The sequence below is a fragment of the Apium graveolens genome, chromosome 6 (genome assembly GCF_009905375.1).
Source record: "Apium graveolens cultivar Ventura chromosome 6, ASM990537v1, whole genome shotgun sequence".
In the NCBI taxonomy this organism is placed as follows: Eukaryota; Viridiplantae; Streptophyta; class Magnoliopsida; order Apiales; family Apiaceae; genus Apium; species Apium graveolens.
In genome coordinates, this window is record NC_133652.1 from 48,419,868 (window position 1) to 48,480,815 (window position 60,948).

At 37.6% G+C, this 60,948-nt stretch overlaps 1 non-coding gene across 1 annotated transcript; it reads left to right on the forward strand.

Moving 5' to 3' along the window:
• The first annotated feature begins 46,516 nt into the window (after nucleotides 1-46,516).
• Nucleotides 46,517-46,623, forward strand: LOC141669219 (small nucleolar RNA R71). The gene has a single exon (XR_012553510.1). It is a non-coding gene; the product is annotated as a small nucleolar RNA R71 (small nucleolar RNA).
• The last annotated feature ends 14,325 nt before the right edge of the window (nucleotides 46,624-60,948 follow it).

Below are 60,948 nucleotides of genomic sequence, written 5' to 3' on the forward strand. Positions count from 1 at the left end.
TCGCACTTGCTGCTGCTTCAATTATGTATATGTAAATGCACAAGAAAAAAGATCTACTAGTACTATATATAGGTCAAGGACTAGTGTATCATATAACTGGATGTTTCACCTATTTCATCTGTAATTTAAGGTTTCTCTCTGAATCTTGTGATGTATCAACATTGTTCACGCACACACACACATTTGTAAATGGCTTTCTCAAACACTTTGATGTCACCTGTCCTCCTCATAGTTTTGTTATTTTTCTTCTTTACTTCAGTCATCAGTTGTAACACCGGTAATGAGCCATGCCCGCCTTCATTACCAGGTTCACCCATACTTCCAGAAACACCACCATATTTACCTGGAACACCTATGCCGCCAATTTTACCATTTCCACCTATACTACCGACAACACCGATGCCAGATCTACCTGTAACACCAATATTTCCATATCCACCTACACTACCAGCAACACCGACACCAAAAGATACTAACAGAAATACATGCCCAAAAGACGTTCTCAAGTTAGGAGTCTGCACGGATATGCTTGGCAGATCCATAGGCAGAACTATCGGAATCCCCCCAACAACACCATGTTGCAAAATCTTGGAAGGTTTTCTAGATTTTGAGGCTGCAGTTTGTCTTTGCACAGCAATAAAGGCCAATGTGCTGGGGGTTGTCTTCAACTTTCCTATTGCTATAAACAATGTCTTCAATCATTGCGATAAGAACAATCCTTCTGGTTTTCAGTGCGAATAAATCAACTACCATTTGCCAAATCTATGAATCATCCACCCCATATCCGTATGTTAGTTGAGTTTATAAACAGATCTTATTCTATTTATGTAAAATAATATCTGCAGTATGTCTATTAAAATGCAGTATCTTTTTGTAACATACGCGAAACTAGTTTAGCAGGGAGGATCATTTATTTGGTTTGTTACTCCCTTCCTCCTCTCCAGCTCTCTGAGAGGAGGGTCTCTGCATGATAATGGTCCTTCTGTGAAACTGTAGCTGAATCATCCTAATTTAACACTTATATTATTTAAGCTGTGTTATTTGCTTACAATTGATTGTTGCCCGGCATGAATGCATGTGAAAGTGAAGATAGAAATTGTAGGTTGGACTTTAAACTTAAGAGTAAGTACGCCACGATGAACACGCATACTCAGTCGACTTATGAAATAACTAAATAAGCAATTAGCAGCCCGCAAGGGTTGGCTCAGTTGGTTAAAGAGAGGAAAATTGTCCTCTTGGTCACAGGTTCGAATCCCACGGGAGGAGAATCCCAAGGGTACACAACTAACTCCCATGAATTTGGTGCATTTCTAATCATAAATACTGATGGACCTCTGCATTTACAACAACTCCACCAATAAAAATGTACAAAATTCATAAAATTTAGTGTTTATTTTGTGCTTTTGGCATATATTAGAAAGACCGATAAATTAATATACAGAGTACATTATATTTTAAATATTACTTGTAAATTCTCCGGTAGTACCAAACTGTCCTTTAGTAGTGCAATTCTGCAATCAGCAATTTGATCTGTTTCCTTTGTGCCTCCTAACTATGTGAATGCTTTTAATTTATATCAAACGGGTATACATACACACTTAAAAGTGAAGAGATGAAGGACCAACCTCTTAAAATGGTATTGTGCTACAAATATTGTAGAAAGAAAGGCTTATATACCATGACATTGCCTCCGGAATAGTGAAGGTATACATGTGTACTAGTTGGCAACCCGTAAGCAGGGCCCTAAACTAAAAATAATATTAACTTATTACTAGTAGATTTGCACGGGTCTATACCAAAATATTAGTATTAAATAATGATTATAATTTTTTTAAAAATATATAATAAATAAAACTGTACGATTATTGTATTTTTTTTAAAATTATATATATTTTTCATTAATTCAAATCTTATTAGAACAACAAACTCAACATTATTATGTATCTGTTATTCAAAAAGACACAATTTATATTTTACATCAAAACTTTAGTCACAACATGATTGATGGATAATTTAACAAAAAATTAAATCAATATTACTACATAATTGCATATTAAATTTCTTATTGTTAGCTGAATTTGTGTTTTTATATAGTTTGTGATTTCATAATTTTTTTCTAATAAAATATTTATTATTTATGTATAAATTTGCATTTGCCGCTAAATAGAATTCCGTAAGTATGAATCTAGAAATTACAATGTATATACAATTCCGTTTATATAAAAATAATATAAATATGTGGTATATAAGAATAAAAAACGGGTAAAATATTACATATAGAATTATAACTCATATATGAATAAAAAAAGAATAAAAATGGTATATTTAGAGATATAGTAATAATATTAAAAATGGGTGAATCCAAAAGTTAGTAAAACCGAAAAGGGGTGAAACCAAAGTATCCCTTAAAAGATGGTTTTCTTATTAATTAATAATAATACTATTTAAAGGATTCCATTTAATATTTTAATAAAAATAAAAAAGAATTCTACGAAAAATAGACTATCGTAATTATAATATGATTCCAATCTATATTTTATTAAAAAACAACATAGAACTTTACATAAAAGAGAAATATAGGGGTGAAATCAAAATACGGCGGTACTAAGATGAAACCAAGTAGAGTTATACAAAAATAGAATTATAATCATATTACAGTTTGAACAATTTATTATTTTCTAGTGGTGAAACCAAAATACAGTTTTTATAATATTCATACCATTTTATTAAAATGGAATTCCACCGACAAATTAAAAAATTCCAATTTAAACACATGGCCTATTTACTTGGTCGTGTTTTATATTTCTCGGAACCTATTTAGTTGAGCCAATTTATGAACTTATTTATTTAAAAATATAATTAAAAAATAGGATTCAAACCTATAAAAAAAAATCATGGCTTATAAAATTTTAAAAAATGAGTAAAAATTATACATATAGAATTATAAGTCATATAGAAATAAAAAAGGATAAAAATAATACACTCAGAGTTATAACATGAATCATAAAAGGTGAAACTAAAAAATAATTGAAAACAAATTATCACTTAAAAAGTTTATTAATAAAGAAAAACAGTTAATAATATATATATATATATATATAATTATAAGTCATATAGGAATCAAAATTGATAAAAATAATACACTTATAGTTGTAACATAAATCATAAAAAGTGAAACCAAAATATGGCGGTACCAAAAAATAAGTGAAACCAAGGTACCACTTAAAAAGAGATTTCACTTATTAATAAAGGTTATTAATTTGTATAACATTGAATCATACAGATTAAAATAAATAAATAAATGTTTTTAAATTATGCACTTAAAAATAATCGAAGTTAATTAATTATAAAATTTCACCGTATAATTCTTTTTTTACTAATCTATACTATTATATTAAATACAAAATATTAAAAGTTTGGTTGTGGGTCCTTGGTCACTCAATTTAGAGCCGTCAAATTAAATTGATGAGAATCGTTAGATATAATATTAAATATTATTATTCAGATAATATAAAATCGAATCCTACCAGCAATATATTATTAAAATTATAATTTATAATATATAATAATATAGATGACCGTGGTCATATACTAGTATATAATAGCTTAAAGGACTTATTATCCAAAATTTTGGTCATATAACGTCAAAACAATCTTAACCTGACATAATGAAAAATAGAAGGTTAAAATTATATCTTTTAGAATAAGTATATTTTTATTACAATCATAAATAGAAAATGATTACGTTATTTTAATATTATTCATACACCAATTGTGATATAATGTCCTGATACAATCCTAAATAAAATATGATTAGAAATTTTAACCAACTGTAAATCTAAAAAGATTATATTATTCAACTACTATTTAAAAACCAAAATATGATACAATGATACAATATTATATAAAATATGATTAATTATTGTAATATATATATAGTTGTAATTCAATTTCTCATATGTGTATTTCTCAATATATCATATTTATTATAATAACATTACAACAAACTATCAAAAATAAAACAATATTGTAACAACGTCAGATATAATAATATATATGTATATTAATATTAAAAAAATAAATTTTAGATTTTTTTAAAATGATAAATTTTAAAAAACCGTGCATCGCACGGATTATAAGCTAGTCTGACATAAATCTTGTTATAGTTCTAGTTATACTCCTAATTATTTTACTTTGTTATATTAATCTAACATATTAGGTTTTACTGTTATTCCCTAACAATACAACAAGAATTATAGAAGGGGGTTGAATATAATTCTGGCTTCTTTTCAAGATTTTAAAATAGTTCTAACTTAATAAATATAATAGTGTTTGATTTGCTTTAGTGCAGAATAGAAATATAATGGAAATCAAAACACTAAGTAATAAAACACAAGCTTTAAAATTTTCTGGTGGATTAGAAAGTATCCGCTATATATATATATATATATATATATATATATATATATATATATATATATAAAGTTTGAAAACTCTTTGAAGCTTTTAATGGCTCACAACTGCTTTACAAGTAGAACAAACAAACTATAGAGAAATCCTTACAGAATATAACTTGATATATTTCTCTGGAAAATATATTTGCTTAGTTAGTTATTTTACTAGCTACACTTGGTTTATATATCACCAAGTTTACATGACAGTAAGACAGGATAATAAATGTAACACCCCCAAATCCGGGGTCGGGGATCCGGGTTGTCACGAGATCCATTTCCCTTAATAACACCCAATCTTAATACACAATCAACTACTCTGAACTGTGACCCCACAATAAACACACACACCATAAGTTATAGTCTCAGAGATGAATATTCAAAAATAATCACAAGTCGTTTTATTCCACAATTATATGTCAATACACCTTAAAAGGTTTTCTGGATAAATTTACATTTTCTTTGCCATTATTACAATTCATAATATACATAAGTCTGGTACATTATTAGTTGAAAACTTAGCCTATTGGTAATTTCTACCTCAGCTACAGCGGCCTCAACGCTTCCAGAAAGCTGCGGAACGTTTCCTATCCGCTCGCGAATTGGGAGCTTGGTCCTGTTCATCTTTTCTATCTGATGTTGTGTGATGAAAGAAGAAAGCAAGGGTGAGCAGCAAGCCCACCAAAATAATATGTATAATGATTAACAATATATGAGTCTACTCATAATACTCATGAAAGTCTTGGTCAAAAGAAATGAACCAAGTTGATATCTTAATGCGATGAAGTCGCAAAATATTCAGTATATATATATATACATATATACTTTTCAAAATATTGGAAGTCCTCTTCCATGCATAATATACACAAAGTCCCAGTGTATAACTGTATAAAAAATATCGTTGCAAGGTGATCTCATATATCTAACCTTGTCTCAACATTTTTCTGAAAATCTTTGTCATTCATAAGACAATTATTAATTAGATATAAGTTTAAAAGACGAAGTTACAAGATACCCCAATATACTTATATCTTTCCCAAATACTACTTGAACTACCACCGTTCAAGTTATAATCAGTTTCAAAAGTTCATCACATAGATGAGACTATAAGACAAGATTTGAATAGATTCAACCTTTGAAATATTATTAAAGGAAATGAAGTTATGATATACTTCATTTAGTTCTGATATATATATATATATATATCCACATATACATCTTCTTTATACATTTCCTGAAAACCTCTGTCATGTAAAGTATGAACAGAATTGCAATATCCAATAAATTTGGAAAGGAAAAGAATTTTGGCATAAACCAGATATCTTGCTGATTAGGCAAAGATACCCATAAGTAACCTTTTCTACTAGTAGATGGACGAATTCCCCACTGGTCATCACCCTGGTCGTAATAGGACCTTATGCTGGACTGCCACTCAGCCACTTACGCATTTGATGGACTCCCACTGAGCCACTTACACTATCATGGACGCCCACTGAGCCCATGTTGCTTATGCCGACTCAATAGATGGACTTACTTCCCGAACGTTGGGTAAGTAATCAATTCATTTACCAAAACTGCAACCTTGTTGCGAATATAAAATATACCACAGAGCCGGATCCCTCAGGTTTTGAGCGAGTATTTAAATCCCCTTAAAAAGGAAGATCTTAAATATAAAAATGAGTTTTGGGATCCGCTCTAACTTTTAAAAATTATTTTGAAGACTCGAAAACACTTTAAAGAGTGTTTGAATATTATTATTTAAATAATATTCCCATAAAGAATAATCTTTATAAAAATAATTGTAGCAGAAGTATTAAAACTTATACTTGAAACGAGTATTAAATAACCAAAGATATACTTATACGAAAGTACTATCTTTATTTGAATAATTGAAAATAAGTTTGATTATTGACACCTTATTCTTTAATAAAATAAAGAATATATTGCAGTAATAAGCGGAGTCATAATACCTCGAATGAATATTATAAATAATATTCATAAAATAAAGGAGTCATACATCCTCAAATGAATATCCAAGTAATATTCATTAAATAATATAAACTGAGTCATAAGCCCTCGAATGAATATTCGAAATAATATTCTATTAATAAAATAAAAGGAGTCATAAGTCCTCGGATGAATATTCAAGTAATATTCAATTAAGTAAAATAAAGGTATCGAATAAACCTTATTCGATCAATAGTTTTGAAAACCATATCCATATATATATATATAAATATATATATATATATATAATATACTCGGGAACATCGACTCCCGGTTTTGAAATATATTCACCTTTGGGTCCCCTATACTAAGGGTATACGCAACTACTGCTTATTTCTAGCATAGGTATTATGCAACTATAAGCATTGAAATCAACAGATAGATAACCAGATTACGAAACAGACATGCATATATACCATATCAGCATGCTCCAATATATCGCAAAAATTGCTAATAACAATCATGCACTTATCACAAGATAATGCATATACATATATTTACATCACAACAACAGTATAACGGGTAGAAAACTTGCCTGGGCGACTGGGGGTTACGAATGGCTCGGGATGAGTCTGGTAACCTATAAGCAACAAGTAAGTTGGAATTAAACCAAAGTCACTTGTAAATCTATACTCTAACCAACTCAGACTCTAACGCGCGTTTTGCGCTTAACGATTTACTTAAGTCGCTCGAGTACCCTCGGCTCCACCATTTTTAATAATTTACCCATTACGAGTTTTAAGGCGATTCTTTCGCGAGTGTCTTATCAACTGCCTAACACACTCTACATAAATGTTTCATGCTCCAATTAGTCATTTAAGGGCCTTAACCAAGGTTTCAAAGTAAGGCGAGGGGTAAAGGTTCGTTCGCGAAACACCGTTACTTAAAACGGTCGTTTCTCCTAAACCGTACATCGGATTCAAGCAAACCACATATCAAAACGAAGTTTGAAACATAACCTATCTAAGCATGGAAGTGGTTAGTTTATAGAAGTGGGTGTTCGGGTCCAACAGTTAATCACAAAACAGTTTATAGAAAATCGGGCATTACGACGGCTATAACCTAACGATTTCCAAAGTTTAAACTACACCAAATCATCACCAATTCAACAACAATCCAACATCCATCAACATCAAACTAAACCCATTCATCTAAGCACTATTATCATCCAAACAAACCAAACTTAAAACTAAGGGTTCAAGAGTTTATACCTTCCTTGGAGAGTGGGTAGTCACTAACAAGCCTCTAGGAACCTTGATCTATGCTTAATCAACCTTAAGCTTTCATGAAAATCAAGAAAATCAAAGTAAGTTACTATTCACTACTATTCATCATCATCTTTGATGAGTGGATTAGCTATGCAAACCATGGAATCTTGATCTTAAACTCATGGTATAACTAAGTTATGAAATATAGGATCCAAGGAAACAAACCTTGTAATTTTCCATGGCCTAGAACTTGAGTTTTGAAAATCTATTTCTTCATTTCTTGAAAAGGCCGAATGGAAGAAGAAAGAAATGGGGGAGAGCTTTTGCTTGCTTGTCTTGCCTTGATATTTGTGCAAAGAATGCATGGTTGTGGTTAATTATTGGCTAAATATCTTGTTTTCACTTGCTTATGTCATTGCTTGCATCACTACTTTGCCACATGTCTCATTCTTGTGGTGTGATGATGTCACCTTGCTTCTAACCACATGTTTTAGCTTATATTAGAAGCTTCCTTCTCATGTTACTTGCATGTGCTTGCCCCTTGGACGTTTATTTGTTTTACGGTTCACTTAACTCTCTTTCTCGTTGATCGTTTGAGGGATCATACCCGGGATCTTATTACTTGGGTTCCCTTAACCTTTCTCAATACATTATATTCCTTTTTATAATCCTCTCTTATAATCCTTGAATTAAAATCCCTTTAATCATGTTACCTTATACTCAATTCTTTCGGTATCTGGTGGATTTTCGAGAAAAATCAAAGTGTTCGGAATTGGATTCTGACGATCTTTACATACACTTATTTACTTTATGGAATACTAATACGATCTTAGAATTTCCATAACAGTACTCCTATATAGCGTGGTCTGATAATTTTTCTTAATCAGCATCATCAGCAAAAGTTACTATTCATCCGTGTTTCAAAAATTCCAAAAATTGGGGTTATTACAGTCTCCCCTCCTTAAAAGGATTCCGTCCCGGAATCTGATAAAAATGAATAGGGATACTTTCTTAGCATTGCACTTTCTAACTCTCAAGTAAATTTTCCCACGTTGTGGTTCTACCACCAAACTCTGCCTAGTTTGATAATCCTTCTCCTAAGCACTTGTTCCTTTTCACTCTATAACCCTTCCTGGTTGCTCCATATAGGTTACGTCTGGTTGCATGTCTATGCACTCATATGCCCCTATTTGTCTGACATCCGAATTACACTTCCTTAACATTGATATGTGGAACACGCTATGAACTTACTACATGTTCGGGGGTAGGGCTAGCTCATATGCTAACTTCCCAAAACGTCTTAATATATCCAAGGGTCCAACAATTTATGGACTTAGCTTTCCTTTCTTTCCGAACCTCATCAATCCTTTCCAAGGGATACCTATAACATTTCTAGGTCCCCTATTTTATACTCTTTGTCCTTTCGAGTCAAATCAGCATACCTCTTATGTCCATCTTGGGTTACTACCAGCCGTCCTCTGATTAGATCTATTATATCCATAGCCCTTTGGGCTACTGCGGGTCCGAGCATCTTGTGCTCTACAACTTCATCCTAACATAAGGGAGATCGACATTGTCTTCCCTCAAGGATCTCATAAGGCGATATCTCGATAATGACATATGATCTATTGTCGTAAGAAAACTTAATCCGTGTTAAGTGATCATTCCAAATTCTTTCAAGTCTATTGCACAGACTCTTATTATAGCTTTTAGCATTAGAGCTTTTGCTTCTTAATACCTATTCTTTTCTAGCTCGTAATCGCTACTACCTTCCGTTCCTAATATTATACTGGTTATACTTTTGCTTGTTAGCGTTCTATAACCTTTTAATAACCACGTCAACCTTAGTATCACGAATGTGCTTCCATTCTGAATACCACCATAACTTTACTACTCCTTTTTCAGATGTTTCTATTTCCCAAAGTTTGATCAATCATATAGAAGTAAAGGAATTTGTTGAGAGATCACTATGATCATGAACACTTGTTCTATTGCATAGTTAGTACAGAAGGTGGCCAGCCTTTAGTACTTGACAAGCAATTAAACAACATGTGGTATCCTACTAGGCTTCTATCACAAAGATAGATAGTCATTCGGCAATACCTCCCCTTCCGGAAGGGTTGTTCTTCTCAGCTTACATGAAATGAAAAGAAGAGAAAAGAACGAACTGAAGAGAATTGTATATATGAAAAAAATTATTGCCATAAAATATCTGGCTTGGAATCTACCTCTGAACTATAGAGATTTATCATAGGAGAACAAAACATATATGTATTTATATCAACATCAAGTATTATAGCATCGTATTTCACATGCCTAAATATTTTCGCTATCCCGTCCATCATTCTATGGACCCATGCTCTTCCTCGAGCTTATACACAATCACCTTTGAAACTCCCTCGACATTGAAAATCGAATCTGGGATCTCATTCTAGACATCATCGTTACTAGAATTCTATGCTTGCATCGCAACCTTCCTCGTATAGTCATACAACCCTCAATTGATAAGGAGGAATAAATATTCAATAGGTAAATAATCTACCTAATTAGTCTATTCAATGATAACTTATACATCACCATGACCCGATTAGTGGTACTTAATCTCAACATCCATTCCAATACAACTCTCATGGTTGTAATCGACTCATTACTCGCAGAATCATTGCTGCACTACTATGGTCCACCACTGACTTACTGTCGTCATTCATTTTCCATGAAATCTTAATATCTAACCATACGGAGTCCATACATGTCGTATCAAATCCTTCTAAGGAGGTAACATAATCACCATTCCTGATTCATGAAGAACACTCCTGATCCTGACATACATTCATGACATGAAGCAGATAAAATTGCAGAAGAGTTTCAATCAAAGCAACGATAGCAGGTTAATACCATTCTTAATCGTATGCCTTCAATTGAAGACTTAACTCAAAGGTTCGTTTAGTCCTTTTTGAAATATGGTCCTGGATTATTCTCAAGATAGGACCTTCTAAGATAGATAGCCCGTTCATGGAGATTACACGAATTAAACCTTTACCAACTACTATTACGGTTGGGTATTGCACAGTCATCAGAAGGAATGTCAATCTTCCAAACCATAATACAACCTTTACGGCTTCAACCATCATCACTGTATTCCTTTGGCACAAGCGCCTATAATTATCCTCTTATCTTTAAAGTGTCGGCCACCTCTTTGGCCTTTCCTGATAGTAAAATTTCCCTACAGTCAATGTCATTTTAACCACCTTCAACTAAATTCTCTACCTTATTTCAATCACTGTTTATGTGAAAATGTCTTCCTTAAAATCTGATGAGTAAGAAAAGAAATCACCATTTTTCCATAAGTTATTGCCTCAGTCTTTAGAGGTTAATCACTGTCGCGACTGACTCTCGATCGTACTTAGAACATCTTTTGTCTTAGGTCCTAATTGCCCTGAACAATTCCGACCTTTACTGGTTCGATCCATACTTTCTCGTGGTTTAACACGTGCCCCACTTGGCATCATTATAATCACGTCATATTCCTTTTATCAACATTTTTATTCTTGAGAATTTTGAATATTACCTTTCTCCATGCAAAACCTCTAAGGTTATCTTTCAATAGTTCCTCCTGTATTCCCTAGATACAGGGCATATCGAAATACCATTTACTATTATTAGAACCATTGTCTATATACTTCTGAAAAATTTCTCCACTGAGTCTTAAAGGTTGTTGTTACCTTAACCCTTTCCCAATCATACTGTCAAAACTCATACTACCCCTATTAAGGGTGAAATGCCAACCTTTAGGCATTCCCCTAGGATTCGTTTTAAGTTACCGATGTTCTATCCTTAATTCCACCTTTAAAAAGGTACATGCATCCTTCCATGGATAAATCAAGTCATATACCCCTGATAAGGGTGTCTTATTTAATCATTCCCACCTCGATAGTATATGCCTAATTTCGCAATAACATCTGTATTCAAAATGAGGTCAATCAATATGGCCTCCAAAAGATAACAATGGTCATCCGCTTTTCTTGCCTAATTTGGTAACGATAACAAGGATGACCTGGAAGATATTGGTCATGTTCAACGTGAACTTCTTCTTAATAATTCCTTATTTACTTTTGTTGTTTATCTCAACAGTCACCTCAATGTTGGGATATCTTTCATATCTGGCGTCTCCCTTTCTGGGTATCATGCCACCGGTCTTACACTTCACCTTCTTGAAGGTCACTTCCTTCATCCAATTTTCTTAATTTCTTACTTTCTTGTCTCCTCAGTCTATCCGCGTCTCATTATTTATCCTTCGAATTATCTCAAGGTTTCCTCGAATCTTCCCAACTTACAGGGGATAAAATATATGTATCTCTTATGCCCTCAACCATCAATTTTAACTCATGGTGAATCACCCTCATCCTGACGATTACATACTCTTCTATTTTTATTTCTACGAGTCTTTAGGGTTTCCTCATACCCAACTCCCTTATCATTCCTCAAACTCTATTGCCGTTATATTCCTTTCTCTTATCATTATTTCATGAACCAACACAACATAAGCATTGATTTCAAACATCCCGTCATTCTGGATTCGTGTCTTCAGAACGAATCTTGACAACTTTTACATCTTAGATTCATAATTCATCATACTCGTCTGCCTTTGTTCTGGCTCTAAAGCTTTTACACTATCTCCTTATCTTTGGGAATTACTTTCCCGAAAACAATTGACTGAACTTAAATCAGTTTATTCTAACCTCTGGCTCCGTGCCTTTCTTGGTCTTTCACCAGCGGGTGGTCTCTCTCTTAGGAGGGTAAGTGACAAAAATAGTCTTTTGTGGTTCGTCAATCATTCAGAATCTCAAATGATTCCTCTATTTCCTTTAGCCAGGCTCTTGCCTCGACTGGGTCAACCTGTTCCTTGGAACTCTGAGAGCTTAGCGACTTAAAGGTCATGAAAGAATTTCCTACCGCATTGTTTCCTCAAGGTGGTGGTTGGTGATAATAGTGTAAGTTCTTTTTAGACAGGTCCATGAATTGTCGTATAGGAGTACCGTCTCGGGTCTCCTTTCCTTACTCGACTTTCCGTTTCCTTAGTATGAAATGTTTCATCCTTTTCCCGTACTTGGGGTTATCTTATACGTTAAAATCCTCATTTTCCACTTCATTATGTTATGGGTTCCTTCTATCTTGATGGCGTCCTCCCTGACTATCACATTCAGGGTTTGCCCTTAATCTTATTCCTTGAACTATGACTTTCATCTAAGATCTCATCTTTAAGCTCTTGAACATTTGGAATCCAAATTCTATAGTAATACCTCATTATTCCCTTATCATCTTTCTCGGTATTAATCTCATATCTATTTGTTGGCTCTCTGCCTTCATTCATCACTTTTTTTGGCACAATATATTCTTTTCCGATAATTCGGTCTGTATTGCAATCTCAAAAAGCTTTTCGGTACCGGCTCCGGTTACCTTCACTTCTAATTCCATTTTCTCAAAATCTCTTATAAACTCTCTCAAAGACATTATCATCTTGAGTCTCTCCTTTTTACTAAGGGCATCAGCCACCACATTGGCTTTCCCTGAATGATAAAGAATCTCATAATCGTAATCCTTGATTAGCTCTAACCACCTCATTTGGCACATGTTGAGCTCTTTTCTGCGTGAAAATGTACTAGAGCACTTATGGCTTAGGTAAATCTCGCACTTCTCTCCATACAAATATTGCCTCCAATCTTTAGGGCAAAACTATTGCCACGAGCCCAAGCTCATGGGTGGGGATATCGAATTTTTTATTCCCTTAATTGTCTTGACGCAGACGCGATTATCTTGTTGTGCTATATAAGAAGCATCCTAATTCCTTATGCGAAGCGTCACTTACAAATCACAAAATCTCCTTTTCCATCCGGCAACGCCAGCATAGGGGCAGTCACCAACCTTTGCTTCAGTTCTTGAAAGCTGTTCTCGCATTTCTCTGTCCATTCGAACTTCTCAGTCTTACGAGTAAGCCGCGTTAAAGGGGGCTACTATCTTTACAAACTTGAACGAACCTCTGGTAGTGACCGGCCAATCCTACCTCTGGTAGTTGCCCTAACCATGGTCATCAATTCCTCAGTGGTCCTTTATTCATTCTTGTCAGGATCCTCCATGGGATCCTCCTCAGCAACTATCCCTTCTAGGACAACATCCTCAACCGCTATATCCTCAATATGAACATCATCCGATCCCGCGTTAGGACGCTCTATCGGATCCATAATCTGATCTCTAATAAGTAATAAACATCATCGCATTGTTGCTCCTCAACCTCAGGGTTCGGAATCCCGCTACCATATACGATAACGAACTACGCTACTATCACGATATTTATAAGGGTTCCCATAAGGGTTTTAACTGTCAGTACTACGTTAGGTAGCCCGACTATAAACTTGGCAAGAGTTCTTATTATCTTAGTGAACTTATTATCTTAACGTCACATCATCTCTGAGGTTTATAACGCTTAGCTCTGATACCACTTCTGTAACACCCCCAAATCCGGGGTCGGGGATCCGGGTTGTCACGAGATCCATTTCCCTTAATAACACCCAATCTTAATACACAATCAACTACTCTGAACTGTGACCCCACAATAAACACACACACCATAAGTTATAGTCTCAGAGATGAATATTCAAAAATAATCACAAGTCGTTTTATTCCACAATTATATGTCAATACACCTTAAAAGGTTTTCTGGATAAATTTACATTTTCTTTGCCATTATTACAATTCATAATATACATAAGTCTGGTACATTATTAGTTGAAAACTTAGCCTATTGGTAATTTCTACCTCAGCTACAGCGGCCTCAACGCTTCCAGAAAACTGCGGAACGTTTCCTATCCGCTCGCGAATTGGGAGCTTGGTCCTGTTCATCTTTTCTATCTGATGTTGTGTGATGAAAGAAGAAAGCAAGGGTGAGCAGCAAGCCCACCAAAATAATATGTATAATGATTAACAATATATGAGCCTACTCATAATACTCATGAAAGTCTTGGTCAAAAGAAATGAACCAAGTTGATATCTTAATGCGATGAAGTCGCAAAATATTCAGTATATATATATATATATACATATATACTTTTCAAAATATTGGAAGTCCTCTTCCATGCATAATATACACAAAGTCCCAGTGTATAACTGTATAAAAAATATCGTTGCAAGTTGATCTCATATATCTAACCTTGTCTCAACATTTTTCTGAAAATCTTTGTCATTCATAAGACAATTATTAATTAGATATAAGTTTAAAAGACGAAGTTACAAGATACCCCAATATACTTATATCTTTCCCAAATACTACTTGAACTACCACCGTTCAAGTTATAATCAGTTTCAAAAGTTCATCACATAGATGAGACTATAAGACAAGATTTGAATAGATTCAACCTTTTAAATATTATTAAAGGAAATGAAGTTATAATATACTTCATTTAGTTCTGATATATATATATATATATATATATCCACATATACATCTTCTTTATACATTTCCTGAAAACCTCTGTCATGTAAAGTATGAACAGAATTGCAATATCCAATAAATTTGGAAAGGAAAAGAATTTTGGCATAAACCAGATATCTTGCTGATCAGGCAAAGATACCCATAAGTAACCTTTTCTACTAGTAGATGGACGAATTCCCCACTGGTCATCACCCTGGTCGTAATAGGACCTTATGCTGGACTGCCACTCAGCCACTTACGCATTTGATGGACTCCCACTGAGCCACTTACACTATCATGGACGCCCACTGAGCCCATGTTGCTTATGCCGACTCAATAGATGGACTTACTTCCCGAACGTTGGGTAAGTAATCAATTCATTTATCAAAACTGCAACCTTGTTGCGAATATAAAAAACACCACAGAGCCGGATCCCTCAGGTTTTGAGCGAGTATTTAAATCCCCTTAAAAAGGAAGATCTTAAATATAAAAATGAGTTTTGGGATCCGCTCTAACTTTTAAAAATCATTTTGAAGACTCGAAAACACTTTAAAGAGTGTTTGGAGTAAAGCTGATTTAATGAAGTAAATCAGTCCCCAGTATATTTAGAAAATGTCTGAATATTATTATTTAAATAATATTCCCATAAAGAATAATCTTTATAAAAATAATTGAAGCAGAAGTATTAAAACTTATACTTAAAACGAGTATTAAATAACCAAAGATATACTTATACGAAAGTACTATCTTTATTTGAATAATTGAAAATAAGTTTGATTATTGACACCTTATTCTTTAATAAAATAAAGAATATATTGCAGTAATAAGCGGAGTCATAATACCTCGAATGAATATTATAAATAATATTCATAAAATAAAGGAGTCATACATCCTCAAATGAATATCCAAGTAATATTCATTAAATAATATAAACTGAGTCCTAAGCCCTCGAATGAATATTCGAAATAATATTCGATTAATAAAATAAAAGGAGTCATAAGTTCTCGGATGAATATTCAAGTAATATTCAATTAAGTAAAATAAAGGTATCGAATAAACCTTATTCGATCAATAGTTTTGAAAACCATATCTATATATATATAAATATATATATATAATATACTCGGGAACATCGACTCCCGGTTTAGAAATATATTCACCTTTGGGTCCCCTATACTAAGGGTATACGCAACTACTGCTTATTTTTAGCATACGTATTATGCAACTATAAGCATTAAAATCAACAGATAGATAACCAGATTACGAAACAGACATGCATATATACCATATCAGCATGCTCCAATATATCGCAAAAATTGCTAATAACAATCATGCACTTATCACAAGATAATGCATATACATATATTTACATCACAACAACAGTATAACGGGTAGAAAACTTGCCTGGGCGACTGGGGGTTACGAATGGCTCGGGACGAGTCTGGTAACCTATAAGCAACAAGTAAGTTGGAATTAAACCAAAGTCACTTGTAAATCTATACTCTAACCAACTCAGACTCTAACGCGCGTTTTGCGCTTAACGATTTACTTAAGTCGCTCGAGTACCCTCGGCTCCACCATTTTTAATAATTTACCCATTACGAGTTTTAAGGCGATTCTTTCGCGAGTGTCTTATCAACTGCCTAACACACTCTACATAAATGTTTCATGCTCCAATTAGTCATTTAAGGGCCTTAACCAAGGTTTCAAAGTAAGGCGAGGGGTAAAGGTTCGTTCGCGAAACACCGTTACTTAAAACGGTCGTTTCTCCTAAACCGTACATCGGATTCAAGCAAACCACATATCAAAACGAAGATTGAAATATAACCTATCTAAGCATGGAAGTGGTTAGTTTATAGAAGTGGGTGTTCGGGTCCAACAGTTAATCACAAAACAGTTTATAGAAAATCGGGCATTACGACGGCTATAACCTAACGATTTCCAAAGTTTAAACTACACCAAATCATCACCAATTCAACAACAATCCAACATCCATCAACATCAAACTAAACCCATTCATCTAAGCACTATTATCATCCAAACAAACCAAACTTAAAACTAAGGGTTCAAGAGTTTATATCTTCCTTGGAGAGTGGGTAGTCACTAACAAGCCTCTAGGAACCTTGATCTATGCTTAATCAACCTTAAGCTTTCATGAAAATCAAGAAAATCAAAGTAAGTTACTATTCACTACTATTCATCATCATCTTTGATGAGTGAATTAGCTATGCAAACCATGGAATCTTGATCTTAAACTCATGGTATAACTAAGTTATGAAATATAGGATCCAAGGAAACAAACCTTGTAATTTTCCATGGCCTAGAACTTGAGTTTTGAAAATCTATTTCTTCATTTCTTGAAAAGGCCGAATGGAAGAAGAAAGAAATGGGGGAGAGCTTTTGCTTGCTTGTCTTGCCTTGATATTTGTGCAAAGAATGCATGGTTGTGGTTAATTATTGGCTAAATATCTTGTTTTCACTTGCTTATATCATTGCTTGCATCACTACTTTGCCACATGTCTCATTCTTGTGGTGTGATGATGTCACCTTGCTTCTAACCACATGTTTTAGCTTATATTAGAAGCTTCCTTCTCATGTTACTTGCATGTGCTTGCCCCTTGGACGTTTATTTGTTTTACGGTTCGCTTAACTCTCTTTCTCGTTAATCGTTTGAGGGATCATACCCGGGATCTTATTACTTGGGTTCCCTTAACCTTTCTCAATACATTATATTCCTTTTTATAATCATCTCTTATAATCCTTGAATTAAAATCCCTTTAATCATGTTACCTTATACTCAATTCTTTCGGTATCTGGTGGATTTTTGAGAAAAATCAAAGTGTTCGGAATTGGATTCTGACGATCTTTACATACACTTATTTACTTTATGGAATACTAATACGATCTTAGAATTTCCATAACAGTACTCCTATATAGCGTGGTCTGATAATTTTTCTTAATCAGCATCATCAGCAAAAGTTACTATTCATCCGTGTTTCAAAAATTCCAAAAATTGGGGTTATTACAATAAAACAAAACATATATAGTCTAACTCCATGCTGTTTCACTATTCTATTCCAGCATCTTTGAATATCTTCACATTTGCATGGAAATGGTAATGCTTCTTTGTTCTCAAAATCCTGCTTAACAGGCTGCCACATTCCTTTTGCAAACACCCAAAGCATGTGACTGTGTTGTCACTGTCAACAGCTATTTTGAATTTGATCATCTGTCAGGACTATGTTTGTCATCCGTCGGAAACTTTGTTGATCATTCTTCGGGAGTCTTGTAGATCATCCATCGGGAGTCTATTTGCCACTTGATTCTATTTCACTTATACAGAATTACAAGACATCTCATATTTACAATTAGTCAACCTATTCTGCATATCAATCTAGTAGTCAACATGACTTATACACTCCTTCAATCTTATTGTTACATAAGCTATACTCTCGATGGATGTAAAATTGTCATCCGTCGGGACTATAAAGTTAATCTGTCAGGACTATATTAGATCATCCGTCGAGAGCTACAAATTTCACTAAGTTAAATCTACTAAGGTGTTTTATTTAATTTATCATCAAATTCAAAACATATTCCTAACAATCTCCCCCAATTTATGTCTACAGGAATTGTAGCCATTAATTAAGAGAAACTTGATGATAACAAAACACCCTAAAAATATAGATTAAAAAGTAGTAGGTAAAACCGATAAGTGCTATGATATTTATTGAAGATTGAACAAAGCAAAGTGTATAAAGAGTTCTCACAATCATTATCAAGGTGCTCCTTTAGTCTGAGCAGATAATTCTATTTCCTTGATTGTCTGGATTTCTTCCCAAGCTTACGGTTGTTTTCTTCTATTTGATAATTATCTTATAATTAACTTTTTCAATTTCATGTACTATTGGAAAAGTGTCTTTTGATAGGTGCTTATGTGACTTGGGAGCTAATATTATTTAATTATTGATAAACAAATAATTTTTAAATTAAAAGTAAATAAACATTTGGATGAACATTAACTAATAAAAAAATAAAGTTTAGAGAGAACGGAATTCAATTTGTGTTAGGTGAGTACCAAAATTTGGTACTTTTGTACTTCACTTTTGTACCGCAATAAAACATATGTTTACTTAATAATAAAGAGTATATATTTTAATTATCTTATGAACCAAATATTTGTTATTTTACATAATTTAATATTAATTAGTAATACCTTATAATTATTTTATAATTAGCTTTTTCAATATGGTTTATTTTATATTAATTTATTATTGATAAGAAAATATTTTACAAATTAAAGTAAATAGACGTTTGGATAAATACTAACTAATGAAATCAAAGTTTAGATAAAATAAAAGTCAATTTACATCAAGGAAGTACGGACATTTGGTATTTTTATATTTTGATACTTTTGTGTACCATTAAAATATGGTTTCGCTTAATAATAAAAATTATAGATTATAGATGAGCGTGGGAGAATGACTAACAAATCGTATCGTTGTTTAACATGTGAAAAGATTATGTACATACCCTGTAAAAAAATCAGCATATACTGCGAATCGAACCCGAAATTAAAGAGTTAAAAAATATAAATAAATAAATAAATATTATATTACCTTCGTTCCGTTTATATTGGTCACTATCTGAAATTCACATAATCAGTAATCAAGTAAAAATTGCATAATTTAACTGTTAACATATTTGTACAATATTAACATATAAAATACTTAATTTATTTTGATATGAAAATAGGTCAATAATTTTGGGATAAACAAATAAAAAATTATGGCTAATATAAATGGAATGAAGGGAGTAGTAAGGTTGTTATAGTAAATTGAATATGACTTTTAATGACAACCAAAATTTGAAATTTTAATAGGTATGTACTAATTACAAAAATGTCATTAGGATCTTATTTTTACAAAAAAAAATACCGGCTATGAGAACTGAACCCCCTAAACTTAAAAAAAATTCCCTCCATTAAAGTAACTACTCCCGCAGCCTCCCTTTTCTTCTCGGGTTAGGATTTGTCCTTTCTCAAGTTAATTGATGGGCTTTCACTGGTTTTTTCAGGTGGAAACCCCAACCCATACCTTCTCTTTTATTCTCGTTAATTTATTTTCAATAAAATCAATTTTTTTGGGCATTTATGTGTCTATCCTGTTAGAGTGTTTGTTTTGTCTCTCATTTCAGAGTATTTTGTTATGTTTTTGTTCAATTATGGTTGGATTTATTTGGCGTTGGATCTGTTGAGAACAATTTTGTAGATATTTGGTGATCTGGAAAGTATTCATCGAATCTGAGGCAGTGGTGATTCTTTCAAAATCAAAGAGTGTTCATCCTTCGAGGGTTTACACTATTAGCATATCTATAGTTGGTATCCGGCATGTAAATAGTTGGGGTGCCTTCGGCATGTCTATAGCTGGTATTCGGTGATTGGCCCAACCCATTCGGCAAGATTTAGGCCCGCTTAAAGGCCCAAAAGACGGGCTCAAATCAACTCCACATCTGAGCCTCGCACTGAGGCAAACTGAGAATGCCTGACAAACTTTACAGACACACGGCATGGGTGACTAACACCCACATGTGGGGCTCCTAATACATCACCAGCCGTCAGTAGCCTACGTCTGACACCGCCGCCACCTACGCCAACAAGCATGGCAACTCCTGCATATTCCCCCAGGCATATGTGCCACTCACATGCTCTCATCCCTATAGATACCCAGCAAAGCAAAGGAGAATGGGGTTCATATTTTTCCACAAGTTAGTAAGCTCTAACTTTCTCTCTCTAAAACTTGACCGAAATACTCATTCTTGCACCAGAGGTGTCCCCAAAGATCACGTCTCCGCTAGACATTCCGTTTCAGGTACCGTCACATCTGAAGTCAGGCCCAACCCAGAAGAGATGAAAGACCACAGAGATCTAGAGACTTATCATTTGGCGCTAGAAGTAGGGGACTTCCCCAAAGTTCTTCTTCCAATCATCCAGTCCTAAGATAAGCCCCGCATCCATACTGATTAGTACTTAACTGGGCCATGACACAGTTAACATCCAATCATCATCCGAGGTCATACCAAAGTATCATAGCGATAACTTGATCCAATTACTCCCTCAACGATGACAGAGAACAACAACTTCCTCCCACTCCACCGGTCGGCGAAACCGAAGTTGAAAAGAAAAGACAGAAGTTTGAGCGACAAGCCGCGACCCGCGAAAGGGATCTTGTACTCAAGTGAATAGCCAAGGCCCGTACCCAGCCAAACCCAACCTCCATCAGCTCATCTCTGGGTCAGCAACCACTCAGATAATGACCGCTCAACAGCTACAATCGTTGTTGACTCAACCTTAGTTGGAGGCCCTCGTAGGCTTTTGCCAAACCCTAATGCCCCCAATAGCGGCTGAGACTAAGCCTCCAGTCCACGACTCAAATGAAAACTCCCAAGCTGGATCCCCGAGGCGGCCAGTATTTTCCCGACTCGGCGAATCACGCCGGGAGGACCATCCTCGCAGAAAGGAAACTTGGTACCACCACAAGGCTCACCCGAAGGACTTCTATGACTTCCAAACTTTAATTTCTCCGGGCCCGCCCAAAGGCCATGACGAGCTACACCAACCCCCGCCTCGTTGAAACGAAAAGAGGGCCCGTAAAATGCGAGACCAAAAAACTCCTGAAAGCAGACGGTCGCACATATCAGTACAAGATAGTCCCACCCGAGAACGGTGAAAGTCAGCTACCGACCAGAGGAGGTCTATCGACAAAGATCTGCAAAGACAAATTGACCAACTTCACCGTCGCGTCTACGTAGATGAGGATTGTGACCCCAAAGAATCCCCGTTCACGGCCAAGTTGGAAGCCCAAAGAAAGGATCCCAAGATTAATCATCCACAGCTCAGTTTCTACAGCGGGGATCGAGAGACCATACCCAAATCTCTAATTAACAGATGGCCTTACACGACCATAACGATCTGAGTGTTATCATAGATGATTTTAAAATACCAGCTTGTTTTGTTCGCATCCATACTAGAAGGGCATGCACATAAATGGTTTTCTCTCCTCTCGGCTCGCAGCATAGGGCAGTTGGGTCGCGTAATGATCCCCAGTTCCAAAATAATTTATATCTAACAGACCGCACAACATACACACAGTCTTCTTAGAAGCCATAATACAAAGGAAGAACGAGAGCCTCAGCGACTTCATCGAAAGATTCAAGGTAAGGGTCAACAAAGTCAGTTTCGTTGACGAACACGAGGCCATTAGCGCCTTCCATCGAAATCTCAATAGTTATGTATACAAGGACTACGTCCTGGAACTCATCAGAAAGAAATTCAGGGACCTGGAGAGGGTCTACTCCATGGCCTCCTATTATAGCACGGTCGACAACGCACTCAGAGCCATCAGACTGAACCGAGGAGACGAAGAAGATGAAGAAGCCGAGGCACACAAAGGCTACCACAAGAGGGCTAAATATCACCATCCCGGTCAGACCCCGACTCTCAACCAGCAAAACCACTTCATCCATCAATCACCCCCTATGGCTCCACTTCCGACCGGGGTCCCTCCTTCAAATAGAAGCAGCCGCTCCCAATTTTCAGATGCTACCCTACCACCCAAGCCCCTCCCAGAATGGACAAAGTTTACCCGCAACCCCTCATCCATATTGGTCGACATCAAGGACAAACCCTACTTCGAGAAACTGCGGTCGATGGCCTCAACTACTACCCGGAACCTGTCAAATAAATGCAACTACCACCAAGAACCCGAGCATACGATATAAGAGTGTCTCTCCCTGAAATTTTTACTCAAAAAATTGGTCAATTAGGGACTATCTCAGCCTTCCTACAAGTGGCCGCCAAAATACCAGAGTCAATAGCCAGGCCCAATATAGTGATTAATATTCTCATCGGACAAACTCAACCCCCCGAGTGGGACATATTTGAGGAAATCCTTCTTATCGAACGATCACCGGATTGCTATGTGATATCATTCAACGATGCTAACTACAAGGGAGTCCGTCCTGGGCACAATTACGCGATAGTCATCATATTAGACATCACCTATTAGACATCGCCAACCACGATGTGCGAAAAACACCGATAGATAATGGGTCTTCGGTCGATGTCTCTTAAATAATACAATTCAAGTGTACCATCTAAATGATAAAAGGAAGACTCTATCATCATCTGAACTCAAAAAAATCCAAGAAGGTTGAGACCTATAAGGCCCGCATGATGCAACAACACCAACACCAACTCTCGGAACAAGTCCATGTGATAGAACAATAAATCAACCCAACTTCAATAACCTCAATATCCTCCCAACCTCCGACAGGGGACTGGCCACGACCGTTCCCCGTCGAAGTAACGGAAGATATTTCGATCGCCCCGGAAGACCTAGAAAAAAGAATCAGCACCGGCGCCGAGCTACAACCGAAACTCGAGAAGGTCTAATCAACTTTTTACAAACTTACTCGGATGTCTTAGCCTGGTCAGCTGCGGATATGCCCGGACTGCCCGAATCGATCGCCGTCCATCGATAGGACGTCGACCCCTCCTGCCATCACGTCAAATAGAAAATACGAAACTTCGCACCAGATAGACAGCGGGTGATCGAAATTGAGGTCAAAAAGCTCCTCACGGTAAGAATTATTTATGAGATTCAATACCCCGAATGGCTGGCCAATGTAGTCATGGACAAAAAGCCTAATGGGAAATGGTGTATATGCATTGATTATACCGATCTAAACAAGGCATGCCCCAAAGATTGATACCCGCTACCAATGATCGACCAACTGATAGACATCCCAGCCGAACATCTCATGCTCACCTTTATGGATGCCTTCTCCGGATACAATCAAGTGCACATGGCTCTGGAAGGCCCACCGAAAATGGCCTTTATCACACCCCGGGAAACGGTCTTCATCACACCCCGGGCTGTGTACACATATCATTATATGCCCTTCGATCTAGTCAGCGCATGAGCAACATGCCAATGGGCAATGAACAAAATCTTTAGAACCTGGCTGGGCCAAAATATGAAGGTATATGTCAATGACATGATTATCGAATCCATGCAAGAAAAAGACCATCTCTTGGACTTAAATGAATGTTTCGATAATCTAAGGAAAAGTGGCATGAAACTCAACCCAGGAAAATGCACTTTCGGGCTAAGCGTCGGGAAATTCCTGGGCTTCCTAGTAAGTAATCGGGGGATAGATGCCAACCTAGATAAGATTCAAGCCGTGCTAGACATGAAACCCCCACAGAACTAGAGAGAGATCTAGCGGCTGACGGGCCGTTTCGCAGCCCTCAGAAGATTCATATCCAAGTTGGCCGACAAATGCATCCCATTCTTCGACACTTTTAAGGGGTCCAAAAGCAGCAAAATCTTTAAATGGAAACCGGAGTGCCAGTCCGCATTCGAGGCTTTAAAGCATTACCTAATAATCGCCCCAGTCCTATCAAAGGCATCACCAGATGAACCACTATATATTTATCTCTCGGCAGGACCGAGTGTGGTCAGTGCCGCTTTAATACGTGAAGATGCTAAAGGTCAGAGACCGGTATGTTATGTCATCCAGGTGTTGAAAGATGCAAAAACTTCATACCCGGACCTCGAGAATTTTTCCTACGCCCAGATCACATCCAGAAGAAATTTGAGGCACTATTTCCAAGGCAGAGCGATACGGGTCGTGATCAATCAGCCTCTCCGCAAAATCTTACATAAACCTGAGATGTCGGGAAGAAGGGTGAACGGGGCGATGAAGCTCGGCCAATTTGAGATACAATATATACCTCGCACAGCCATCCGAGGACAGGCCTTGGCAGAGTTCGTTATGGAATGCACCTTCCCGACTGAAGACCAAGTAGCACCCGACCCTCGGGAAAATAGAAAAATTTCTCAACCCGACAACTGGGAGCTATTCTTAGACGGATCCTCCACAACAGAACGGAGTGGCGTCGACATCATCCTGACTTTACCTGGCGGGTTTCGAACACAGCAGGCCCTTCATTTCCCCTTTAAAGCAACTAACAACCAATCCAAATATGAAGTACTGATGTCTGATCTCTGTCTGGCGCGTCATTTGTAGGCCAGCCGTGTTATCACCCACAGTAACTCCCAATTTATCATCAGGAAAATCCAAGGGTAATATCTGGCAAAGGACGCCATCATGCTCAAATACCAGCAACTTGCCCAACAAGAAACCTAAAACTTCTGAACCTTCGACTTACAGCAATTGGACCGAGAAAATAACACCATAGTCGATGCACTCTTTAAGCTCACCACATCCGAGTTAGAGATACTGGAAGAGCCTTTCTACCTCGAATACCTAAAAATCGAGCATGGAATTAGCCGAAGTCATGTAGATATCAACTAACCCAGACCGGTAAGGCCCGTTCCTCTCATACCTCGGCCAATAGGCCCTACCAACCGACCCAATGGAAGCAAAAGCAATCAAGGCCAAAGCCTCAAGGTACGCCCTCATTGACGGAGCACTCTACAGAAAAGGGTTCAATTACCCGTTGCTAAAGTGTCGAGGCCCTGAGGAAGCCGAATACGCAATGGCCGAGGTCCATGAGGGCAAGTGAGGAGACCACAGGGAGGAAATGCCCTAGCCAACAAGCTATTATGTATGGGATATTATTTGCCCACGCTCTTTAAAGACTCCATCCATTACGCCCAGAAATGCAAGCAATGCCAACTCCACAGCAATGTCCCTAAACAAGCCCCCATGCCGCCGACCTCAATTCTTTCACATGTACCGTTCGCCACCTGGAGAATAGATATCATGGGACCATTTCCCCTAAAAAACGGTCTCCTGAATTATGTCATTTTCGTAAATGATTACATAACCAAAAGGGCCGAGGCGAAGCCACTAGCACATATAACTGACAAAGCCTGCCGCATATTCTTTTATGATAATATCATTGTACGGTTTGGAATCCCGATCATGCTTGTCTTAGATAATGGAGCCCAGTGCGTAAACAGCCTATTCTCAGAGTTTCTCCAGAGCTTCCACATCACATACTGTCGGTCGGCATTGGCACACCCCAATCCAATGGACAATTGGAAGCCACCAATAGAAGCCTCCTATGAGGCATGGAAAAGCGCCTCAATGCGGCCAAAGGAAAGTGTGCTGAAGAACTACCCTGAGTCCTATGGTCATATCGAATAACGCCCCGAACAATGACATAAGCAAACCCCCTTCAAGTTGTGCTATAGAACTAAAGCCGTCATCCCAGTCGAGATCGGTGAGCCCACCTTCAACCTCATCAATTTCAGCGGGCTGACCAACACACAAGGATTGATAACGAACCTAGACTTGCTTGACGAGTGTCGAGACCAGATAGTTATCTATATGGCTTCCAAGACTATGGCCTATTTCGGGAAGAGGATAAAGCCCCGATAATACGTCAAAGACGATCTCATCCTCCAGCCAACGGAAGTTTCCGACCCAACCCACCAAAGAAAGCTCTCACCCAACTGGGAAAGACCATACAAGGTCATCAAAGTCATCTGCCCCAGATCATACCACATCTCGGACATGTAAGGAAATAATCTCCCGAACGCCTGGAATGGGCTTCGACTACGGAAATTCTATGCTTATATATGTACCAAAAAGAATCTATGTAACCATATTCGATCATGGCCGGCCTGTTTTATAAAAGTTGAGGCCACGTTTATTTATAAGAAGATGTACGTTCATGCTCTATAAACTTCAATTTTTTATATCAAAATCTATTAAATACGGGTAAAAACGCAAATTAAAAGGTTATTCAACGAAAAGTTCAAACAACCATTTAACTAAAAGCAATAAAATCCTAGATCAAACTGGAAAATAGGGAAATCCTAGTCAACTATTCAACAAATTTTTGGAAATCCTATAACAAACTACAAAGCATAAAGAGTAAAGAAACTAAGGACCATCTTCAGCTTCCTCCTCCGCCGACTCCCCAAGGTTGTTAAGAGGAATTTCATCTTCGGCTGGAGCGCTAGGGCTGACCTTTACCTCCGCTTCGACATCGCCATCAACATTCTCACCCTTTTCTAGCTCGGCCTGAACATACGCCTCATAGGTATGGACTTTTGGGTCATACACGTTATCCGCCCCCAGAAAGGTCCCAAAATCATTAAAACCCATTTTATAAGAGGGGGCCTCCTTCTGGGTAATCATCTGGGCATAGGACTTGGTCTTCAGGAACCTCTTCACACTCTCCACATACCCTTTGGCTGGCCTTCAATCCTTCAATTCATCATTCTCCTTCCTTAAGGCCTCCAACTTAGCTTTCTCCGCCTTCCATCTTACTTTTTCCTTCTTCATCTTACTGATATCTCCATAGAGGTTGATGATTTCTAGATTCCCCCTTCCGACATCAACACCAAACTCATTAGCCTTTCCCTCCCAGAGTTTAGCCGAGTCCTGAGCCAATTTTAGCTGAGAAGCGGCCAAGGTACCATCGAACTTGGCTTTCTCCCCATTTTAGCTGAGAATTAACTAAGCAAAATATACCCTCAACACATATACATATATATACACACATGAGAATATGAACATCAATCTAGATGTTCATCACAAAAACCCAAAAACAAATAACCCCCGCAATAACACCCCAGAAAAACACAAAAATGGATGAAAGCAACGCTAACTAAATGCCAGATTTCAAAACTAGTAACAACATACTTTCAACTTTCAAAGAAAAGATATATATCATAAATCTACAAAAAAACAAAGAACATACCTGCATGGATAGAAAGGAGAAGAAACGAATAAGAAGGCGGTTTGACCTAAAAAAAGAAGGCTACAACCACTACTTTTCGTCGAAGAACGTCAGTGAACACTCCAATCACTCTGATTATATAACTTAACTATCTCTCTAAGCCCCGTATTTTCTAAAAAACGTATGAGCAAAATAACATAGGGGGAAGTCTATTGATATACACACAAAAAAACTGTCAAGGCCATTTGGTAGCACGTCATTAGTGGCCAAGAAACCCACCAAATGACAGTTCCCTTCCCCACGTGCCCACGCTCCTAATTTCTGGCATAACCTCTTCATGTCTGTGATGACGTATCATTGATAGCCATCGATGCACATTCCCCATTTTTTTGGCACTCAACTCTCCAAAAACCCTCTATTTTCAAAACTTTTTAAAATTTTAACTGCTACCTTTTCACTTTAAAAACACTTTAAAGAACAAAATGAACAACTAAACCTCAACTCAACGCCATAAAAATGGAAGACGGTCTCAACCGCCTTCCACTGAGGGGCACCAACTCAACCACAACTCAACACCATCGAAAATGGAAGACGGTCTCAACCGTATTCCACTGAGAGGCACCAACTCAACTTCAACTCAACTGCCCAAAATGGAGGACGGTATCAAGTATCAACCACATTCCACTGAGGGGAACCAACTAAACTTCAATTCAACATCGGCCAATATGGAAAACGGTCTAAATCACATTTTTTTTAAGGGGAACCAACTCAACTTCAATTCAACTGCCCAAAATGGAGGATGTCTCAACCGCATTCCACTGGGGGCACCAACTCAACTTCAATTCTACCGCCCAAAATTGAAGAAGGTCTCAACCGTATTCCACTAGGGGGCACCAACTCAACTTCAATTCGACATCGCTCAAAATGGAAAACGGTCTCAACCGCTATCTACTGGGGGCACCAACTCAATCTCAACTCAACGTCATCGAAATTGGAATATGGTCCAAACCACCTTACAAACTTTACTAACACCCCACATGGGCGAATGACACCCATGTGGGGGGCTCCTGACACATCACCAGTCGTCAATAGCCTACGCCTGACATCACCGCCATGCCAGCAAGCATGACAACACATGCACATTCCCCCAGAAACATGTGCCATTTACATGATCTCATCCCTATTAATACCCATCAAATCAAAGGAGAAAGGAGTTCACATTTTTCTACAAGTTAGTAAGTTGTACATTCTCTCTAACTTTCTCTCTCTAACACTTGACTGGAATACTCATTCTTGCATCGGGGGTGTCCCCGGGGATCACATCTCCACTGGGCATTCTGTTTCAGATACCGTCATATACGAAATTAGGCCCAACACAGAAGTTTCTTGTTAGGATGAAAACATGCGCTAATTTACACGCAAGTATACGCATTCGCAAGTAATATAAAATTCTCTCTAGTTCGTTCCCACATAGACTGGTTTAGGTTAACTTCAATTTATGCACTTATGCAACAATGGTATGATTATTATTCAATGCTAATATGATAACAATTTGGGTTTTTATTATAACTAAGAAATTATACTAACTAAAATTAACTAAGAGAATTATGGTTGAATTACTTATATAAGACAAACATGGGATTCTAACTTCATTACTACTTCATTCAAAGTTATTGTTCTTTACCTTAGCATGCAATGGTGATGACACTAATCAGATAACACGAAACTAGTAAACGCCAACTTTCATTTTATGAATACCCTACTACCAGACATCCACAAAAGAGATAGAAGCTGAATAGACACCAATTATATTGAGACCCTATATGTCTATAGAATTTGACAACATAACGGTTTACTGTGCAAGTTATCTATCGTGATTACATAGGGCAAGTAAGATGGTTAAAATTACCTACGAATCATGCATAACAAATACATGAACCTATGCTAGCATGGCAAGTTCTAAACCCCTATATTCATTTTCACTTTAATAGAGATTAACACGCTATCTTATAAGTTCGCGATGCTCATAAGATGAATAAGCACAACCAATACTAGGATATCATATAATCACCACACACTAAGATATCGAAACAATTTAACTAAAGAAATCCATAAGTAAATCTGCTAGAATCCCATGATAACGATTAGTTTATAACCGAACTCATCATCACCATGGGTTCCGATGAAATAATGGTATAATAAACTAAGTCTTTATAAACTGAATAAATAATCAAAGTACGTAATCAAGAGTAATAGGTTTAACAAACAAGGAAACAAGCATCCAAGATTACAACTCAATCAAAGAATCACAAGTAAAAATAAGCTTTTCTTCTCCTTCGTGTATTTATGCTCCTAGGTCTTCTTGCCGTCTTCTCCTTAGTCTCCGTTATAAAAAACATTTTTAAAGGGTCAATATATAGCATCCCAAACAGAATAGATGTCCAGGAAATCAATCTTCTACTTGAATCAGGATTTCTGGAAAATGACCTGGCGCGACTGCGCGCTATCCCAACGCGGGCGCGCTGTAACTCTGTCCAACCGGTGCGGCCGCGCGCTAACACAGCGCGGGTGAGCTAAGCTCCTAGAAAAACTTATGACTTTTAATTTATTGGATGGTTTTTTATGGAGATCAACAATCAATCATCTGAGGCACCTTCCTAACACCAATTTAGCACCAAAATAATGTTAAATCTCCTCCTTCCTTCATCTATGCCCTGAAATATAAAACACTACAAAAACACATCAAATACATAAATAACTTGAATATAAAACACCAATTCGAGCCTTTATTGAGCATTCTAAGTGGACATAAATGCCAATTAACACACCCCCAAACTTGAATCGATGCTTGTCCATTTACCTTGAATGACTGGCCTGGATCATTCTCAAAACTCTCCACTGCTCCATGTGGAAACACAGTTTTGATAACAAACGACCCTGACCACCTTGACTTCAATTTCCCAGGAAAAAGACGGAGACGAGAGTTGAACAAAAGAACTTGTTTCCCCGACACAAATGGTTTGAGCACTAGATCCCTATCGTGCCACCTCTTGACTTTATCCTTATACATTTTGTTGTTCTCATATGCTTGAAGTCGAAACTCGTCGAGTTCATTCAATTGAACCATCATTTTCTTACCAGCTGCATCCATATCAAGGTTCATTTTCTTCAAAGCCCAATACACTTTGTGCTTTAGCTCCACAGGCAAATGACATCTCTTACCATGAACCAATTGAAATGGTGACATGCCTAGCGGAGTCTTGTATGCTGTTCGATACGCCCACACAGCTTCATCCAGCTTCAAAGACCAATCCTTCCTCGATGGACATACAAATTTTTCTAGAATATGTTTGATCTCTCTGTTAGACACCTCAGCTTGACCATTAGTCTGAGGATGGTAGGATGTAGCAATGCGATAATTCACATTATATCTCTGCATCATAGCAGTGAACTTGCGATTGCAGAATTGCGATCCCTCGTCACTGATTATGACTCTTGGAGTCCTAAATCTTGTGAATATCTGCTTGTGAAGAAAATTGAGCACTACCTTCGCATCGTTTGTCGGCAAAGCCTTGATTTCAACCCATTTTGACATATAATCGACCGCCAACAAGATATACTAATTATTGCAAGATGAGACAAATGGACCCATAAAGTCAATTCCCCAAACATCGAAGACCTCAACCTCGAGTAGCACATTAAGAGGTATCTCATCCCTCTTAGACATATTACCAATACACTGACAGCGATCACACTTCAAAACGAACTGATGCGCATCTTTAAACAATATAGGCCAGAAGAATCCTGCTTGAAGGATACGAGCTGTTGTCTTTTCTCCACCATAGTGGCCTCCATAAACAAATGAATGATAGTCTCGCAAGATACCCTCCATCTCGCTGTACTGAATACATCTCCTGATGACTCGATCAGCTCCTTGCCTAAAAAAATGGCTCATCCCATATGTACCACTTCACTTCATGAAGAAACTTTTTCCTTTAAGCTGAAGACAAGTTTGGAGGCATAATATTGCTCACAAGGTAGTTCACAATGTCTGCGAACCACGGTTCTTCCTCTTGCACCCCAAATAACTGCTCATCGGGAAAAAACTCATTTATCAATGTTTTATCCTGTGAAGCTGTACTTGGATCTTCTAACCGAGAGAGATGATCAGCGACTTGATTCTCAGTACCTTTCCTATCTTTGATCTCCAACTCAAACTCCTGAAGTAAAAGAACCCACCAAATTAATCTAGGCTTCGAGTCCTTTTTTGAGATGGGATAGCGAATCGCAACATGATCAGTTAAAACTGTCACCTTCCTCCCAAGCAAATAAGAACGAAACTTCTCAAAACCGTAGAATATGGAAAAAAGTTCCTTCTCTGTAGTAGTATAGTTCAATTGAGCACCATTGAGGGTCTTACTAGCATAGTATACCACATGTAATATATTGTTCTTCCTTTCCCCAAGAACTGCTCCAACTGCATAGTCATTTATGTCACACATCATTTTAAAAGGCTCATTATAATCTAGTGCAGTGATGATAAGTGCCGTGATCAAACTCTTCTTTAAGCTCTCAAAAGTAGCTCGACACTCATCATCAAACTTGAAAGGAACATCTTTCTCTAGAAAATTGCATAACGGTTTAGAGATTTTAGAGAAGTCCTTGATGAACTGCCTATAAAAACCCGCAAGACCAAGAAAACTGCGAATCCCCTTGACATAAATTGGTGGAGGAAGGTTTTCAATAACCCCCACCTTGGCTTTGTCCACCTCAAGACCTTTATTAGAGACCTTGTGCCCAAAAATGATGCCCTGTTGTACCATAAAGTGGCATTTCTCCCAGTTGAGAACCAGATTAGTCTCAACACACCTTTTGAGAACTGTGCCAAGATTTTGCAAGCACTCGTCGAAAGAATCCCAAAACACAGAAAAATCATCCATGAACACCTCCACATTCTGACCAATCATGTCAGAGAAAATGGCCATCATACATCTCTGAAATGTGGCAGGTGCACCACACAACCCAAAAGAAACTCTTCTGAATGCAAAAGTACCAAATGGACATGTGAAGGTAGTCTTTTCCTGATCTTCTAGAGCGATACAAATCTGATTATAACCCGAATAACCATCCAAAAGACAATAGTACTCATGCTCAGCCAACCTGTCAAGCATCTGATCAATAAAGGGAAGAGGGAAGTGATCCTTCCTCGTGGCCTTGTTCAGCTTCATATAATCCATGCAAACTCTCCACCCCATGATTGTTCGAGTAGGTATGAGCTCATTCTTCTCATTAGAAACCACAGTGATACCTCCTTTCTTCGGCACACACTGAACTGGGCACACCCAAGAATTGTCAGAAATAAGATATATGGTCCCTGCATCTAGCCACTTGAGAATTTCCTTCTTCACAACCTCTTTCATTATCGAATTTAGCCTTCTTTGTTGCTCAACAGTTGGCTTACTTCCTTCCTCTATCAGAATTTTATGCATGCAATAAGAAGGGCTGATTCCCTTGATATCTGCTATAGTCCATCCAATTTCCGATTTGAACTCTCTCAGAATTCTCAAAAAAAAGTTCTCATCACTACCTGAAAGGTCAGATGCAATAATAACAGGAAAAGTAGATGCATCACCTAAAAATGCATACCTCAAATGTTCAGGCAATGGTTTAAGCTCGAGTGTAGGAGCTTCCTCAATAGATGGCTTGAAACGCCCCTCGGTATTTTTGAGTTCTGACATTCCAAGAGATTCAAAAGGCATATCTAGCCTCCACTTTCAAGGAGAAGCATTCAAATACTGCAACTGCTCATCGCCTTCATCATCTTTACTATCTAAATTTCCCAACAAGGCTTTCTCTAAGGCATAAGACCTTAGCATTTGATCAAGTTCTGAAGTAACCACAGAATCGACCAATGTCACTTTTAAGCACTCCTCATTATCAGTAGGGAATTTCATGGCATTGAAAACACTAAATGTCACATCCTGATCCAGCACTCGCATTGTGAGCTCACCCTTCTGCACATCAATCAAGGTTCGACCCGTAGCCAAGAATGGTCTTCCCAAGATTATGGGAATCTTTTTATCCTCCTCAAAATAAAGAATTACAAAGTCAGCAGGAAAGATGAGTTTATCCACCTTGACCAAGACATCCTCCACAATATCTCGTGGATATGTAATAGAACGAGCGGCCAACTGCAAGGACATATAAGTAGGCTTTGGATCAGGTAAATCCAACTTCTTGAAGACAGACAAAGGCATCATATTGATGCTATCTCCCAAATCACATAAACACTTATCGAACAACAAGTTTCCGATGGTGCAAGGAATAATGAAGCTTCCAGGATCTTTAAGCTTCAGAGGCAACTTCTGTTGCAGCACAACACTGCATTCCTCTGCAAGAGCAACAGTCTCTAAATAATCGAGCTTCAATTTCTAAGAAAGAATACCTTTCATGAACTTCGCATAGTTAGGCATCTGTTCAAGAGCTTCAGCGAAAGGTATGTTGATATGCAGTTTCTTGAACACCTCCAGAAACTTAGCAAACTGCTTATCCAACTTTTGCTTCTGCAACCTTTTAGGAAAAGGAGGTGGAGGATAGACCTATTTCTCCATTGTATTACCCTCAAGGGGAGTGTGTTCCACAGTTTTCTTCCTTGATTCCACTTCAATTTCCTTCTGCACATCTTCTTCAGCCACAACTTCAGATTCTAGAACTTGAGCTTTTTCTTGAATTACAACCTTCCCAGACCTTAATGTAATTGCCTTAACCTACTCTTTTGCTTACTTCTTTCCTGGAAATTCTATGCCACTAAGGAGTGTACCAGGTTGTCGATAAAGAAGGGAATTGGTGATCTGCCCAATTTGATTCTCCAAGGTCTTAATAGAAACCGCTTGGCTCTTGCACATGAGCCCCACTTAGAACGTCTTATAATGGCTTGAATTGATGTCTTGGAATCAAGTATTTTGTGTATTTGATGCGTTTTTCTAGTATTTGTGCATTTCAGGGTATTAATTGCATTTCTGGAGAGATTTCATCAAGAATAAGTCTTGGCATGTGTTTGGCATTGCGCGTGGGAAGATAGGAGCAGAATGCAGCAAGAAACGGGAGCAAAAACAGAACATTTTCCAGAAGGGGTCTGAGCGCCCGCTCAGCTCTGCTGAACGACCGCTCAGGAAGCTGAGCGCCCTCTCAGGAATGCTGAGCGGCCGCTCAGGGACGGAATTTTAAAATAATTATTTTAGCTCCTGATTCTGTTAAGCTTCCAACTTCTGAGTTAGCTGGGTTTTATGGGACTCCTATATAAGTAGTTTTCAGAGACGTTTCACATAGAGTTGGATCGTAGTATTAATTGAGGAGCGAGGAGATAAGGAAGAAGACCGTTTTAGCACATCACAACGAAGAGGAAGCATATTTTCTTGTGATTCTTTATTTCTTTGTGACGTTGGATGCTAGTTTTCTTTACTTTGAACCTATTTACTCTTGTGACGTACTCTGATTTAATATAAGTAGTTTTAATTATTCTCGTGTGTTATTATCATGTTTTCATATGAACCCATGATGACGATGAGTTCTATCATGGGCTAATCGTGATCATGGGGTCGTAACGGATTTACTATGGAATTCTTAAGGTAGTTGTTTAATACCTTAGTGTGTGATGATTGTATGATATCTAGTATTGGTTGTGCTTATTCATTTTATGTGCGTCACGAACATATAAGATAGGGTGTTAATCTCATGTGAAGCGATGGTGGATAGGTTCATGTATAGGTTCATGTATGTGTATGCATGATTAGTGGATAACTCTAACCATTTTACTTGCCCTGTGTAATCATAAGGAATAACTTGTGCTTAAATCGTTATGTTGTCAAATTCTGTAGATATATAGGGTCTCAACATATTTGATGCCTATTCAACATCTATCTTAATTGTGGATGCTTGGTAGAATGATATTAGTACAATGAAAGTTGGCTTTTATGAGTTTCGTGTTGTTCGATTAATATCATCACTGTTGCATGCTAAGGGTAATGACAATGACTATTGAAGGAAGTAGTAATGAAGTTGTGATCTCATGTGTGTTTTAATATTGTTAATTCAAGTGTCAATTAAGTGCTTAATTCTCGTAGTTAATTGTAGTTAATAATTAGTTAATCAAATCTAAGTGTTAATGTCTTAACATTAAGAAGTAATTATACATTGGTGAGTGAGTGTTAATTGAACATAATTAGTCTGAGTCTCTGTGGGAACGAATTAGAAAGTATTCTATATTACTTGTGAACGCGTATACTTGCGTGTATTATTAGCGCGTGTTTCCGCCCTAACAAGTTTTTGGCGCCACTGTTGGGGACTCGGCGTATTTGTTTAGTTTATGTACTTACCATCAGTGGTCATTTGGACTCATTGATTAAGACGTGTTACTTATTGTTTCTGGTTGTGTTTCAGGTACCTTAGCGAGCGTTTATGCAAAGACGTTCTCGTACTCGCAAGAGGACTTTAGATACGGCTTAGGAGACAGACGAAGTTCTTGATATTCCGGAGAAGATAGATTTTGAAGATTCGGATTCAGGAAGTGAGCAGAAAGAGCCAGTAATAATGGGTGATCGTATAGTTCTGGCAGATCTAGCTCTTATGGACTTTTCTAGGCCTAAAATTGATTACATTCAGTCTAGCATCATGCACCTGGCTATTGAGGCCAATAACTTTGAAATCAAGTCGGGCACTATTCAGATGGTGCAGAATTCCGTTTCTTTCGGAGGTGCTGCGACTTAAGACCCCAACATGCACATAAGGAATTTTGTCGAGATTTGTAGTACTTTCAAATATAATGGTGTGACTGATGAGGCTATCAAGCTGAGGCTTTTCCCATTCTCACTGAGGGATAAAGCTAAGGACTGGTTACATTCTGAACCAGCTGGGTCCATCACTACTTGGCAAGATCTTGCGCAAAAGTTTCTGTTAAAGTTCTATCCAATGGCGAAGACTGCGGCTATGAGGAGTGCTCTTACTCAGTTTGCGCAGCAGCCTACAGAATCCATGTACGAAGCTTGGGATCGCTACAAGGAGATGTTGAGAAAGTGTCCACATCATGGTATGCTTGATTGGATGGTGATCACTAGTTTCTATAATGGTTTGGGGGCCCAATCTCGGCCCATGCTCGATGCAGCAGCTGGAGGCGCCTTGTGGGCCAAAAGCTATACTGAGGCTTATAATCTGATTGAGACGATGGCTGCAAATGAGCATCAAAACCCAACTCAAAGGATGATGCCTGGGAAGGTAGCAGGTATTTTGGAAATTGATGCAGCTACAGCTATTGCAGCGCAGCTCCAAGCGCTGTCTATGAAGGTCGATTCTTTAGCCACCTATGGAGTCAATCAGATAGCTATGGTCTGTGAGCTTTGTGCAGGTTCTCATGCTATGGATCAGTGTTCTCTTGTTAATGAATCTGTTCAGTATGTGAAAAATTATCAGCAACCGCAGCAGCCTGTGTCAGCTACTTATCATCCTAACAACAGAAATTATCCAAATTTTAGCTGGAGTAATAATCAGAATGTTATTCAGCAACCATATCAGCAAGGCATAAGTAAACAGTTTAATCCACCTGGATTCCAGCAACCACAACAGTATGTTCAAAGGCAATCATATCCTTAACAAGGAGGTGCAGCTCCACCCTCTAGTGCTGATTTTGAGGAACTTAAGCTGTTGTGCAAAAGTCAGGCGGTTTCTATCAAGACCTTGGAAAATCAAATCGGTCAAATAGCCAATGCAGTGCTCAATCGTCAACCTGGCATACTTCCCAATGATACTGAAGTGCCAGGCAGGAAGGAAGCTAAAGAGCAAGTCAAGGATATTACCTTAAGGTCTAGAAAAGTTGCTAATGCTGAAAAAGCAAAAGACGGAGAAGCTGAAATTGGTGATGAAGAAGCTAAGCAACGGGAGAAAGCGGCGGAACCAAGGAAGACTACTGTTGAACACACTCTTCCTGAGGGTAATACAGGGGAGAAACAGCTGTATCCTCCACCACCTTTCCCTAAGAGATTGCAACAACAAAAGCTGGATAAGCAGTTCGGTAAGTTTCTGGAGGTGTTCAAGAAACTTCACATCAATATACCTTTCGCTGAGGCTTTGGAGCAAATGCCTAGTTATGCGAAATTTATGAAGAGTATTCTTTCAAGGAAGGTGAAACTGGATGAACTTGAGACCGTTGCTCTAACGGAAGAATGCAGTGCTGTGCTGCAACAAAAGTTACCTCAAAAGCTTAAAGATCCAGGTAGCTTCATCATTCCTTGCACCATTGGCAAGTTGTCTTTTGACAAGTGCCTGTGTGATTTGGGAGCAAGCATCAATCTGATGCCATTTTCGATCTTCAAAAAGTTGAATTTGCCTGATCCAAAGCCCACCTACATGTCTCTACAATTGGCTAATCGTTCTATTACATACCCACGATGTATAGTGGAGGATGTGCTAGTAAAGGTGGATAAGCTCTTCTTTCCTGCAGACTTTGTTATTCTGGATTTCGAGGAAGATAAGAAGATTCTCATAATCTTGGGGAGACCTTTCTTGGCTACAGGCCGTACCTTGATAGATGTACAGAAAGGTGAACTTACTATACGGGTGCAGGATCATGATGTGACATTCAATGTATTCAAAGCGATGAAATTCCCTACAGAAGATGAGGAGTGCTTAAAAGTGGATTTGATTGATTCTGTGGTTACTTCAGAACTTGATCATATGCTAATGTCTGATGCATTAGAGAAAGCCTTAGTGGGGGATTTTGACAGTGAGGAAGAGGATGGCAATGAGCAACTACAATATCTAAATGCTTCTCCTTGGAGGCAAAAGCTAGACATGCCATTTGAATCTCTTGGTACTTCTGACCTCAAAAATGCTGAAGGAAAGCTCAAACCATCTATTGAGGAAGCACCTACCTTGGCGCTTAAACCGTTGCCTGAACACTTGAGGTATGCTTTTTTAGGTGATGCATCTACTTTACCTATTATTATTGCATCTGACCTTTCAGGTAGTGAGGAGGACAAGCTCTTGAGGATCTTGAGAGAATTTAAATCGGCTATCGGATGGACTATAGCAGACATCAAATGGATCAGCCCTTCATACTGCATGCATAAAATTCTGCTAGAGGAAGGTAGTAAGCCAACTGTTGAGCAACAGCGAAGACTTAATCCTATCATGAAAGAAGTGGTAAAGAAAGAAATTTTGAAGTGGCTGGATGCATGAATCATTTATCCTGTTTCTGACAGTTCTTGGGTGAGCACCGTGCAATGTGTACCTAAGAAAGGAGGTATTACTGTGGTAGCAAATGAGAAGAACGAGCTCATCCCTACACGAACAGTCACAGGATGGATGGTATGCATGGACTATAGAAAGTTGAACAAGGCCACAAGGAAGGATCACTTCCCTCTTCCATTTATTGATCAGATGCTTGACAGGTTGGCCGATCATGAGTATTATTGTCTTCTGGATGGTTATTCGGGGTATAATCAGATATGTATTGCACCAGAGGATCAAGAAAAGACTACCTTCACTTGTCCATTTGGAACGTTTGCTTTTCGTAGAGTTTCGTTTGGTTTATGTGGCGCACCGGCCACTTTTCAGAGATGTAAGATGGCTATATTCTCTGATATGATTGGAAATAATGTCGAGGTGTTCATGGACGACTTCTCCGTCTTTGGACATTTGTATGATGAATGTTTGAATAATCTTCGTGCGGTGCTTAAAAGGTGTGTGGAAACTAATTTGGTGCTCAATTGGGAAAAATGTCACTTTATGGTGCGTGAAGGCATTATTCATGGGCATAAGATCTCTAGCAAGGGTCTTGAGGTGGACAAAGCCAAGATGGGAGTCATTGAAAATCTTCCACCACCTATTTCTGTGAAAGGAATCTGTAGTTTTCTTGGTCATGCGGGTTTTTATCGTAGTTTCATCAAGGACTTTTCGAAGATATCTAAGTCGTTGTGCAACTTGCTTGAGAAGGATGTGCCTTTAAAATTTGATGATGAATGTTTGACGGCATTCGAGACGCTCAAGAAGAGTTTGATAACTGCACCAGTTATTACGGCACCTGATTGGACAGAGCCTTTTGAGATGATGTGTGATGCGAGTGATTATGCGGTGGGCGCAGTTCTTGGGCAGCGCAAGAATAATCTCTTTCATGTGGTCTACTATGCTAGAAAGACTTTAAATGGATCTCAAATGAACTACACCACTACTGAGAAGGAGCTCTTGGTTATAGTCTTTGGTTTTGAAAAATTTTGATCTTATTTGCTTGGGACAAAGGTGACAGTTTTCATTGATCATGCAGCCATCCGCTATTTGGTCTCCAAGAAGGATTCGAAGCCTAGACTCATTCGTTGGGTGCTCTTGCTACATGAATTTGAGTTAGAGATCAAGGATTAAAAAGGTACTGAGAATCAAGTAGCTGACCATCTCTCTAGATTGGAGAATCCCGAGTCTACTTCACATGATAAGACATTGATCAACGAATCTTTTCCGGATGAGTGGTTGTTCGCAGTTCAGGAGGAAGAGCCATGGTTCGCAGATATTGTGAATTATCTTGTTAGCAATATAATGCTTCCTAATAAAAATACAGATCAAAAGAAGAAGTTTATGCATGAGGTGAAGTGGTATATGTGGGATGAACCGTATTTGTTTAGACAGGGAGCTGACCAGATCATCAGGAGATATATCTCATTCTGTGAGACGGAGGGGATATTACGAGACTTCCGCTCCACAGTTTATGGTGGACATTATGGTGGTGAGAAGATGACAGCTCGTATTCTGCAAGCAGGTTTTTTTAGGCCTATTTTGTTTAAGGATGCTCATCAGTTTGTTTTAAGGTGTGATTGTTGCCAAAGAGTGGGAAATCTTACGAGGAAGGATGAGATGCCGTTAAATGTGATGCTTGAAGTTGAGGTCTTTGATGTTTGGGGAATCGATTTCATGAGGCCATTTGTCTCGTCCTCCAATATTCAGTACATCTTGCTGGCAGTCGATTATGTCTCAAAATGGGTAGAAGTCAAAGCTCTGCCGACGAATGACGCAAAGGTAGTTTTGAATTTTCTTCATAAGCAGATTTTCACAAGGTTTGGAATGCCACGAGTAATCATAAGTGATGAAGGGTCGCATTTCTGCAACCGTAAGTTCACTTCTATGATGCAGCGCTACAATGTGAATCATCGTGTTGCTACTGCCTATCATCCGTAAACGAATGGTCAAGCGAAAGTGTTTAATAGAGAGATCAAGTGCATTTTAGAGAAGGTTGTTTGTCCGTCAAGGAAGGATTGGTCTTTAAAGCTCGATGAAGTTGTTTGGGCTTACAGAACAACATACAAGACTCCACTTGGGATGTCCCCGTTTCAACTTGTGTATGGTAAGGGATGTCATTTACCTGCAGAGCTTGAGCATAAGGCCTATTGGGCGTTGAAAAAGTTGAACCTGGATCTAGATGCGGCTAGAAAGAAGCGAATGCTTCAGCTAAATGAACTTGATGAATTTCAACTCCAAGCGTACGAGAACAATAAAATGTACAAGGAAAAAGTGAAAAGGTGGCACGATAGGAAGCTATATCCTAAGTCATTTATGCCGGGACAGCAAGTTCTTTTATTCAACTCTCGTCTCTGACTTTTTCCTGGAAAGTTGAAATCAAGGTGGTCTGGACCTTTTATTGTCAAAACTGTGTTTCCACATGGAGCGGTGGAGATTTTTGAGAATGATCCGGACCAAGCATTCAAGGTTAATGGTCAGCGTTTAAAGCATTACTATGGGGACACGACAAACCAGGAAGTGGTTAGTGCCGTTTTATTGTCAACTTGATTAAGGTACGCTACGTCAAGCTAATGACGAAAAAGAAGCGCTTCGTGGGAGGCAACCCATGATTTGTTGTTACAGGAACCCTTAGAAGTTATTAACCTATCCAAAACCACAAAAAAATCAGAAAAACAGGGCAAGAAAAAATAATTTCCCGAAGACCCCTGAGCGCCCGCTCAGCTCTGCTGAGTGACCGCTCAGGGCCCGACTGGCAGAATTTTTTTTTAAGCCTTATAAAAATCCAAAAAAATCTGAAAAAATCAAAAATCAAAATACAGCCCCACTACCCACGAATTATCTTCCCATTACCCATGTTTTTAACCCTCAAATCTACTCCTAATCAAATGTTACCCTAATCTCTACCCTATATATACATACAACTATTCCATATACTCCCCCATACACTTTCAAACCTTAAACTCTCTCCCATATTCAAAAACACAAATCTTAAACACTTTTTTCTCAGTTTCGATGGCACCCAAGAGATCCAGGACTATTGATAGCAGCAGCACTGTTCCTACTGCTGATTCTTCGAGGGGTACTGCTGCGAGGCCTCGTTTGTTTGATAGGACTGCTGAGGAGGAGTATACTAGGCTTCTGGGTAAGCCGATTTTGAAGGAGAAGGGATTCTTACCATCGGGGAGGGATGGTGAGTTGTTGTCAATGATTGCTGAGAAGGGTTGGATTGCTTTTTGTGAGTCACCAGAGGCAGTTCCGATGAGCGTTGTTTGCGAGTTCTATGCGAATGCGAAGGCTGAAAAGAATGGGTTTTCTGTTGTGCGGGGGATGACGGTGGATTATCACCATGAGGCGATTCATCGTGTGATTGGGCAGCGACAGAGGAAGCCCGTAGAGGAGAATTGGAAGGAGAAGACTGCTGAAGATTTTGACTTGAATTTGATTTGTCCTACTCTCTATAGGTCGGGCACGGTTTGGACTTTCAAGACTGAGACTAATGAGTATCGCCATTTTCCGGCGATTGCGATGAATAGGTATGCCCGTGCATGAAATGCCTTTATTTGCGCTAATATTCTGCCTACTTCACATGCACATGAGGTTATAGTTGAGCGAGCATAGTTATTATGGGGTATTTTGAATGAGAAGTACTATATGGACCTTGGTGAGTTCATCTACCAAGGAATTCTGAAGTTTTTTAGGGGAGCTAAGCACATGAACATCCCTTATGCATCCACGGTTACAAAGCTTTGCCGAGCAGTGGGAGTTTAGTGGCCGTCTCACGAGCAATTGCAGCTGCCGGCCGCTCCTATTGACTCCGAGACTCTGAATACGATGCAGGAGTGTACTGGTGGAGAGCCCGAGGAGCATGGGCTGGGTTATCGTCTTCCAGGAGGGCGTCCAGCACGCGGTGCTACCATGGCGAGACCAGGGCGTGACGAGGCAGGCTCTTCTAGAGCTCAGGAGGGTGCTGAGATGGCTGATGCCCAGTATAGGAGGCTGTCGAGGAGGATATATGCTATGTACGAGACGCAGAGCAGGTTTGCTCAGGAGCTCACCCTTGCGCTTGGGACTGCTTTTAGAGGCCTTGAAGCTGATATCCAGTGGTCAGTTTTTGGTGAGTACTCTGCATATCCGCCTCCTGATACTCCACCCTCTAAGGGTGATGATGATGATGATCTCTCCGAGTAGGTATACCCTGTGTTCCATTCTACTACCTTCACTAGGGACAGTGAAGATTTTAAGTTTGGGGGTGGTAGTTAAGGAATATTTTGTGTGTGTGTCATATAGTTGCATATTCATGATAGTTTAGTTCATATAATTGCATATTTTTTCCATATAATTTTTTTTTATTTTATAGCTTTATTTATCATGTCATGTAGCTCATGCATATACCATGATCCCTTTTGCGTTGCTTTACCAATTGATTTGTGTTGTTGATGGAAGTGTAGTGATAGCGTTAAAGTGATGTTGAGTCTTGTAGATTGACGTGCATGCTACAAATACTTGTAATTTCACTAAGTCTTAGAGAATACTTAAGGACTAGATTGTTGTTATGTTTTGATGGTTTTCAAGGTTAATCTATTGATTATGCTTAGAATTTATAATAGGTTCTTAGTGATAAAAGGCATGAAAAGAAAAATTGGAGTAAAAAGTGGAATTCATTGCTAATTGTGGCTAGGCATCAAATGGCTAGTAGCCAACTCGTATTTTTATGCTAGTAGTCTAGGGTTGAGCAAGATGGAGCGAAACGCACTTGCTCAGAAATTTTGAAAAAATATTGAAAAAAATTATAGAAAAGAAAAAAAAAGAAAAAAAAAGAGAGAAGAAAAGAAAAGAAAAAATAGAGAGTTAATGCATAATTGATCACGAGTGGGCTCTTTGGTATTCGAGTTATTAAGTTCTTAGGGGACTTTGTGCCTAGTGACCTAAGGCTTTTATAGTCTGGGATCCGCTAACCTAACGCTCGCTACATGGATGCTATTGTATAAGTCTTTTGTGGACCTCACTCATTGCACGGTCAAATAAGCATTGGCGTGTTGTGTTAAATAAAAAGCATGATTCCGTAATAAGCTCCAGTAATCTTGAAGTGTTATAAGTCATTTTGTGCCTAGAATTTTATTCTTCGTTTAATCATGTGATTACCTTGAGGATAGTCGAGTTATGATAATTGAAATAGTTTCGAAGCATATCTGTTAAGCATCCACACACACCACGTTTTCGGCTGTATGTTAGTTTGTATGATTTGATTGATCTTTATTCGCCTAATTGCATTTGTTGAGATGTCGTAAGTTGGTTGGTTTGGTCGTAGTAAGGGAGATCGCTGCATTTCATATAGATTGCATTCATGCATGTTTTTGTTTTATTTTTGAGTCTGTGACGCTTGAGGACAAGAATCGATTTAAGTTTGGGGGTGTGATAAGTGGCATTTTATACCACTTAGAACGTCTTATAATGCCTTGAATTAATGTCTTGGAATCAAGTATTTTGTGTATTTGATACGTTTTTCTAGTGTTTGTGCATTTCAGGGTATTAATTGCATTTCTGGAGAGATTTCATCAAGAATAAGTCTTGGCATGTGTTTGGCATTGCGTGTGGGAAGATAGGAGCAGAATGCAGCAAGAAACGGGAGCAAAAATAGAGCATTTTATAGAAGGGGTCTGAGCGCCCGCTCAGCTCAGGAAGCTGAGCGCCCTCTCAGGAATGCTGAGCGGCCGCTCAGGGACGGAATTTTAAAATAATTATTTTAGCTCCTAATTCTGTTAAGCTTCCAATTTCTGAGTTAGCTGGGTTTTATGGGACTCCTATATAAGTAGTTTTCAGAGATGTTCCATATAGAGTTGGATCGTAGTATTAATCGAGGAGCGAGGAGATAAGGAAGAAGACCGTTTTAGCACATCGCAACGAAGATGAAGCATATTTTCTTGTGATTCTTTATTTCGTTGTGACGTTGGATGCTAGTTTTCTTTACTTTGAATTTATTTACTCTTGTGACGTACTCTGGTTTAATATAAGTAGTTTTAATTATTCTCGTGTATTATTATCATGTTTTCATATGAACTTATGATGACGATGAGTTCTATCATGGGCTAATCATGATCATGGGGTCGTAACAGATTTACTATGGAATTATTTAGTTAGTTGTTTAATACCTTAGTGTGTGATGATTGTATGATATCTAGTATTGGTTGTGCTTATTTGTTTTATGTGCATCGCGAACATATAAGATAGGGTGTTAATCTCTTGTGAAGCGACGGTGGATCTTGAGGTTTAGAACTTGCCATGCTAGCATAGGTTCATATATGTGTATGCATGATTAATGGGTAACTCTAACCGTTTTACTTGCTCTGTGTAATCATAAGGAATAACTTATGCTTAAATCGTTATGTTGTCAAATTATGTAGACATATAGGGTCTCAACATAATTGATGCCTATTCAGCATCTATCTTAATTGTGGATGCTTGGTAGAATGATATTAGTACAATGAAAGTTGGATTTTATCAGTTTCGTGTTGTTCGATTAATATCATCACTGTTGCATGCTAAGGGTAATGACAATGATTATTGAAGGAAGTAGTAATGAAGTTGTGATCTCATGTATGTTTTAATATTGTTAATTCAAGTGTCAATTAAGTGCTCAATTCTCGTAGTCAATTGTAATTAATAATTAGTTAATCAAATCTAAGTGTTATTGTCTTAACATTGAGAAGTAATTATACATTGGTGAGTGAGTGTTAATTGAACATAATTAGTCTGAGTCTCTGTGGGAACGAATTAGAAAATATTCTATATTACTTGCGAACGCGTATACTTGCGTGTATTATTAGCGCGTGTTTCCGCCCTAACAGTTGTCTTGGTACATATTACGGTTGCTAAAAACCAAGAGGGTTGAATTGCTTTGCTGCATAATATTGATAAGGTTGTTGCACCGCATTCTGAGTGTTGCTACAGCTGAAGTTAAGATGATTGCGGTTGTTGGGATGATAGGTTGCTGGAACTGGTTGCTATGACCTCTAAAAGTTGCTCACGAACTGAGCTGATTCACTAGAAATAGCACACTGCTCCGTCTCATGCGCACCAGCACAAAGCTCACAAAGACTAGTGATCTGATTAATTCCATAATTAGCCAAAAAAATCCACCTTCATCGTTAAAGCCTTGAGCTGAGCAGCTATAGCAGTAGTTGCATCTACCTCCAGAATTCCTGCTACCTTGCCTTGAGGTAGTCACTGAGAAAGGTTCTGGTATTCACTAGCAGCCATCAGTTCAATCAACTCATAGGCTTCATCGTAGCTCTTAGCCCATAAGGCTCCACCTGATTCTATATCAAGCATGAGTCTGGACTATGCTCCCAAGCCATTATAAAAGTAGTTTATAATCATCCAGTCAGGCATCCCATGATGGGGACACTTTCTAAGCATCTCCTTATTACGATCCCAAGCTTCACAAAAAGACTCTCCCGATTGCTGCGCAAATTGAGTAAGAGCGTTCCTGATTGTAGCTGTCTTCGCCATAGGAAAGAATTTAGTAAGAAACTTTTGAGTAAGATTTTCCCATTTGGTGATAGAACCTGGTGGTATAGAATGCAACCAACACTTAGCCTTATCCCTCAGAGAGAATGGGAAAAACCTTAGCTTTATAGCATCTTCAGAAACATTGTTGAATTTGAAAGTGTCGTGAATCTCGATGAAATCTCTAATATGCATGTTGGGATCTTCCGTCGAAGAACCCCCAAAATGGACTGAGTTCTGCACCATCTGAATCGTGCTAGCCTTGATTTTAAAGGTGTTAGCCGTGATGGATGGTCTGACTATGCTAGACTGAATATCATTGATCTTCGGTTGAGAGTAATCCATCAAAGCCTTCAGATTCGCTTCTGGTTCTCCCATTGCAATAAGATCACTGATGTCAAGCACATAAACTAAAAATTAACCATGAGTCCCCAACATAAAAAATACATGAACATATGCTAGTATGGCAAGTTCTAAACCCATATATTCACTTTCACTTTAATAGAGATTAACACGCCATCTTATAAGTTCGTGACGCTCATAAGAAGAATAAGCACAACCAATACTAGGATACCATACAATCACCACACACTAAGATATCAAAACAATTTAACTAAAGAAATCCATAAGTAAATCCGCTATAATTCGACGATAACGATTAGTTCATAACTGAACTCATCATCACTGAGGGTTCCGATGAAAGCATGGTATAATAAACTAAGTCTTTATAAACTGAATAAATAATCAAAGTATGTAATTAAGAGTAATATGTTCAACAAACAAGGAAATAAGCATCCAAGATTACAACTCAATCAAACAATCATAAGTAAAAACAAGCTTTTCTTCTCCTTCATTGTATTTGTGCTACTATGTCTTCTTGTCGTCTTCTCCTTAGTCTCCGTTATGAAAAACGTCTTTAAAGAGTCATTATATAGCAGTCCAATTGGAATATAAGTCTAGGAAATCAATCTTCTACTTGAATCAGGATTTCTGGAAAATGACCTGGCGCGGCCGCGCGCTATCCCAGTGTCGGAGCGCTATAACTCTGTCCAACTGGTGCGGGCGCGCGCTAACACAGCGCGGGCGCTCTAAGCTCCTGGAAAAACTTCTGACTTCTATTTTATTGGCTGATTTTTTATGGAGATCAACAAGCAATCATCTGAGGCACCTTCTTAACACCAATTTAGCACCAAAATAATGCTAAATCTCCTACTTCCTTCATCTATGACCTGAAATGCAAAATACTATGAAAATACATCAAATACATAAATAATTTGAGTACAAAACACCAATTCGAGCCTTTATTGAGCGTTTTAAGTGGAAATAAATGCCACTTAACATTTCCTGATAAGCAATGATTAGAATTGGATATTCACTTTTATTTTTAAAAACCAAGGTTAGGCTGCTGATCAATTACGCACTAACCCCGATCAAGGCTCCCAGCTTTGCACTATATACTGGATCCAAGGCACACATTGGCCTATTATGACCGCGAATCTGGTCCGACCATGAATCTGGTCCATATTAAAAAACAATCCAATTCAATAATATCAACATGATAAACAATGTAAATCAATAAACTGAATCATAAACAACATTTATCTTGAAGCATAGGGTGATTCACAATACCATGAAGGTATAACAAGGTAAATTGGAAGATTGACTTTCAATCAAGGGAAAGAATCAGAATGTAGAAGACCAGGGTTCAGTGGTTACAAGAATTGGTCTTCTGTTATACAAGGCATAAAGATTCGTATGTTAAGCAATGGTATATCAAGAACCAGTATATGGTAGATATGTATTTGTGGAGTAGTATCGTATATGTGTCGTTTGTATTTGAGAATTCAACAATCAACGGTTTACGAATAATAAGATGTAGGACTCAAGATCAATAATAATAATCAGGGTTTAGGGTTAAGTACTTCAAAGTGATTGCAATATAAAAAGGAAGAATCAAAACACTTTCTGTATAACAAGAAAGATAAAAATTATTTGCAATACATTACAAGAAAGTTCAGGGACACTAACCTTATCAATACGCTTTTACTTTACTAGCACTTGTCAATTGGTTCTCACTCACTGACCACTTGTTTTCCCTTTCTACATCTCTCTTCCTCTATTAGACATCACATGTACTTATCAATACTACTTCTCATCTCATTTTATTCATTACAAGCTTCTATCTACCCTTCGTTTCATCCAAATCCGACGTACGGATTGAAAGTTACAGCAAAAACCGTCAAACAACGCACATACATTCATATTATATAGCAATCGGATCACATATAGCACATAGCACATAAAATATTATAAAAAGATAATACAATTTCTGAAAATAATAAAACAGAAATACTATTTTTATAAAAATGTAAACCTGAGATACTATATTTTGCAAATCAGGGAAACTTCAGGGTACTAAATGGTAATTTCCCTGTCGTCTTCCCCGATCCCGAGCTCCGGTGGCCGGCCGCCATTAACGACGGCCACCAAGATTTTCCGGCGAGCTAAATACGGCCCAGAAATTCATAAGATTAACAAAAAATAATCTACTTTCTCCCAACAACACATCTGTGCCATCAGAATCAGGAATTAACACGGCGTTTGGCCTGAAAAATGACTGGAAAGTTCGCCGCCGTCTGGGTTCGATTTTCCGGCCAACACCAACCAGGAATTGTCTGTGAAAACCAGTGGTACCATACGATTCGTCTTTCGATGATCTATAATTTGGTACAATCAATTTCAAAGAATAACCCCAAACAAAGAAATACCCAAATTACAATTAAGAACATTCAAGCACATAAGCCTTAATTTCATATTCGAGAATCAAACAACAATTTGAACATGTTATTGAACTCTAAATCAGTCATATTATATACAAAAATGATTAGGAAGAAAAGATCTACAATATTCAATCATCAAATCACAAAAACAACATCAACATAAAAAATTCCTATTTTAATCACTAATTAATTCAAATTAAAATAATAAAATAATAAAATCACCTTTATTTCTGCACTGAAATGGATAATTGATTATGAAAGAATTTTTCGAGAGCTTCGATTCGGTATATGGAACGCTCGATTCCGAGTTCAATAACGCCTTCGGATTTGAGTTTGATTTTCAAGAACGCGACGAATAATTAGGGTTTTCTCTGTATTTTCTATGTTTTTACTGATCGATTATGATTATATGAATAAAATGAAATAAGTAAAGGGCTATTTATATTTATGGAATATTAATACGTCTTGGATCGTATTGGATCGAAAAATAAGTTACTTAGCCGCTAAGTAACTCCAAAAATGATCCGCTTGGATAATGTTTTGGATAACTATCAACCTGTTTTGGATAACTATCAACCTGTTTTGGATAATTATCAAAACTTTTGGATAACTATTAAAATTTTTGGATAATTATCAAGACCCGGCTTCTTATAAAACACTTTATACGAAAATAATGTTATCAAAATGATTATCATATCGAAAATTTTGTGCCGGGACGCGCACGGGTCAAACCGTAATCCGGATCGAAAAAGTCAGAACACGAAAAATGTCCGGAATTATCAGATTAGGTTAGGAAGGAGTTTTCCGAAGAGTTTTGGTTTGTAAAAACGTAAAAATGATTGAAGTTGGACGATTCCCAGCTTTATAAAATAGTTTTGTAATTATTTAGAAAATAATTAATAAATTCATAAATCATTATAAAATCATATAACAGTCCAAAAATTACCAGAAAAATACTTTAATTATCTAGATTTTATTCTGAACATAATAAAATTAACATACCTGTACTTTACCACATATAAACATCCACATATCAACACCAATCATCAAATAATTCACCAAAAATCACATAATAATCATTTATTGATAAAATAATTACACGTTATGTCCCAAATATTACATCCTTCCCCTCTTAAAAGGATTCTGTCCTCAGAATATCCTAAGCAAACAATTGAGGGTACTTTTCTCGCATATCGTTTTTTAGCTCCTAGATTGACTCTTCAACCTTTGGGTTTTTCCATACTACTTTTACTAAATTTACAACTTTATTTCTAAATACCTTCTCTTTCTTTTATAGAATCTCTATTGGATTCTCCATATATGATAACTCTGCCTGAAGTTCTATCGGTTCATACTCAATTACATGCCTAGAATCTGGATTATATTTCTTAAGCATCGATACGTGTAAGATATTATGAATGTGTGGGGGTAACGCCAATTCATATGCTACCTTGTCGACACGTTTCAAAATTTCAAAAGGTCCAACGTATCTAGGACTCAACTACCCTTTCTTTCCGAATCTCGATAATCCTTTCCACGGTGACACTTTCAGTAACACCGGGTCTCCTTCTTTAAATTCCATATCCTTTATGGATTGGTCTGCATATTTCCTTATTTCCTTTAATGATCTTGTGCTGTAATTAGCCTTTTCTGAATAACTCAACAATTTCCTTCGTCTGCTGTACAAATTCGGGTCCAAGTATCTTACGTTCTCCGACTTCGTCTCAATATACTGGTGATCGACATTTGCATCCATAAAGAGCTTCATAGGGAGGCATTCCGATACTGGCATGATAACTGTTATTGTAATCAAATTCCACTAAGGGCAAATGCTCATCCCAATTTCCTTTGAAATTAATGGCGCAAACACGTAACATGTCTTCAAATATTTGGATTGTTCTCTCGCTTTGGCCGTCAGTCTGCGGATGATAAGTCGTACTCATATTTAACTTAGTTCACAAACATTCTTGAAAACTTCTCCAAAATTTTGAATTAAATCGTGGATCTCGATATGATACAATAGACACAGGGACTCCATGACGAACTACTATTTCTTTCAAATATATATGAACCAACCTATCCAGTGAAAATCTTTCATTAATAGGCAAGAAATGAGCTGATTTGGTTAGTCTGTCCACTATAACCCAAATAGCATCGTGATTCGCTTTCGTCCTTGGTAATCCGACTATAAAATCCATAGCAATTTTCTCCCACTTTCATTCTGGAATCTATAGTGGTTGTAACAACCTGCTTGGTCTCTGGTGCTCCGCCTTAACTATTTGACATGTATAACATTTGCTAACCCATTCCGCAATTTCAATCTTCATGTCTAGCCACCAATAATTCTCTTTTAAATCTCTGTACATCTTGGTACTTCCCGGATGAATGGAATACTTTGAATTGTGAGCTTCCTGTAGAATTTCATTCTTCAACTCTGTTACTAGTGGAATCCGAATTCTGGAAGAAAATATGAGAATACCTTGATCATCATTTTGAGTGCACAACTCTTCACCTACCAAACGATTGATGTCTTGTTCCATTATTTCCTCCTGACATTTCTTTATCTCATCTAACATTTCTGGCTGAAAAGTTATACTATACATCTTTGCTTCTTCAAGTTTGTAAATTCTGACTGCCAACTCCAATTTCTGAAACTCCTTATATAACTCTTCAGGTACTGTTAACACATTCAATCTTTCCTTTCTGCTTAACGTATCCGCCACCATGTTTGCTTTTCCTGGGTGATAGTTAATTGTGCAATCATAGTCCTTGATCAACTCCAGCCATCTTCTCTATCTCATGTTAAGTTCCTTTTACGTGAATATGTACTTCAAACTCTTATGATCCGAATAGATTTCATATTTTTCTCCATATAGATAGTGTCTCCAAATCTTCACGGCGAATACTATAGTTACTAGTTCCAAGTCATGAGTAGGATATTTCTACTCATGAGGTTTCAGTTGTCTAGATGCATATGCAATAACTTTATCATGCTGCATCAAGACATAACCTAATCCCTTATGAGAAGCATCACTATAAATTACAAAATTTACTTGATCATCTGGAAGTGACAAAACAGGTGTCATGATCAATCTCTTCTTCAATTTTTGAAAACTTTCTTTGCACTTCTCATTCCATATAAACTTCTCATTTTTCATGGTAAGCTTTGTCAAAGGTGTCACAATCTTTGAGAAATCTTGACCAAATCTTTGATAATATCCCGCTAATCCCAAGAAACTTCTCACCTTTGTTGGTGTTTTTGGCCTTTCCCAATTCATAATAGCTTCAATCTTTGCTGGGTCCACTTTGACCCCTTCATTACTTACTATGTGGCCTAAAAATTGAACTTCTTGTAATCAAAACTCACACTTTGAAAACTTGGCATATAACTTCTCCTTTCTCAAAATTTCCAAAGCTATCTTTAAATGTTCCACATGATCTTCCGTTGACTTTGAGTAGATCAAAAATATCATCGATAAACACAATTACAAACTTGTCCAGATATTCCTTGAAAATTCTGTTCATCAAGTCCATAAATGTTGCTGGGGCATTGGTCAGTCCAAAAGACATTACTAAGAATTCATAATGATTGTACCTTGTTCTGAAAGTTGTCTTTGGTATATCTTCAGGTTTGATCTTCAATTGCAGATATCCAGATCTCAAATCAATCCTAGAGAAATACTTGGCTCCTTTCAGCTGATCAAATAAATCGTCGATTCGAGGTAACAGATATTTGTTCTTGATAGTAAGCTTATTAAGTTCTCGATATAGTTGATGCATAGCCTCATGCTTCCATCCTTTTTCTTAACAAATAGTAGTGGTGCACCCCATGGGGATACACTGGGTCGAATCACTCCTTTCTCTAACAATTCTTGTAATTGCTTTTCCAATTCCTTTATTTCCACTGGCGCCATTCTGTACGGGGCCTTAGATACTGGTTCCGTTCCAGGTGCTAAGTTGATTGCAAATTCGATTTCTCTATTTGGAGGAAGTCCTGGTAATTCGTCTGGAAACATGTCTGGAAATTCATTTACCAATGGAATGTCTTTTAGTTTTGTTGGCTCCTGACTTCTATCTATCACATAAGTAATGAAACGCTCGCATCCATGTCGTAGTAACTTCTTAGCTTAAATCACCGTTAAGAACTTTTTCGCTTGTCTCTGACCTCTAAACTTAACCACTTTCTCGTCTAGCATCTTCAAGATTACATTCTTATTACGACAGTCTATCTGAGCATCGTGCTTAGATAGCCAATCCATTCCTAAAATAACGTCAAACTCTCCTAACTTAAATGGTATCAAGTCAGCATCAAACTTATTTCAAGGAATCTCAATCTCAGAACCATTACACACTTGATTAACAGATACACACTTCTGATTTGCTAATTCTACCGTCATAATTTCACTTAGCAATTCAATTGGGCAATTCAACTTATCAACAAAATCTTGAGAAATAAATGATCGAGTTACTCCTGAATCTACTAGCACTTTTGCACATAAAGAGTTCACAGTAAGTGTACTTGCCACCACATCAGTGTCCATGATAGCATCCTTCACAGACACATAAAAAACTTTAGCTCTGGGAGGTTCATTCACTGTTGGAGTAGCTCCCATGATTCTCAGCGTATTATTGACTGAAACTGGTGTCTTGCAATCCCTTGCTATGTGCCCTGGCTTTCCGCACTTGAAATATGTAAACCAAATTGCTGGAACTTTGCCTGCCTGATTTTCGGTAGGCTGATCCTTGTTGACTGGTTCTCTGGTTGGCTGATTACGACACTCCCTTGAATAGTGCCCCCTCTGGTTGCATCTAAAATAGACCACATTCAGCTTATTGCAAACTTTATCATGTTTCTTTCCACAGACTTGGCAGTCTGGTGGCGCCTGTTGGGTTGGCCGGTTCCCGGTTGCTGGACAGTTACCTTGGTCTCTGTTGCCTGTATTCTGTCTATTATTATTTCTTCCGGGTTGGAACTTGCCTTTTTTCTTATTAAAATTTGGAAACTTCCATGCTTGGGACTGTCCTTCACTTCCCTCAAACTTCCTCTTCTTACTATCCTTCTCCTTCCGAGACATTTCACTCTCTGTCTCCGCAATCATAGCTTTCAGCACAACTCATGCATATGTATCCAATTCGAATATGGCCACCTTCCCTCGAATCCATGGCTTAAGACCTTACTGAAACCTCTTAGATTTCTTTCATTTTTGGTTCTACAAATGACAGTCTGTATAAAAGGTTTGTCAAGCTAATGCAGTCAAGATATCAAATGGGTATGATGGGAGAACTTAGCTATTTTCAGGGCCTTCAAGTCAAGCAGAATGAAGAAGGAACTTTTATTTGTCAATCTAAGTACACTAGAAATTTATTGAAGAAATTTGGAATGCAAGACTGTTCAAGTGCATCCACTCCTATGGCCACTGCAACAAAATTGGATAAGGATACTGGTATATCAGTAGATATTACTGATTACAGAGGTATGATTGGCTCACTACTCTATCTAATTGCAAGTAGACCTGATATCATGTATGTTACCTGTCTTTGTGCAAGATTTCAAGCAGATCCAAGAGAACCTCACTTAACAGCTATGAAAAGAATTTTCAAGTACCTTAAGGGTACAGCTGATATGGGATTGTGGTATCCTAGAGAATCAGACTTTAAGCTAATAGGTTACTCAGATGCAGATTTTGCAGGATGCAAAATTGACAGGAAAAGCACAAGTGGAAGTTGCCAATTTCTTGGAGGCAGATTGGTTTCTTGGTTTAGCAAGAAACAAAAGTCAATTTCCACATCAACTGCAGAAGCAGAATATATTGCTACAGGAAGCTGTTGTGCACAGATTCTTTGGATGAAGAATCAGTTACTGGATTATGGGTTAACATATTCTAAAATCCCTATTTACTATGATAATCAGAGTGCTATTGCTATGACAGGTAATCCAGTTCAACACTCAATGACAAAGCACATCAGCATTAGGTACCACTTCATAAGGGAACATGTGATGGAGGGTACAGTGGAATTGCACTTTGTTCCAACAGATCAACAACTAGCAGATATCTTCACAAAACTACTGTGTGAAGCTACTTTTACAAGATTGGTAAATGAACTTGGAATGGTTTCAGGTTCTTTCTCTAAATCTGCTTAGTTTATGTTCTGATACATCAGACTTTATGATCAGTATTTACAAATATTATTATCTTTGTGTATTATGTGCTTAAATTGAAATTTTCTAAGTGCTGATTGTTGTCTGATGTAAATTTCTAAACTCTGATAGTGATATGAATGTTTCTGTGACTATTCAATGCAATGAGGATAACTGTGCTAGATGCTGACCTAGTAGTCTTTAATATACTAAAGATCCCATATTTGAAGTAATTGTTTATGTGGAAATTTTTTAACACAAGCAAATTCTGATATTGAGCTTGGTTAAGTTTACTTTGTGTATCTTATTACTAAGTCAAAAACTAGAATAGTGCTTTTTATCTGTTAAGTTCTGATGTTGGTAAATCTTATGGATGTACTAAGTGCTGATAAACCTCATTTATCAAAAGAAAAAGAAAAATAAAAGATATAAAAATCAGGTACTCCTTTGAGATCTAGAGAAAAATACATGTGGAAGGGACGACCCAAGTGCATTGCTGGTATTAAGTAATATGCATTAGAAAAGCAAAATAAATTTTCTTGGTGACTTTTCACATTCTCTGATTACTGGAGAAATACTATGATAATAGCATAAATTCTGATAAGCAGTCGTGACTCACTTACACTGAGAAGCCACTATAAAAAGGAATTTCAAAAGATGCATAAAATGAGCACAAAACAGTTGAGGTGAACTTATGCATGAACTCATTCTGTAGTGGACTTCAGACTTATGATAGATTTTGAGCACAGTTCTAAGTTATGCCTTATTTCTAAGATGTACTAAAGTGAATCAGACTTTACTCTTTGTCTGATATTTAGCTTAATGCACACACTTACACTCTATATAAATGATGAAAATTACTTTGGTGATCAATGTTGTTTTAGATGAACAGTTTAAGTGTCAGTTGCATAAATTCTGAGGACAAGTTCTGATGGAAGTTCTGATGATTAAGTTATGTTGTAACCATATCAATATTTGTGTGAAGAATTACAGAAATAAACATTCACTCTTTGAGTTAAGAATCCATATTCTGATGACTTTATTTACTTGGTTTACTTATAAGTCAATACTTGAACGGTTATATTTTTCAGAATATTGGACTATGTGAGATAAAGCAGTAATAATCATTTGTTTAGTAGAAACAATTTCTTTATGAAAAACTGAACGTGCAAAGTAATCATTACTTATTTACCGTGCCCATTAACTTTTGTCTTAACTGTTGCATGGCTGATAGGTGTAAGGTCTGTTCCAGTTCTCAATAATTGTTGTCACGTGGGTTGTCTAGGTAAAAGAGATAAAAGATTTTCAAATCTTTTATTCACATTTCTATTATATTCACTCTCTCTCTTTTTCTTATTCTCTCACATTTTCTGACGGTTTTCTTTACAGACATTTTCTCAAACACCTTTTAGGCACTCAAACTTCTCACTTATTTCTGATGGCGCCCAATGATTTAATTGTTGATGGAGCCAAGTTTGTACCAAATAACTATGTTGCAATCTTGAATAAGGCTGAAGCTCCATCAGATCTGCACTTTGTGCAAGATTTCTTAGCTAATAGTGAGATTGGGTACGCTTTGACCCAACCTCAGTCTATTTCAAGCAAATAAGTGTTGATGTTTTGGCGAACTGGGCTTTTTGATAATGGTGGTGATGCTGGTTCACCAAGCATAAATTTCACATCAGGAGATGTCGAGCATGTGGTTACTCCAGGAGCAGTTCGTAAAGCTCTCCACTTACCTGAAGGTTGTACATTCTCAACAGTGAAGGATCCTGTTTTACAGCAGCTTATGGCCAGTCTGGGCTATGAGAAAAGTTTGGGAAAGCTAGGTCAACCGAAAAGATCAAATATCAGAAAGGAATGGAGCTTTTTCTTTGATTGTATCACCAAGGCATTCGCCAATAAATGCTCCAACTTTGATGCTATTCCCATCACGAGTTAGCAAATCGGGTATGCCCTTATCCATCAAACTCATTTTGATTTTGCAAGTGATGTGCTAGGTTTTATAGGGGATAGGATGACAGAGGATAGGAATGTAGTATACTTTGCTAGATTCTGTCAGCTTATATATACTTATTGTTGTGCTGATGAACCCCAACCAGCCAGTGATTTAATTTCACCCTTTAAGCTTGCAAAAAGGGCCTTTAATGATTTGTTAAATGCTGACAATAAGAAACAAGTGCTGAGACCCTTACAAATTCCTCAGTCAGTAAAACAAATCTTGGTAAATGCTTATCCACAAACTTATACATCTGTCTATCCTGATGTTCAACCCACCAACTCATCACAACCAACACAACAGCCATCAGAACATACTATCTCTCACCAACCTCAAACACAACCACAACCTTCAGCACATTCAGTGAAACCTTCATCTTCAAAACCCAAGAGGACACAGACTGTGCCTCAGTCTCAGCAGAAGAGAAGGAGAATTATTCTGAGAGATGAGTCAGATACTGAGGAACTGGTTCCACTATCAGAACCTGTTGTTGTAGAAGCTGGGAAGATCTCTTCTCAGAAATATACTGAAACTGGGAGTTCTAGGCCCCTCAAAAGGCTTAGAAAGCTAAATTCTGATGATGAAGCTCCCAAAGTCTCTACTTCAGCAAAGAGACTTAAAAAGCAAAGAGCCAGGAGGGCTGTAAGTGAATCATCACACTCTGAAGAAATCCTGGAAGCAACAGCTAAGGAAGGGGGTCAGGAATCTCTGATCCCAACAAAAGCTGTGGTAATTGAATTACTTCCCACTACTGATTCGGCTCACAAGTCTCCTATTCAAGAATAAGAGGATATTCCAGAGAAAGTGCCTACACCTCATGTGTCTCCTATTAATGATCCAGTACATGCTAAAGATCCAGGTACAAGTGATGAAATAGATATTCACAACTTGGTTGTACCTGATGTTCTATACTTGGAAGCTCCACCCACTCAAGTTACTCCACCAACAACACCACTTCTAGATGCTGATTTCAATGCAGATATACTAACAACACCAATTTTGGATGCTGATTTCAATGCAGATATTCCAACAATACCAGTTCTGAATCTAGATGTTGAAGATCAGATTGTAGGTGGGCATCAAAATTTGGATGTTGATCAGAACTTAGTTGCAGGTCAGAATTTAGAGGATGATGTTGAAACCTCTATAGCCTCACATACTGTTATTCTATCAGAGGATGCTGATACTGCAGGCTCTGTAAGTTCTGATGCTGACAATACTGAAATTACTAGTGAAGCTGCTACAAATGTAGATGCTGATGCAGCTGGTCCATCTGGACATGCACCTCAACAAGCTCCATGCAAAGCTAATCTAATCAAGAAGTTTGTTAGAGAGGATGCACCAGTACCTTAGAGTGAAACTCCTAGAGGAAAAGAGTGGACTAAGGAGTGGAACAAAGTTGATTTTGTTCCTACTGGAAAAATTCTTGCTGAGCACCTGGTCAAAGCTGATGAAATGCTGATAGATGATGATTTCAAGGCACAGTTGAGAGTTACTGCATTGAGTACTAGGCACCTTCAAGGTCAACACTCAGTAACTCATGACAAGGTGAACAAAATTCAAGAATCACTGATTCAGCAAGATATGAATGTAAAATTGGAAAAGAACAGGTTTTTAAGCCAGCCTTTGACCGAATTGGGTATATTGAAAAGACTCAAGAGAAGCAACAAGATCAGATTTCTGAAATTCTAAAGAATCAAGCTTCTCAGCAAACTCAACTCAATGAGATCCAATCCTCAGTGGAATTTCTTGTCTCTCTTCTTCTACCTGCTGATGCCAAAAGGGGGAGAAAGTGATTAAGTACAAATGCAAATCTATTCAACCACTAAAGGGTAAGGATGATGGAAATGATGACCAAGGAAATTTTGCAAAGGATGGAGGTCATGGTCAAAGTCAAGGTTCTTCATAAAGGAAAGCTGAAATTTCTACACAGAGATCAAGCTCTGATGCTGATAGGGGAACAAGTTCGGCTAAAGCCTGATGTTCCTTTACAGGGTGAAAGTCAAGAGTCACAGAAGTTTATGCAGACATTGAAGCTTAAGGGGAAGAAAACAACAGTTTACTATCAAGACCCTAAGTTACAGAAGCTGGATGAAGAAATTTCAAAGAGATTATTTCTCAAAAAAAATCCAGAAATGGACTTTGAAAGTCTAAAGAAAGAAGAAGCCGGACTTAAAGCAAAAAATGTCACATCCAAGTCTAAAGCTTCTATTATTGAAAAGAAACTTCCAAAGCCTAAGGGTATTGTGATTAAGGAGAAGACAAATTCTGAGGCAACCAAAGCCAAATCACAAGTGGAGGTAGATCCAAGATCCAAGGGCAAAGCAAAAATTGATGAACCTGTAAAGGTATACATGCCAATCATGGATGAAGAAATAATTAATGATGAAGATACTAATCTGATTTTGAAGAAAAAGGATATTCAAACAACCTCTAACAGAGCTCATGTTGTTCAAGATCAGGACTTAGTAAAATCTGATATTACAGTGAAGCAAGCAACCTCTGACATAGCTCAAGTTGGCTTGATATCAGAAGATAAAGAAAAGGAAACCTTTGACATTGCTCATGTTAAACCTTCAAGGATGTTACTATCCGATTTTACCAAAGCTCAATAATCTACTCAACTTTTGAAGACTACATCAAGTGGTTTTGATGCAAGAGTTATTAAAGGAAAGGAAGCTAGAGAAAAATCAGGATTGGGTAGTTCTAAAGAGAAGAGAGTAAACAATACTACCAATGATCCAACTTCCTTAAGTGAACCAGGAGTAGAAACAACTCCTCAGAGAATGAATCAACTTGAATCTGTAAAAATGGTTTACCACTCTGTTTTGAAAGAAAATATCATGTTATATTTTATGACAGATGGGAGGGTATTCCAGATTAGGAAGAATGCTATTACATTGAAGTATTTTGAAGAACTGGAACATGTTCTATTTCTACTTCAAGTGAAAAATAGATCAACAGATGGTGCTGCAGGTTATTTAAAATCAAATATTCAAAGACAGAAGAGGCTTTACTCTGTAAAGTCTGACAGCCCATACTGTCCTAAGTACAGATCTCACAGTGGAGATATTGTTGAAATGAAGCCTAATACTGCTAAAATCATCACTACATTTTCTGGTATTAAGGGACTTGAATTCAATTTAGAGTCTGATAAAGCCTATATCATCAGACTAGATCAGGATATAAGGAAAGCAAAAATAAATGATCTCAGGGCTGCTATCTTTCAAACTGGTGAAGATACAGTTGAACTGAAAAATGCTAAAAGGAGGATGGTCAATGAACTTGAATATGCTGAGAGAACACTTTTGAAGAACTATCTCAGAACAACTCCTGACATCAAAGAGATCAGAAATTGAAGCCAAGTCAAAGATCTACAACTGCTTAAATTCTGA